At 53.0% G+C, this 60,948-nt stretch overlaps 3 protein-coding genes across 7 annotated transcripts in view; 2 read left to right on the top strand and 1 right to left on the bottom strand.

Moving 5' to 3' along the window:
• SLC6A8 (solute carrier family 6 member 8) overlaps positions 1–6,745 on the top strand; it is a 9,502-nt gene extending 2,757 nt beyond the window's left edge. The window contains exons 3-13 of the mRNA XM_054578140.1: positions 933–1,182; positions 1,617–1,749; positions 2,776–2,910; positions 2,994–3,097; positions 3,189–3,313; positions 3,890–4,002; positions 4,129–4,266; positions 4,359–4,461; positions 4,554–4,654; positions 4,730–4,900; positions 5,252–6,745. Coding sequence (XP_054434115.1) covers positions 933–1,182; positions 1,617–1,749; positions 2,776–2,910; positions 2,994–3,097; positions 3,189–3,313; positions 3,890–4,002; positions 4,129–4,266; positions 4,359–4,461; positions 4,554–4,654; positions 4,730–4,900; positions 5,252–5,392 — 1,514 coding nt within the window. The 3' untranslated portion in view covers positions 5,393–6,745. The remainder of the gene's footprint in view (positions 1–932; positions 1,183–1,616; positions 1,750–2,775; positions 2,911–2,993; positions 3,098–3,188; positions 3,314–3,889; positions 4,003–4,128; positions 4,267–4,358; positions 4,462–4,553; positions 4,655–4,729; positions 4,901–5,251) is intronic.
• Positions 6,746–11,063: 4,318 nt separating this feature from the next.
• On the bottom strand, positions 11,064–41,134 carry BCAP31 (B cell receptor associated protein 31). Of its 5 annotated transcripts, none has more exons than XM_054578141.1 (9): positions 41,054–41,134; positions 40,192–40,259; positions 39,900–40,032; positions 38,384–38,484; positions 28,786–28,933; positions 14,398–14,533; positions 13,405–13,513; positions 12,531–12,631; positions 11,064–11,454 (listed from the first exon to the last, which is right to left on the bottom strand). In XM_054578141.1, the coding sequence occupies exons 3-9, from the start codon at positions 39,989–39,991 to the stop codon at positions 11,416–11,418; spliced, it is 726 nt and encodes a 241-aa protein (XP_054434116.1). In that variant the 5' UTR covers positions 39,992–40,032; positions 40,192–40,259; positions 41,054–41,134; the 3' UTR covers positions 11,064–11,415. The 5 variants fall into 5 exon arrangements, with proteins under 5 accessions (XP_054434116.1, XP_054434118.1, XP_054434117.1 ...); XM_054578143.1 differs by lacking the exon at positions 41,054–41,134 and adding an exon at positions 40,473–40,548; XM_054578142.1 differs by lacking the exon at positions 41,054–41,134 and adding an exon at positions 40,396–40,417.
• Positions 41,135–41,520: 386 nt separating this feature from the next.
• On the top strand, positions 41,521–60,654 carry ABCD1 (ATP binding cassette subfamily D member 1). The gene is made up of 10 exons (XM_054578146.1): positions 41,521–42,822; positions 45,700–45,880; positions 51,824–51,966; positions 52,057–52,231; positions 52,821–52,915; positions 55,601–55,746; positions 56,284–56,429; positions 58,679–58,763; positions 59,028–59,153; positions 59,344–60,654. The coding sequence occupies exons 1-10, from the start codon at positions 41,914–41,916 to the stop codon at positions 59,549–59,551; spliced, it is 2,214 nt and encodes a 737-aa protein (XP_054434121.1). The 5' UTR covers positions 41,521–41,913; the 3' UTR covers positions 59,552–60,654.
• Positions 60,655–60,948: the final 294 nt, after the last annotated feature.

Consider the following 60,948-nt stretch of genomic DNA (forward strand, 5'->3'; position numbering starts at 1 on the left):
AATCTCATCCTGTCCAAGCACCAGGCCATTGATGGCCCCCAAGTTATGAGGGGGAAGCTGGAGACCATGCAGACCACCCGGTGACCTTAGGCAGGCTGGGGCTGGAGTGGGGGTTTGGGCCTCTCCACCGGGGCGATCAGGCCCAGCAAGGCAGGGAACAGACCCTGCTAAGCACACTCGGCTCACTGGGGCTGAGTGGAGGGTGGCTGGGTACAGGAGACAATGGTGACAGAAGCTGCCAGTGCCCAGCCCTCCCAAGGTGAAAGGGCCAGGCCAAGGAGCCGGGACAGGAGCCATTGAAAGTTCAGGGTCTGAATAGAAGTAAAGCCACCTTAGAGCCTTTTCTGTGTGGACAGTGTTCCCATCATCTCTCACAGCCCTAGGAGGTGGGTATTGCTTTTATTGTCCCTGAGGAGGCTGGGACATAGAGGCGAAGTGACTGGCTAAGGTTGCCTGCTGAGTGGGTGACTGTCTCCCACGCTGCCCAAGGTCACCAGAAAGCCCTCCGAGCTGCTGAGCACTGGAGGCCACCGGGGGGGCCAGGTGGATGCTTGGCCCTCCCTCAACTGCTGTGGTGACAGTGGGGCCCAAGAGAACGGGCAGGTGTGTGAGGTTAGGTAATCAATAGGACTTCATGCTCAGATAGGGGCAAGCCGGGAAGGGCTCTGCCTTGGGTCCGGGGAAGATGCAGGAGGTGAGCCCATGAGCGAGGGCTGATTTTTGGCCAGGGACCGACTGGGGAGTTAGCCCAGCATTGGTTAGCCCAGCCCAGTATATAGTTCAGGGGGCTCCGGCCAGAGCACAACAGAGAAGGACCTGGGGGGATGGATGGTGAGGAGGGGGAGGACAGCAGATGCGGGGAGTAGGATGTCGGAGGGGGCAGCGGAAAGCTGGCCAGAGAAGAACTTGCACAGAAACTGTCTTCCTCCTAGGCCTGGGCTACGCCTCCATGGTGATTGTCTTCTACTGCAACACCTACTACATCATGGTGCTGGCCTGGGGCTTCTACTACCTGGTGAAGTCCTTCACCACCACGTTGCCCTGGGCCACGTGCGGCCATACCTGGAACACTCCTGACTGCGTGGAGATCTTCCACCATGAAGACTGTGCCAACGCCAGCCTGGCCAACCTCACATGTGACCAGCTTGCTGACCGCCGGTCCCCCGTCATTGAGTTCTGGGAGTGAGTCAGGCACCTCTGGGCCAGGCCCAGCCTATTCCTCTCTCTGGGCTCCACCCGAGTCCACATGGGTTGGTTGGGGCCCAGCCCTGGGGGATTCCCAGCAGGCGTCACTCCTGGGCCCTGCCTATCCTCAGGGACCCCCAGCCCAGTGCCTGGGGGAGCCAGGATGGATGGGCCTTGCTCCTTCAGCACCATTTCTCAATTCGGGCTCTGTCACTCCTGGTGCCTGCAGCCTTGGGGAGCGGGGGTGGCTGCCAACCCCACCGCCTCCGCCCTGTGGCTCCCAGGGCCCAGGCACACACACACTGTGATGTGTCCAGGGTTCAGGCTTGGGCTGGCCCAGCCCGGGGCCTCAGGAGTGGCCACCCCTGGGACAGCTACCAGTTCCTTTCCCCTCTGCTGGCTCAGCCCTCATGGCCTCTCCCTTCCCCCAGGAACAAAGTCTTGCGGCTCTCCAGGGGGCTGGAGGTACCAGGGGCCCTCAACTGGGAGGTGACCCTGTGTCTGCTGGCCTGCTGGGTGCTGGTCTACTTCTGTGTCTGGAAGGGGGTCAAGTCAACAGGAAAGGTACAGCTGGAGGCGGGCAGGGCTGGGGGTGACAGCAGGGCTAGGGGGCAGCATTGCCTGGGGAAGTCTCTGACAGGAACCACTGTTGCAACAGGAGGTGACTGGGTTAGGGCCAGGGCCTGAGCCCGCGGAGGGGGCAAATACTTAAGTGCAGGCCACTTGATTCCCCACCCCGTGGCTTTGTAGTCATCCCCACCCTCCAAGTCCAGGTCTTGCAGCCTTTGGTCCTGAGGGGGAAAGGCCCAGGCAGCAGCGGCCCCTTCTCTGTGTTGGGCATCCCCATCCCCTCCCCCCCTCTCAGTTCCTCCCTGTTCCTCCCTCACCTTCTGAGTCCCTCTGGTCCGTCTGTGTGGACCTGCTCTATGGATCTATCTTTTGCCTGTCTGTCCAACCCAGGATCGAGGCTAGACACATGCCTTCCCCAGAGGCTCTGTCAGGTTTGGGAGACAAATGTGTGAACAGACGCGTAATAAGACTGTGCTGAGGGCTGTGAGGCATGGCCAGGTCCCTGGAGGGCTGGCTCATTCCTCAGCAGGGTCTGAAGAGCAGCCGCTTGCCATGCTGGCAGCCCCGCTTGGATGGAAGGCAGAGGCCTTTGCTGTCTGTCTCACTCTTGCCTCTGCCTCTGGCTGGCCCACTTCTAATCCGAGCTACCAAGGACCCCACCTCTCTGCAGAGGATGACCTGGAGTCAGGGACACAGGATGCACTGGACCTGCCCCCAGGCTGCTGTCCCACTCTCTGCCCAGGGAGGGCCTACCTCCCTCCTCCCTATGCAGCTGACCTGTTTGCCATGGGGCTGCTAATGCTGCAGCCAAGCACCTGGCTTCCTTTGGAAGGAGCCATGGCTCTGAAGAGTACAAGGGGGGCTGCTGGCCAGCCACATTCCTTACCTCTGAACACACTATCCGGTGTCAGGGGACTGTGGCCTGACCTGCTCAGGCTGCTCAGGCTGGGGGACTCTAAAGGGGAGGTGGGTGCTGCAGGGCCCTTCTGAGCAGCCTGCTCCACCCCCCCCCCGCCCCAGATTGTGTACTTCACCGCTACGTTCCCCTACGTGGTCCTTGTTGTGCTGCTGGTGCGTGGAGTGCTGCTGCCTGGCGCCTTGGACGGCATCATCTACTATCTCAAGCCTGACTGGTCGAAGCTGGGGTCCCCTCAGGTGAGGTCGACCTGGTGGGAGGTAGACAAGGGGGCCTGCCCAACAGGGCCCCTCACATCTACAATTTCCTGGCCCATCTCCAGGTATGGATAGATGCTGGGACCCAGATTTTCTTCTCTTACGCCATTGGCCTAGGGGCCCTCACGGCCCTCGGCAGCTACAATCGCTTCAACAACAACTGCTACAAGTAGGAACCCCCGCCCTGCCCTCCTGCTCTGTCCGCCCATGGGCAGCAAGCAGGCAACCTAACCAGCACCCATGGTCCCCTCTGCCCCCAGGGACGCCATCATCCTTGCGCTCATCAACAGCGGGACCAGCTTCTTCGCTGGCTTTGTGGTCTTCTCCATCCTGGGCTTCATGGCTACAGAGCAGGGCGTGCATATCTCCAAGGTGGCAGAGTCAGGTAAAGATCCCTGGGCCCCAGCCCGGCCTCCAGAACAGCAAGTGCTATCCCAGCGCTATCCCATGTGTAGGAGCACACACGCAAATTGACATTCTGAGAAATAAAATTCAAACTCAACTTGTCACATTGCTCTGGGCCAGCGGCAGGCCTAGATGAGCAACTGCAAGGCACAGCTGTTCTGGCCAGCTTAGGGCTGAAGCCTCATGGGCCAGGCCACATGGATCCTTGAGCCCCAGGCCATCCATTCCAAGGGGCCTCAGAGTATGGTCTCATATTTTCCAGTGTTGCAGAGGGAAAGAAAAGTCTAGGGTCAATGGTGACCGGAAGCCTGAACCAGACACACCAATCCTATGGGTAGAAGTCTGCTGAGCGCCTGCAGGAGCCTTCTGGCCCCTGGTGCGGCACACCCACAGGGGGCTTGAGCCGCGCAGCAGTGCCTCGACATGAGGGGGAAGGCCCTCAGCTGCAGGGTGCTCTGGCGTCATCCCCTGTTCTGGCACCAAGGAGAAGGGGTGGGGGTGGGGGGAAAGTGGGCATAGGCTGCAGGTGTCCACATCCTGCCCCTTTCCCCCTTAGGGCCCGGCCTGGCCTTCATCGCTTACCCCCGGGCAGTCACGCTGATGCCTGTGGCCCCGCTCTGGGCTGCCCTGTTCTTCTTCATGCTGCTGCTGCTGGGCCTTGACAGCCAGGTTTGCAGGCGAGGGGAATAGGAAAGAGGGGGCTGCAGGTGTGCAGGGGGGATAAGACAGAGGGAGCTGTGAGGGTGAAGGGGCTGACGGGTAGGGAAGGGGCATGGCCTGAGCACCTGGCCACAGTTTGTAGGTGTGGAAGGCTTCATCACAGGCCTGCTGGACCTCCTCCCGGCCTCCTACTACTTCCGTTTCCAAAGGGAGATCTCCGTGGCTCTCTGCTGTGCTCTCTGCTTTGTCATCGACCTCTCCATGGTGACGGATGTGAGTGGGGGCTGGGTGAGGGCTGGGTGAGGGCTGCTGCCTCTGGCCCTTGGCCACCACCTGCACCTGCTCTGACCTGGCTCTGTCCCCAGGGCGGGATGTATGTCTTCCAGCTGTTTGACTACTACTCGGCCAGTGGCACAACCCTGCTCTGGCAGGCCTTCTGGGAGTGTGTGGTGGTCGCCTGGGTATATGGTAGGTCTGGGCCAAGGGGTCAAGTGGGGCTATGGCTTGGAGCAGGGGTGGCGAGTCTCCAGCTCCGGCCCTCCTGCCTCACCTCACCCCAGGAGCTGACCGCTTCATGGACGACGTGGCCTGCATGATTGGGTATCGGCCTTGCCCCTGGATGAAATGGTGCTGGTCCTTCTTCACCCCACTGGTCTGCATGGTAAGGGCCAGAGAGGCTGGACTGGGTTGGGTGGGGCACCTCGGGCCACTGGCTGATTGCAGATTCTCTCTGTAGGGTATCTTTGTCTTCAATGCTGTGTACTCCGAGCCACTGGTCTACAACAACACCTACGTGTACCCATGGTGGGGCGAGGCCATGGGCTGGGGCCTCGCGCTCTCCTCCATGCTGTGTGTGCCCCTCCACTTGCTGGGCCGCCTCCTCACGGCCAAGGGGACCATGGCTGAGGTCAGTTTCCCAACACTGCCCCTCCCTTCTATTGGGCCAAAGTCTTACCGCTAGACTGTCCGTTCCACACACCAGGATGGGCCATTGTATCGGAAGCCTCCGGGCCAGCTGGATGAAAGGACAGCTGGCCCTCCAGGGCCTTGGGTCGTGGCAGGGGGAGAAGCCTGTTGCTAGCTTCCATTACCACAGCCACTCCACCTTGTCTCCCTGGTACAGGGAGTGGGGCCTGGTCGGTGTCCCGGGAGGAGCGGCCCTGGGCCCTGAGTTGGTGGTAGGTGGTGGTAGTGGAAAGAGGCCAAGGACAAGCAGGTGCCCCTCCCTAGGGGCTCACCCTGTCCCTTTCTCCTGCAGCGCTGGCAGCACCTGACACAGCCTGTCTGGGGCCTCCACCACTTGGAGTACAGAGCTCAGGACTTGGAGGTCAGGGGCCTGACCACCCTGACCCCAGTGGCCGAGAGCAGCAAGGTGGTGGTGGTAGAGAGCGTCATGTGACAGGCAGCCGGCTCCCAGTGCCAGCTCTCCCTCTTGTAGCCATAGCAGCCCCTGCTTTAGAGCCCCCAACCCCTCCAGGGGGCTTGCCTTTCCCTGACACTTTTGGGGTCTGCCTGGGGGGAGGGGAGGAAGCACCATGAGTGCTTATAACTAAAATAACTTTTTCCATTTTTAATAAAATGCCAAAAATACCACAACCCACCAAAAATAGATGCCTCCCCCCACCAACCAAGCTGGTGCCCACACTGCTTCCCAGGCCCTGCCACTTGCCCTCCCCCTAGTGCACGCTGCCTCTCTAGGCTCTGCCCAACACGCCCTTGGGTAGCCTCTCACCCCAGAGGCAGCTTGGGGAACAGGAGAACAGGAGAGGGGAGGAAGGGGAGGGAGGAGCAGCAGAACCAAGGTGAGTATTTCAACTGGGCTAGACCCCTCTCCCCATCCCTACTCTAGAAGCTTAGAGAGCCAGCCAGCAATGGAACCTTCTGGTTCCTGCGCCAATTGCCACCAATATCAATTGTGTGAGCTTGTGTATGAGTGCATGTGTGCGTGAATATGTAGGGCATATATAGATCTCTATCTCTTAGCAAAGGTGAATACCAGGTGTAAACTGTGCCTGTGGGCAAATGAGGCTTGTATTTTGCACATTTTATAAAAACTTGAGGAGAGAGATTTCTGCTTGTATATTTCTAAAGAGAAAACAGCCCCGAGGTCCCTCTCCTTGCCACTCCCCAGTCCCTTTTAGCCCCTCCTCATTCCTCTGCCCCAGCCAAGGAGTGTGACTTTATAGATCTAATTTTCATAGGCAAAACAAGAGCTTCAAGCCGTCGAGTTTGCGAGTCTGTTGTGTGGGTATGCATGTATAGTCCCCGGCCCCAGACTGAGGTGGGAAAGTGCACGGAAGGGGCCTCAACTGATATCCCCACACTGCCCCTCTGCCCACAAGCCGTGGGGGGGAGTAGGTGCGGTGTTCTGTCCCAGGGATCTGACTGAGGCTGCTTACCTGGCATGCTCAAGCTTACCCACATCCTGCCCCCTGGGCTGGGCAGACTGCAGGGATCTGAAGTGGGCACCAGCCAGGGAAGGGATCCAGGCTTGGCTCCTACCTGTGAGCTTAAAGCTGATGCACTTTTCACGTCTCAAGTCTTCCATGTAGCAGCTTTACTTAACCCACATCTGTGTCACATGTAATCCCAAGACGAGACAGCCAAGTGGACCCTACCTAAAAAGACTTATCCCACACCCGGACGTCAGCTGGAGGGGAGGGGCTGGGTGAGGGCCGGGGGCCAGCGGGGACATTCTTACTGTGCTAAAAGCCACTGCAAACATAGCAATAAAAACATGTCATTTTCCAAAGCTGGCTCCTGTTCCGCCTCTGCTTGTCTGGGGGTGGGAGGGTGGAAGTGGAGGGAGGTGCAGGAGACCTCCCCACCTTGAGCTATTTCCTTGGGCAGGTATTTGTTCTGGGAGACTCCATACCCAACAGTGTCCCAGAAGCTGGGAATAGAGCAGGAAAGGAAGCTGGCAGAAAACCTTTTCCCCATGGAGCTGACATGCTTGGAGAGAAAGGATAACTGCTAAGGAGGAACACACCAAGCAGGGCAAGTGGGTATGAGGTCATGGAAGGTGGGTGGGAAGTCACAGGTACAGAGTTTCCAAAGGTTGCCCAAATGCGACACTAAACAGGTGACTTCCCAAGATGCAGGCAAGGTGGAGAGGTGAAGTTGCAGCAGAGCCTGGGGAAGGTGGGGGTCACTGGGACCAGGGCACTAGTAGTACAGGGGAGCAGTCTGGATTAGAGGCCAGTTTGCACGGTGGAAACAACAGGGCTTGTGGACAGCTGAGATGCAGGGTTGAGAGAGGAGTCGGGGAGGCCCCAAAAGATTGAGCCTGAGCACAACAAAGGGTGGCGTTGCCAGGGAGATGAGGTTTGGAGGGGACAGTGCTGTCATCCGTGTGGAGACCCATAGCCAGCATCTGGACAAGGAGTCTGGAGTTCAGCAAAGAGTCTGAATTGAAAAAAGAACTTAGGAAGTTCTCAGCACATAAACATGGTCCCGCAAGCCCTGAGCCTGGACAAGCTCAGCAAAGGCAGCAGAGTAGATGTAGAGGGAGAGTGGCCCAAGCACTGAACCCCGGGGCTCTGGGACACTCAGAGGTGGCAGAGAAGACGGGGAACAGCAGTGGAGACAGAGTGGCCAATGGGTAGGATGGACCTCAAGAGTACAGAGCTGATCCCAGAACGTGTGTGAGGAACCCCCACCCTGTGGGGGTCAAGGAGGAAGGAGTGATCGGCTGTCAGATGCTGCTGATGGTCAAGGGGGAGGGGACCCAAAAACGCTGGCTGGGTTTGATGACAAGGTCATGGAGACCTGGATAAGAGAGGTATAGGTTGGGGGAAGGGGCGTGTACAAAAGCCTGGCTGAAGTGGGATTAAAGAAGAAAGGAGTGGAACAATCCCAGTGTCCACTGACAGGAATAGATGAACAAAGTGTAGTCTAGTCATTCAGTGAATTATTACTCAACATTAAAAAGGAAAATATGATACACGCTACAAGGATGAACCTTGAGGACATTATGCTAAGTGGAAGAAGCCAGACACAGAAAGACAAACACTGTAGGATTTCATTCTGAGTCCCCTAGAGGAGTTAAGATTCATAGAGATGGGAGGGGGATGGCTGGTGCCAGGGGCCGGGGGAGGAGGGTTAGGGCGAATGCTTAATGGAGGCAGAGTTTCAGTTTTGCAAGATGAGAAGTTCTGGGGATGGATGGTAGTGACACACAACGATGTCCTTGATGCCACTGAACTGTAATCTTAAAAATGATTTAAGTGAAGTTTTAAGTTACATACATTTTACAACTTAAAAGAAGGGGTGGGAAAGAACTGGAGACAATGACTCCATTCAGGCTCTTGTGGGCAGGACCTCAAGCACCAGGCTTCAGCCTCAGGTGAGAGCAGGGCACTCCATCCAGGGTCACGGGAGGGAGGGCAGGATAACGCATGGTCACAGGAGTGGCCAGGGCCAGCCCAGTCATCAGCTAAGGCAGGCCTGCGGTGGGGGTCAAGGTTTAGGAGCCTAGTGTTCACTCTGGATACCAGCCTGGGCAAAAGGGAAGGGGTGGCCCCCTCAGAGAAAAGTGACCATTTGCTCTTCTCTGGGTCCTCCCAGGCCAGTCCCTGCTCTTCATATAGCAAGGCATGGTCCCTTTAGTGAGGGGCTTTAGCCATCAACTGTACAGCCAGGGAGGGCTCTGACTTAGAATGTTGCCATCAGCCATGCTCTGTCCAGGTCACCAAGACCCTGGACCGGGGGCAGTTCCCCACAGAGCTTGGGAAGGCCTTTATAGCGCCTTTATAGCATGTGGGGAGGCGCCTTCCCAGCAGGCTAAGCCCTGTTCTTCCAACCCAACCCTTGTCCCCACCCTTCTCTTAAATGCTTCTCACTCTACAAACCCTCAACTCTCACCACGCCTGCAACTTCCAGAACCCTGTGTGCTGGCAGTTCCCAAATCACCAGCCTGGTTCTCCTGGGGTGATAAGGCCCCTGATACCAGACCCTGCCCCCTGGCAATTCTTCCCTACCAGTTGGACAGAGCCTGGTGTTGCCATCAGGCCCACTCCACTCCCTACCCTACCCCACCCCCGGCTCACACCAACTCCTTAACTTCTCCACTCCCCCAGCAGTGGCATGCCTTGGCTTGGATCTTTGTCACTTCTTGCCAAATGGCCTCTAAGCCACCTGCCACACCACCAAACACTCAGAAAACATTTACATCACAAAAAGAGACCTTGAGCCCTGACCGGTGTGGCTCAGTTGGTTGGGTGTTGTCCCACAAAGTGAAAGGTCGCCAGTTCTATTTCCAGTCAGGACACGTCTGGGCTGCTGCAGGTTCGGTCCCCAGTCAGGATGTGTACAAGAGACAACTGATCGACTGTTTCTCTGTCACGTTGATATTTCTTTCTCACTCCCTTCCCCTCTCTCTAAAAATAAATAAAATTTTAAAAAATACATCTAGGCCTGGCTGGTGTGGCTCAGTGGATTAAGCACCAGCATGCGAAACAGGGTCGCAGGTTTGATTCCCAGTCAGGGCACATGCCTGGGTTGCGGGCCAGGTCCCCACTGCGGGGGCACTCGAGAGGAAACCACACATTGATGTTTCTCTCCCTCTCTCCCTCCCTCAATTCCCCTCTCTCTAAAATAAATAAATCTTTAAAAAAAATAAAACTAAAAATAAAGAGAACTTGACAGCGAGTGGACTGCTTGGCTATGGCCAGGAGAGCTGTGGGCAGGCACCATTTACTCAGGAAGCTGCCCCCTGCAGTAGGAGTTGACACAGGGATGACACAGGGACAGGCAATCTAAGGGGGAGGCAGAGGAAATGGATCAGCCAGGGGGCCGGCCAGGCAGGGATGCTGGCGCAGTCCCACACAGAGAGGAAAGATGCTAGAGGGAAAGAATACTCAGGATCAGCCAGAGGGGCTGCTTACCGAGGCTGGGCCTCCAGTCTACACTGGGTGGGCACCTTACTTTCCACTTCGAATGTCTGTCACCCCCGGCTAGGCAGCTTCCTCCTCTCTGCTGGGCCCAGGGCCTGACACTAGAGGGGCTCAGACGCCACCTGGGGATGGCCAGGGAAGAACCCAAAGCCACACTGTCTGGCCTCTAGCCTCTAGAAATTTGGAGAAGGGTGAGGCCGAGGCCATCAAGGAACACTTCCTAGGACCAGCTTTCAGCCATGGCACAGCAACCAGAGGGTGTTGTCACCTGGGGGCCCCTTCCCAGCAGGCACCACACCTCAAGAGAGGAAGAAACACTGGAAAAGGGAGCCACTGGCTGAGGCCTGGTCAGGGCAGGAGAGTGAGCACAAGGCTGGCAATCAGCACCACCATCTTGAGGGAACACCCCAATCCCAAAAGAAAACACCCCACAACCTGCTCCCCTGGTTCCGCGCCCAGTCCTCAGGGCCAGCAGCCCTGGGCACCCTTGCCCCAGCCCTCAGGCTGACCCTAAGTACTAGGCCCAGCTTGGCGGAGGCCTCCTGGGGCAGGCCAGCCACGGGGGATGCTGAGGGGCAGTGGGCTGGAAGAACAGCTCTCCAAGCAGACTGGCATGCTTGATATGTACTCGGAACTGTACCCAACCAATCCAGAGCCCCTCCCCTCCTCCTAGCTCTGCCCTGGGCCAGTCGTAGGTCACCACCAAGGGCAAGTCTCCTCTCTCAGCTGGCATTACTCAGAGGTCATCCTGCAAACCTTTGGGAGGGGCAGGGAGCGACTGGTGGCACTCTGCCATGTTCCATCTGTCCTAAATGGGATGATTAGGACCCAGAGGAGGCAGGCGAGTCTGCCACCAGGAAGACTCACCAGTTTACTGAGTCTAACAAGCTCCTCTGTGCTCAGCGGCCAACCCCTAGGATGACAACAGGACAGACAAACCCCAAGTGGCCATAAAGTGGAGCCTGGCCTGGGGATCAGGAGGCGGAGGGGCAGAGAGGTCAAGTATGAGCCTGGACCTAGCCTGGGATGCAGAGCCTTTAAGGATTAGAGCCAAGTGGAAGAGAGTACCTGGAAGGGCAAAGACTGGGGGTCTCTGTCAGAGCCATCACTCCAGGTAGCGGGAGAAAGAGGCCTCCTCATAGCCTTAGTTATACACATGCACCACAGAGACATCATAACAACCTTTATTGCCAAGAGAAACTCTACTCTGCCTGCTCCACCCACCCTCCTGCAGGACCAGAGAAAAGGGGCCTTGGAACCCCAAACATCAATGAAAAACAGAAAAAGGGGCTCAATCCAGTGGGAAGCAAGCCCCACTGCCAGGGTCCCAGGTGCCCGCCTTGCGCCTCATCGGCCAGACAAGCAGCAAGCTCATCCTGAGCGGGTGGGAATCTGGTCCCCTGTGGGGTGCTGGGAGAACAAGGAACTATAAGCAGTGTGAGGGGGCTGCACGGGCTGAGGGAGGCCTGGCTCTCAGGAAACAGCGAGCTTGGGCCCAGCCACTGCCACAGGCGGGAAGGAGGGGCCCTCACTCCTCCTTCTTGTCCGTGGGACCATCTATCTCCGCCTAAAAAGGGACAAAAATCAAAGCACTGGTGTGACACACTCCTCCCTCTCACCCTCTAGCCCCTCCACCCCCGACGTCAAGCATGGCACTGGTTTTCCCCAAACAACAGGTATCTAGGTGAACACAGGACCCCCTCAACAGTGCCCAAAGGCCTACAAGGGTGGGAGTAGCCTCACACCACTGAAGGCCTCAACCCTAATGCCAGCTGACCCCAAACCAACATCCCATCTTAGGCCCCACCCTACCCCTGCCCCCATGCCCACAGCAATCTCGACTTTCCAGTCCCTTCCAACTCCTAGGTCAGGCTCTTCCCAACTCTGCACACCTTTCGTAGCTCCCATCAGCAATCCTGCCCTACACTGAGGCTGCTGGTCCCCTTTAGGGGCTGGGCCGTCCCTCTACGACTACTGTGGTGCCCAAACTTGGGCTGCCAAGTGCGGAGGCAAGCTATCAGAACTTAGGAGTGTTGACGTGGCCCTCATGCCCAATTTCCAGGCCACCTGAGCTTCCAGATGCACCTAGTCTGAGGACTCAGACCAGGCCTGGGGGCATAGGTAATGGCAACGTCTAGCACCTGCTGGGGCAAGGGGAGCTGCAATGCCCCAAGCTTTTTGCCCCCACATCACCCTGTAGCCCCTACAGAGGGAAGGCCAGCAGCTAGTCCTGCAGCATCCCCTGTGTGCCTCTGTCTAGTTCATGAGGAGGCCCCTTCAGTGGACTTGGACTGGAGTCAGCAGCCCCACACCATGGACTGGGGGTTGGGGTCACATAAAGGAAAGAGCTCCTCTCAAGGGCACTGATGATGGGCATGAGGCCCACCCCACTGCCAAGACCACCTTAGCAAGTGGCTGCCATCTGCCAGGCCACACCCCTCCTGCCCAAGAAAGGGTTCTGGCTGCTGGGCCCAGACTTAGCAGCAATGGAGAAAGGGGGAGGGAGAGAGGGAGCAGCCCCCCTACCGGAGTGCCTCTTGAAGAGCCTACAGCAGGAGGGCAGCGGCCTCCGCAGCGCATACGGACAAACAGGCAGGGTAAGAGGGGCCGCCCATCCAACAGAGCAGGACATGGCATGCTGACCTGCAGTTTCGTGTGCTCCTTCAACAGGCGGTCATACTCCTTGGTCAGGCCCTCGGACTGCTTCCGCATGGCCAGAGTCTCATTTTCAGCTTTCTCTAGTTCTGGGGATAAGGCAAGTGACAAGGAAAGGAAAATGAAGACATGGGGATTAGGGAGAAAAACCCCGCTTGCTGTTGACACCAAATAGGAATCTGTCCCCAGTGAGGTCTAGACCACTCCTCTCCAGAGAGTTCCTCGGCCGGCTGCCTTGAGAACCCCCCAAATGGGGAAGTTGGGCAACAAAGCTGGGGGAAGTGGGAAAACACCAAGGATGCCCCAGCCCCTTTAATGAGGGTACCCCAAGTGGTTTTTGGAAGAGGTGATTTCGCAAAGTGTGACGGCATGGGACAAACATTCGGAGAATATGGGGATGAGAGCAAAAAGCAGGGAGTGCACTCTCAGCCTGGAAACTGAGAACAGGAGAGGTATGTGGGGAGAGGCTTTCAGGAAGGGAGCGTCTGGGAACTCGCAGTGGGGTTTTTGGGAACATCTCAACCAGCTCTCATGTAGCCTCCTGAGCTCTTTCCTTCCCTACTCACAAGCCCCTGGTGACAACGATGCCCACACCCCACGCCTGGCACTAGGTGAGATACTCTAGAATTAGTCTGCAAGCCTCGGGATCCCCAGGGCCCTCCTCAGAGGGACCCCACGTGCACTGCTAAACACTGAGCCCCACGAGCTGTCTGAGCTGGATGAGCAGGGTGCCATTTGTTTGTTTTCACCCAACTCCTAAGCCCGCATGTTTGTCATTAATACTCTGGCACAAGGGCGGTGGCAGCCACCAGAGGAGCTCCAGACTTCTGGGGCCCAGGGGACACCTGAGGACAATGCTCACTTTGCTTGGTGATGGCCAGCTCATCCTTCAGCTTTTGCAGATCGGCCTCCAAGTCACTGTTCGCTAACTCCAACTTCACCTCCTTGGCAGTCACCCCGCTTGCAGCTTCCTAGGAAGAGTGCCAAGGGTCTGGTTACTTGGGAGGGAAGAGAGGGCAGGGAAGGAGGGAGCAGGGGGCAGGGAGGGAGGAAGGGAGGCACTCCAGCGCCGTCCTTCCCACTGAGCTGTGATTCCTCAAGCTGCCTGGGCACTTGCCCCCTTCAAAAATGTCAGCAAGGAATTGGGCCACTGCTTTTCCCCAGCCACTAAGCAAAGGCCAGAGCCAGCGGGGCCACCTGTTGTAGCTCACAGGCCACACGCCCTACACGCCCTGCCCACCCTGGCCCCCAGCCCTGCCTCCTTTTCTCAGCAGCTCCTCAGAGTTTACCAGTCTATCCAATGACTCAATTTGCTGTCATGTGAGGACTGTTGCCAGTCACTCCCAAGGAACCAATGCTCCTCCTTCCTTCCCCCAAGCTCCACAGCTCACTCTGGCCAAGGAGCCCCAAACTCGCCCCAGCTCGTCCAACACTATCCTGCCTCAGAATCCAAGCCTATCAGTCTCCTTCCCAGCTTGGCTCACACCTCACCTCTTCTCACAGGCCTTCTAGGACTGGCCACACCCCAGCCCTGCCTTGCCCCCAGCTGATAGCAATGTTATTCTGTGCTAACTTGCCCGTGGGTCATAGCATAAGGCTCAGCTCACTAGGGAGTCAGTTTTATCAGAAAAGAATCTGGCCTAAACATAGCAGTTAGAGGTGAGAGAGCAGCAACAGCACCCCCTCTCCAGTCCCCCAGTCCCCTCCTGTACATGCCCCCACTGAAAATTGCCCTTTTGCCTGTCCACCCAATTTCTCAGCTTTTCCAACAACCACAACGTCACTGATAGGCTTATACTGTCCACTGTGGCCCATAAAGAATGTCACATGGTGCAGTCAGGCAGGCAGAACTCACCTTCTTCAGCTCGGCATTCTCTTCCATGTACTTCTTGGCCGCCTCACTAGCACTCTCTGCCTGCTTTTTAAAGGCTTCATTGGAGGCCAGCAGTGTGGCCTGCTGGGAGATGAGAGTCACCAGGCGTCTAAGTAGGCTGTGGTTGTTTACAAAAAGGGAGAGGTGAGCAAAAGAAAAAGGGAAAAATGGCTGACATGAATTTCTCTTGGTTGTTCCCGCCCATGCCTGCCTCCAGCCTAGACTTGCCCTCTTGGATTGCCAGGGCAGCCAAGCGAGACACCAGAGGCCTGAATCTGGCAACATGAAGGGAAAGGTGAACCAGGAGCTGTCCTCTGCACCACAATGATTAACACTGCCCCCAAACGGCAGGCACAGGAAGCAGGAGCATTGACAGGACACCAAGGCTGGGTGAGCTGCAGCTCGAGGGCCAGAACCTGATGTTTTTCAGGTCAGAACCTGAAGGTGCAGAGAAGCCAGGGCAGTGCCACTTTCCTCGCTGGGAGGCCAGGCTCACCCTCATAAACAAAAGCAGCTAGTACCTGGGAGTGCTTCCAAAATGCCAGCCAAATCGTCATACCTACCTTGTGTTCACAGAGAGGAAACTGAGGCTCAACAGACTGAAGCAACTGGTCAAGAGCCAGAAATGGATGTGGCTGGAATGGCCCACTTCTGTCTGTCTGACCCCAAGAGCTGAGCTGAGAACAATGACATGTTCTAAATTTCCAGGGACCTGCTCCCAGGCCAACAGAGATGGAAATGACTCCTCTCTCCACTCCCTTCCCAAACACGTTCTGCAGGCAGCCGCCAGAACACATCTGTTAGATAACATTGCCACACTGAGATCCTCTGGGGCTAGGGGGACAGAAACAAAGCATCATGGCCAGACCAGCCATGAGAGGCAATCAGGTGGCAGCCGGGGCACATGCCTCTCCACTTCCTGAAGTCACCCTCAAACGGTCAAAACCAAGGAGTGGGGATGGACAGGATGACTTTTCCCACACCTGGGGCAGGAACCCAGATGAGCCATAGCTTAGAGCAAGTGATGGTATGTGCAGGAGCTTTGGGGAGGAGGGAAAGATTCTGCTTTGTCCAAGCCCATTCCCAGGCCAAGTCATCGTCTCTGGCCCCCACCAGCCAGCCTTCATGGGTTCTCATGGATACCTGCTGCTCAGAGAACCGGAGGGAAAAGGAAAGCAAACAAGGCAAGCTCTTGCTGACAGGACACCCAGGCCAGAGGGCACAGAACCTAGCACTTTCCAGGCCAGGACCTGGACATGCCAGAGCAGCCTGGGCCCTGGCAGAACCCCTGTCAGATACAAGCACTTAGCGGGGAGCAGGCTCCATGAGACATGAGATGCCCACTGTGCTTCCTGGTTTGGGAACAGGTTCTAGGGGCCCCTGGCAGTACTGGGAGATCCAGACCGCTGGTTCCTGGCAGGAAGGGAGAGTTTCCAGTGACATGTGCTCTCTAAAATTAGCAGCTGGGACCTCGTGGCCCAGGGCTCAGGTTTCCCTGTCTCAGCCCCTGACTGCCCACCAGCCTGCTCCCCACTGGACTGGAGCCCTGGAGGCAGAGGGAGCTCCCAGGTACCCCAGAAGCCAGAGAGAAGCAATGTACATGACTCAGAGAGGCAGTGTAAGTCATTGGAGGGGCCCAAAAAGAAAGACAAGTCTGACTAAGCCCCAATCTCCCAGCACAGAGTGCTCGAGCCAATCCCGAGCTGGAGCAAGGAGGGGGCAGGGCACGTGTGCCACCTGGTGGACCCAGCAAGCAAAGCTGGAGAGGTAAGCCCAAGGGTGACACTTTCCCTTAGTATGCCCCCCCCCAAGCAAAGCTGGGCAGGCAGCTGACTCGGGCAGAACTCCAGCAGTGTTGTGTGTGACCACGGGTGTCACCCTAGTTACCCAGGGAGGTGGGGCCCAGGGTGGTGGTGGCAGTGATGACAGCAGAAGGACAGCAGGGGCCCACCTCTCTTTGGTGCCCTCCAAGCCCATCCCCAGCTATGAAGCACCACTGTTGCCAACAGAAGCCTGGGCAAACACACAGAGAACCCAGCACAAGAGCCGTCCAGAGCCGCCGGAAGCCTCAGCCTGCTAGCCCGTCCCCCACCCCCACTTTAGCCTGCAGCCCTTAGGGTCTCCCCCTCAGTGCAGGGCAGGTGCCTCCCCCAGCCCCCATGTGTGTTTCGTGCCATCTTTTGTGCCATCCACGTCCTCTCCCTCCCTTCCTGTTAGACCTGTTCCTCCAACCTGGCCCAGGAAGTTTCTGGGTAATTCTTCCCCCTAGGAACCTCACTCCTCACTGCTCTCCCTCCTGCCAACCCAAGCCACTCCCCCTCTCCTCCTCCCTCCATTCCTAAACCTATGCCAACCTAGGCCACAGTCTGGCCAAGCCGCTAGCAGTCTCACCAGCACCACAGCTGCCCAACCCAAGGAGTGCCCTGGAGGCCTGGAGGTGCGCTCACTCTGCAGCACTCGGAGCAACCAACAAGTCTCCCTTGCAGAATCTCCCCCTGCCCTTGATTCAAGCAGCCCTAGCAGCCTGCCAATCGCTTCCCTGACAGGGTTTATCTCAGCCCAGGCCCTTATGCCCAACTGCCTACTAGACTGTGGCTGCTGAGTGTCCGCAAGACATGCCCAATGCAGCCTGTCCATGAGGACTGGACTACCCCTGCCCCTCCCAAGCTCTCAGACCTGCACCCTACCTTAGGCCCGATCCCTCATCTAGTTCTATCCATGCCATCCCCATCAGCAATAGGGAGGGCCTTCACTCCTGTCCTGGTTTAAACAGCTACCAACTGGCCTCTCTACTGGACTAGACCACTTTGTGATCCATGCCCTGAGGGTAGCCAGAGTAACCTTCCCCCAAGACAATCTGATCCTGTCATCCCTCTGCTCCCATCCCTCCAGCACCTGTCCTTAGCCTTTGGCCTATGGCTGGCACACAGCTCTCTGCTCTAGTAACACCAAGCCACTGGCGCTTCTTGGAACACGTGGGGGGTGCACTCCTCTTGTCTCTGTGCCACTGCAATCAGCCCTCCGGTCTGCAGTGGCTCTTCCCTTTCTGTTTTCAAACTCTTGATAACTTGACTGGACTTGACTCAGCTCAACCCTCAATCGCTACCTGCCCTCAAAATGCCTCTCCTGACCACCCAGTGGGACTCCCATCTGGCTGCACTGTTCTCGCTTGTTCTCCCTATCTCTCTGCATCATTTGTTCCTTGTCTGGCTGCCCAGCTACCAGTGCCTTCAGGCCAGGGACTGCACCTTTGATCTCTAGAACGATCCCCCAAAGCCCCGGAGATAACCTTCCCACTCTCAGGTGTGTGAGCCTGCACCTCAGGGCAGGGAGCCCTGGCTCTTCCCAAACCCATCTGCACTGAGCGGGGACAGAGGACCCGGAGCCTGCCAGTGCAGCAACAGGGTGACAGAAAACAACAGCAGGAAGACACCAAGTCAGACCCACGTGGATGAGCAAGCCAGGCTTGTGACTGCAGTGGTAGCTGAGAAGGCACTCAGGGAAGAATTCATCAGCACAGCCAGGGGCAGAACCCAGTGCCCTGGATAGAGTCCACAAAGTATTCCCACAGGGCCCCAAGCTAAGCCAAGAACAGTACTCCCTAGCAGGCCAACTAGACCTGCCCAGGAATTGGCCTTCTACAACTCTCAGGGCCCCTCACACACTAAGCCCCACACTCTTGCGCCTGCCCTATATTTGCCCATCAAGATCCAGCTCTGCAACCCTGACCAGGTAGTTCCAGTGGTTAGAACATCATCCTGATACACCAAGGTTGGAGGTGTAACCTCTGCTCAGGGCACATATAAGAGGCAACCAGTGAATGCATAAGTAAGTAGAACAAGAAACCCATGTTTCTCTTTCCTTCCTTTCCTCTCTCTCTCTCTAAAAATCAATAAATTTAAATAAATTTAAAAATAAAAAGGGAGCACCTTGATTTAAAAAAAAAAAAAAAGATCCAGCTCTGACACATCGTCTGTGACCCTCTACCTCCAAGTCCCTCCCAAACACATCAGTGAGTCCTTGTGGGTCCCCTCAGAGCTGAGTCTCCACCAGGCCCCCGATGGAAGGTGTTGAGCTTCAGACTCTTAAAAGTCTCCACAGCCCAGGAGATGTCAGCCTAGAGAAAAAGATCAGGTACTGCTTATCCCTCTCCTGCTAGTTAGCTTCCATAGTTCTCAGCTTTACCACCCAAATACTGTCATGCAGGTCACTGCTGTTAGCTAGCATTTCTGGGCGACAGGTCAGAGAGAACTCAGGAGCCAAAGGGATTTTTCAAAGGTACAGGGCTGACAGAAGGGCCCAGGTTCCGGGTTAAACATACCCAGTGATGGAGGAAGAAGCCAGCACATGAACCTTGAGAGAATACAGATGTGTCCTTGGCAGACAAATACCCCCAAAGACCTGAATGTAACACAGGTTTCTTGGTAAGATGTTTTTCGAGGTTTCTGGATACTGAGTGGGGCTCTCATGCTTTTATAAAAGGTTGATAAATAAGAGAAACCAAGATAAAGCCAACGTCTATATGGACACTAGGGAAACCGGGCCTACCATATCAAGTGGGGGAGACGTGCTTTATATGTCCTTTGCACCAATCCTGTCTCCCTCCTGTGGGCTTAACAGGAAATGAGACAAGAGCAAGGGGGAAGATCCTTCCAAGACCTAAATGGAATATTCTATGGTTTTGGTGGATCCCCACCCCTGTTGCTGATCCTGCCCACTTAGTATTTTCCAGGCATCTCCTAGGTGCCACTCCCTCATGTGACTTGGGTCATTCAGTCCTCGAGACCCCACCACAGCACAGGTAAGGCAGGCAACTCCCCTTCACCCTGCAGTCCCTGTGCAAGTGGGAAGCTGGTGTCACAGCACCACCTGTTGACTCTCCAGGATGACTACAGCCCTGCCTCAGGTGGGGCTCCCCAAGGCGGGTGGATTCTGGGTGAACCTGCCCCAGTTGCCCAGGAAAACACAGGACGCTGCCCTGGCAAGAACCAAAAGCCAGGTGATGCCCCAGGGAAGGCTTTGGGCATAGAACTGTAATCACAGGGCAGAAGCCGCTCCAGGAAACTCTCACCCTGAAAATCCTAGGGTGATGAAAATAACGAGGCAACATAGTGGAACTCGAGAAGGTCCAAGGACAACCTTCCCTTAGAGCTGCTGAAGTACGCATCTCAGCATACTCCTTTCAGCCTTCTTCTTAGCCCTGGAGCAGAGGTTGTAGAAAATGAGGATGGGGAAATGCCCCTGTGCCAACTCCAGCTAAAGACCCAGGTGGCTCTTGGCCACCCTGAGGACAGCAAAGCCAGCTAGCTAGAGGGGGACAGGGCAGGGGCATGCAGCCATTCTTCCCAGCCTCTGCCTGTCCTCCACCCTCTTGAGCTGAAGACAGCCAATGGACAGGAGCAAGCTGTGTTTGTGGAGTTTTTGTAGTGTGCCTTCTTGACAGGCTGATGGATTTTGTGTAAACTAGGGGGCAGAGAGCAGTTGAAGGAGGTCAGACAACCTGGGCAAAAACACTCCGATACTAGCTGACTCCAACTAAAACATGCTGTTAGCCCACCTGGCTATGGAAGAAGCAATTCTGAAGGCAGTGGCAGTGAGGGGGCTATCACCCCTGGGTGTGACCAGCACGACCCTTGAGTCCAAAGGAAATAAGGCAGGGCCTCCAGCAGGAGACACTGCACTCAGAGCCTGGGGGTGGAGAACGAAGTAAAGGGTAAGAGGTGGCTTCAGCTATGCTGTCCAATATGAAGGCCACTGAATCTAGCTCCTCAGTTAGACAAGCCACACTCCTCACAGTGAGAGGGTTTCCATCTTGCAGTGATGGGTCTGGAGGAACCTGCTGGTCCTTTCCCATCCCGAACCCTGCTCTGCACTCTCCCACTCTCTCCCTTTGTGCCTCAGAGGCTGGAGTCCTCAGGCTCTCAGAGCAAGGGGCCTTCCTAGAAGGGTAGGCTTTTGATGAACCTGAAATCAGGAAGGAGGAACTCCTGCTTGCTTGGCACCCAGCCCCAAAGGTAATTCACTGTTCTTAGTGTGAGGAAGAGACTTCTTTGGCCCGAAACAAATAGCTGAGCAGGCAATTTGTATTTTTAAAAGAAGCCAGTGCTCATTCTGACATATGTCAGATGGTCCTTCTTGGATTCTTCATAGGGAAGAACCCCTCCTACTTTAATGCAAATACCCTTCATCTGTGCCCCTCCTAAGCCCAGCACCCACAGGACACTGGAGCACTGCTGTAGATGGGGTGAGTTTGGCTTGGTGGGGACTAGAAGTCAGTGGACTTATCAAAAAGGCTCTGACCAATGCCTACGCCTGAACTGCTATTACCCTTGTATCTTAGAAAATAGCGGCAGTCAGCAGATGGATGGATCAAGTGGAACTGCAGGCCAGAAGTCCCTCTGCCTAGCCTTCTACACCAGTGTTCCTCCAAATAAATCCCTGGGATTTAAGGAATACCTTAATTACCTTACCTAGATACCAATTTAAACAAATAATTGTAAAGAACAAAAACAAAACCCTGCAAGGCAATCAGGGAAATGTGAGCAGGCACTAATGAGTTTATGCTATTAAGGAGTTACTGTAAAGTTCTTGTGAGGTGCTAGCTCTTTTCAAAGCGATAAACCAAAATATTATTTTATCTGTAAACATACCTGGGATTTGATTGAAAATAATCCAGAGCCAGGGGACAGTGGGAGATGCGGACAGATAAAACAAGACTGGCTAGGCAACATTTATTGCTGAAGACAGGTGATGTTCAAGGGGGAACCATTCTATTCTGCCTTTACATGTTTCTTACATCAACTGAGGAAGCAGCCGGCCCTTGGCTGACAATCCCATAGCACCATCCAACTGGATGCCCAGGGCTGCAAGGACATCTCAGCTTGCCTGCTTCCAACTGTTTTTGCTTTTTTTCCCTTTTTTTAATGTCTCCAACTCTTGTTTGGCCTCTGCCTGGGGACACCCTTCTCCCTACCTTCTGCTTGTGCTGCAGCACCTGTCTTCTCTGTACCACTCTACTCTGCCACCACTCCAGGCCCAGACCAGAATATAAGAGCCCTGAAAGCTAAGACCAGGCTTTCTCTTCCATTCATTCCCTCCTCAGGCTGGCGTAGTCTACTACCCCAGTGGGAAAAACCCCACAAGATTCTGTAACTACTTGGGGTGACACTGATAAAAGCTACCACTTATTAAATACTCCCCAAGTGCCAGGCATGATGTTGCCACCATGACCTGAGTCACCTTGATCCTTACACTAATCGCCTGAGAGAAGTAGCCTCATTCCTGTTCTACATGTAAGAGAAAAGGCTCAGAGAAGGTAAGTGACTTACCCAAAGTCACACAGCTAGCCAGTAACAGACCCACGATGGCAACCCAGGCCCAATTCCAAAGCCCACTCTCATCATGCAGCATTTGTATCCCCCAGGGGCCTACATGTATGTCTTCACTAGCCCCCTGGGATTCCTGCCAACAAAGCTCAGACATGGAGAGGCTAAAGCAGGGGTTGTGGAGGGCTGCAGGCAGTGATCATGTCCTAAAGGATCCGAGTGTCATGCCTAGGTACCAAAGATGCTATGAAGGCACTAGAAGCAGGGGGTGGTAGAATCAGTTTGACATGACAGAAAGGTCACTTGACTAAGGGAACAAAGCTGGCAGCAGGAAGCCCCACCATGGCAGTGGTTCCCAGGACACTGAGGAAGAAGCACTTGGGGAGAAAGATACCTAGGCTGTGGAACAAAGGCAGTTTCAGTATTACAAGATGAATTGGGTCCTGGGGGTTGGCTGTACAAAGCGTGCACAGACTCAACACTACTGATCTATACATTTAGAAACGGTTCAGATGGTCAATTTGATGTTAAGTGTATTTTGCCACAATTAAAAAAACAAACAAACACAGGAGCAAGGAATCCCATGTGGTAAGACAGAAGGAAGGTCAGAGCACCCCTGGGCTTCTGGGCTGACAGTACACCATCCTACTGACTTTCCCTTCCTCCACCCTGGTTTTCTCATTCCTTCTGATGGGTCTTGCTGGCTCCTTGCCCACTCCCTCCCTCCCTCCCCCCTCCCCCCGCCTCCTGTGCATGCACACATGCAGGTGGTCCTCTGGCTTCTGCCACAGCCGCGACTCTGCAGATGCCCACAGCAGAATCAGCACCACGTCAGCCTTAGAGGCTTGGTGTCCCTGCTAGCTCCTCCTCTATCTCTCATCAAACCTCTCAAACCTGTTCCCCACTCTCAACCCATGCTACCACACCCTGGTTCAAGCTGCCAGCACCTCTCACTCCAGTGACCCCTAACTTGGTCTCCCGGCTCCCAGACTGCTCCACTCCATCCTATGCGCTGTTGCCAAATATGAACATACAACCCTGACCATAGCGCAGCATCCCTGGAAAAACACAGCACTCTACCACATGCAGGGTGAGTACAAACTCCTTCAAAACCCTCTAGCCTGTCTCTGGCCTCTCCTGACCCATGCGCCCTGCTCTGCCTCCCTTCCCAACTTAGCTAGTACCTATGGACATTTAGTACCTAGTCAATGCCTGCCAGTTAGACATGTGCAAACACAAACAAAAAAGTGACAGCAAGGGAGATACAGACACTTAGAACAGGATCAGGAGGCCCACAGAACCTGGCCTGGCTGAGGCACACACAAAATGACAATTGAAAGGGGTTTTCCACTATTTCTGGTATCAGGAAAATCAGGAAAGTGGGCTTGGTGTTGGCTAGTGGGGAATTAGGCCATAAGAATGCTGGAGAGACAGATCAGTTGTCCCAGAACAATGTTCATGATAAACTCAGTGGAAAATGCAAGTTCCCACATGGCAGTTACAGCTTGACCCAGTTTGTTTGTTTGTTCGTTTGTTTTCCTTACCCGAGGATATGTTTATGGATTTCAGAGAGACAGAACTGGAGAAAGAGAGAGAATGGGGGGGGGGAGAAACATTGATCAGTTGCCTACCATATGCACCCCGATCAGGGATAGGCTCTGCCGCCTTTTGGAGTACAGGATGATGCTCCAACCAACTGAAAGACCTGGCCAGGGCTTGACCTAGTTTTTAAGAAGTCTGTGGAATCTGTAGGGAAAGTAGCCTGGTGCCACAGTTCCATCTGAAGTCTGAGTTCTCAGCTCTGTGGTGACTAGCTCTGAGAAGTCAGAGAGGCTCCTGAACATCTCTGAACCTCAGTTTCTTCTTCACAGGCTATTGTAAAGATTAATACGTGCCTAGTACATAGAATACTTAACAAATGGTGGCTGCTATTAGGCATAAAAAAGTCTGGAATGATATATAGCGAAGGTATATAAGCCAGCAGTGGTTGTGGTAGCATTTCAGAGGACTTCTTTTCTTTTTTATTTATTTATTACTAGAGAGAGGGGAAGAGAGGGAGAAAGAGAGGGAAAGAAACATCAATGTGTGGTTGCCTCTCGTGCACTACCAACTGGGGACCTGGCCTGCAACCCAAACCTGTGCCCCAACTGGGAAATCAAACCAGCGACCCTTTGGTTCGCAGGCCAGCACTCAATCTACTGAGCCACACCAACCAGGGCTCCTTTCTTATTTATGTAAAACCTCATCTTCCTCCAAAGGCTGTGTGCTACGAGATGACTTAATCTTCAAATGTACCAAAAAAAAAAAAAAAAAGATTAAGAGATTATAGTCGTCGGACTCTTAAAACTAAGACTAATAAGAAGGACACACAGTAAGGGAGATTTTACCTTACAGATTGTGCAGGCACCTTCCTACCAAAAGTCAGACAGTAACTACTCAGGGAAAAAGCAGCTCACTATCTGGCCTACAGTCAGAGGCAAGCTGAAAAGCAATGATCTAGTGCTAACAGATCACAGGCTGGGATATGAACAGGGGCTCAGAACTAAGCATGAGCTTGGGTTTGGCCACTTAGGACCTGGGTAACTCAGGCCACTCTCTCTCTTTTGGGCTGCCCTTTTCCAATTATAAAGGCCCACAGAATTATGAAGCGTGATTAAAGTCCAGGCTTTGAGCAGAGCCAGATGCCAAAGGAACCACACAAACAGCTCACACACACATAGGCAAGGCTATGTGGCCATCAGTCTTTGAGATAAACCCTTCTTTTAACGGATGAGACAACTTAAGAGTAAGAGAGAGGGGATACTTATCCAAAGATACATAGCTGCTGAAATGGCAGCACTGGCCTGGGGCCTCTAGTCTCCTGACTTCTGATTCTACACCCTTCTTCCTACACTGTCAGCCCTCCTAAGTGCAAACATCTAGAATGTGTGTAGGTGTGCACTGTTGATCTGTACCCCATGACACCAGGTACTCCGATACAGTGTGGTAAGGCTATTCACATGCTGGTCTCCCTGCAACTACTCAGTCTTCTTTCTGTGGCAACAACCCAGCACTGTTTCATGTAAAGTAGTAGTCAAATTTTTGTTGAGCTAAGACCATTGTGTGGGACTCCAGGAAACAATTCTCATAATACAACCAAACTTGACCTGCCAAACAGAAAGAGAGACATCTCTTTCTCATTCTTCACACAGGCTTACAAGCAGCGAACAAAAGTTAGTGGTTCATCTGAAAAAAAAAAAGTACAAAAGTTCACAGGGGCACTTAAGTAAAAAAAGATTAGCCCGCCATGCAGGGCAGTATATAATGACAGGTGAGAGCAGACATTCTTCAGAGAGAAAGGGCTTCAAAAACTGCAGGATGCACATAACATGGTTTCTGAGAGAACCAACCAGATATGTGAAGAGAGCAAGAGTACGCCAAAGGTTTTAAACGCACATGACTCTGTCCAGGCCTAGATGAGGCCTATCCCAGGCAGTGGAACCCTGCAACACAGCCAGAACTGCTGACTGCCGATGCCCTAAAGCACATGGGGAGTAGTACACACGGGGAGATGTGCTAGAGCAGTGCCAGCTAAGCGCTAATGTGCATAGGGCCAGCCAACCAGGGATTGGCCTGAGGGTCTGCATTTCTAACAAGCCCCCAGGTCCTGTCAAAGCTTCTGAGCCATGGGCCACAATGAAGAGTAGGAAACCACCAATATGGGAGGGTTTTTTTTTAATAATAAAAATTCCAAACCAGCTCACACATGTGTTGAGCAGGGAACTGGTTAAACATGGGACAGTCCCTTCACATGACAGAACACTGCACAACCGTTAAGAACAAGAGAGGTTTGCATGAATCATTTGGAAAAATCACCAAGATATGTAGCTGAGTAAAAAAAAGCAAATCAAAGCCAAGGGCAAAAAAAATTTATAGCACTTGTAAAAGAAAACGTATATATGATGACATTTCAATTATTACCTGTAGCTATCTCTGGGGATGGGAATACAGGGCACTCACTCACTCTCTTGCCTGACATTTCTGTGTTATGTGAAGTTGGGGGGGAGGGGCTTTTTATTTTTATTTTTTACAATGAGCAGGTGTAACTGTTGTAATCAGAATAACAAAGATGATTGTTTTTAAAGTGTTTCCTGCAAGCAGCATATGGGTTGTATGGATATCAAGTTTGGACAAGAACATTTCTATGGCTAATGTGCAAAGAGAGAAATTCCTCAAGAGCCACAGCCACCTTATAAGATCTGACCTCTAGACTAGGGAGGAGTATATATGTCCTTTTTTGAATGGCTACTCGATGATAGAGAACAAAGCAGGATTGCAGGAGCAAATAGGAACAGTGAGCCCAAAGTTCACTGTGCTCCCAACCTCTGTGCATCCCTTTGGGAATAGCGTAGGGACTGTTTTTCTTTGAAGCCACCTCTTTAGGTTAGAATGAAAACTGCAAACTGTTGTGTATCCTGATTGCAGGGGTAGCACCTGACTCCACCTACTGGTCAAAACACTGAGCTGAGTGCATCATCTGGTACACCTGGTTAAGCACTGTCCCCTGGTCCAGATAATACCGGTTGTAGAAGAGGTCACAGAAGCGCAACAGTTAAGAGAGTGAGATTTCAAAGCCACGCTATATGGGGAATGAGCACCATTCTATCTGCCACCATGGTGACTGCTTCGGAACTCAATTTCTGCACTTGGCCAGCATCTCTTAAATGGGGCCCCACAGGCAACTCTACAGGTAGTGCCGGCTGACTCTCTCCTGGTGGCCTCAGCCTTCACTAAAGGGCGCTAAAGGCTCATCAACTTTTGCAGTAGCCCAGCCACTAACTCTTAGCTGCAATGAGCCACGGCCACAAGTCTTTCAATATCCTGTTTGGCCCTACCTCCATGGCCCCTTATGAACCTATACACACACTTTTACAGATGTTTCCCTTTTAAAAACTCAAGTCCCATTCTAATCGACCCCACCACCTACACAGCCTTAGATTCTGAGAGACACCTAACATACCTGCTGTTTCACTTCCTCCTAGTTTCCGTATCTCCCTGCATCTGCTCACCATGACAACTGTCCTCAGCAGAGAACACTAAGCAGCTCAGGGGTAGAGCACAAGCTCCTAAGGCAGCCACTCATGAGAGTCACGACCCACCCCGCACCAATCCAATGACACTGTTACACCAGCATGGGGCCCACACTTTAGCACCTAGTCCATAAGATTTGAATTGGATCCTGGCAATCCTTCTGCTGAGAAATCCCCATACACTAGCTCAACAAAAGGCAGGAGCAGACTGAGAGAACTGGCTCTCTAGGAATTCAGAATAGTCACCAGGGATGTCTCTTTTCTTTGAAAGTGCACAAGCTATTCTTTCTAGAACATGGCTTGAGATCAGAATCAGACCTCCCCATTCTAGTTACTGTCTCATCTACCTTCTCCCTCCTTCAGAAATTGGGATGCTTGCCTGTCTGTAGTCTTTCAGAATCTCTCCTGCCATGCAATTCCATCTGCAAACAATCGCAAGAGTCTTTGGATATAATGCCATCAAGTCCAAGTGAAAGCTAAGTCATTTTGAGTAGCTGGGCACTCCAGTGTACCTTTGCCCTTCTGGGATCTCAGTCATCTTTATCCAAATGCTTCCTTGACCCTTGACCCTCTGCCCACCATTCCTTACTTGACACAGTAACATCAAGGGGGCTATCTTCTTCCCATGTCCTACACCATGTTTCATGGTCCAGAGCTCACTGCAGACTTCCACCTTCCTGATGCTATTCTTAAGCTCTGTGTGCTCTTCTAGGGCAGCCCTTGCTTTTCTTCCTGTCCTTCCTATCCTTCAGATGAGATGTGAGCTAGCTGGGGAGCCCCAAGTACCTCTGTGATCCCTCAGACTTGGGGTGCCATCATGCCCCATCTCCCCCACTCCCAGGCAGATGGGCTCAGAATGTTTTTCAGACCTGGTCTTCCAGACCTGCCTCCCTTTCAGTCTCAGCCTACAAGATTATCAGCTTTTTCAGAGCTTCCTGAAACCCTGAAATCCTAGGGTGTCTAACTCCTGCCAGCCTTGGCATTTTCCAACTCTGTGATCAGATGGCTCACTGTGAAGAGCTGCCTGCCCTTTCCAGCGCCACCCCGCCACTTTCCAACTTTGACCCAGAGAGGGCTGGCTTATCTAAGCAACCGACTTTTTCTTCTGAAAAACTGAACCCCAGACAGGTAGTCATTCCAATGCCTAGTGAAAAAGGATGTCCAGGTGATAGGCGGCAGGAGATCCCAGCCCAGGGATCCATACATTCACCCTGCTTCTGGGTATCTGCACAGTGAGCTGCTTCCTAATACCCTCCGGAAGCCCTTGGCCTGAGTGTTATGTCTACCCCCTGCCAGTCAGCATATTTGAAAACAGCCAGGTCCCTGGTCAGAACCCCTGTAAAGCAGGAGGCAGTAAACCAGCCCTGAGCTCAAACAGGTGCTTTCTATCAGTCCAGTCTTGCCCCACTAGCCACCCACATGGACTTGCTCAAGGAATTCAATCTTGCCAAAACAACAAAACAGCAACAACAACAAAAAAACCACCACCAGAAATACTCAGACTGCAGTGGAGCACAGTATTTTCCCACTGTTCCCAGAGGTCTAACATCTGGGAAGGCCCTGGGACACAGTCGGTCTCAGTCCCTGCATGCCGTTTCTGCCCACTCTTCCCAGGACAGGACCCCATACTCAAAAAAACCCTTTAATCAGTCCCTTTTAAACTGGGCTTAAGAGGGCCTTTCCCAGGGGAGGGAAACACCTCAGTTATTTCACACTATGTACAGGGACCAAGCTGCTAATGTGGTTGCCCTAAAAGAGCATGTGGCAAATTGCAACACGGCCAGAGCTTGGGTCCTCTGAACTTCCAATCAATCCTGTCTCACTCTTTACACTGCCTCTGGAGATCAGGAGGAAAATTGGGAGGCCTCTGGGGAAACTGTGGCTCCTCTAACATAGACAGGCCTCCAGTTCAAGTCCATGAACTAAGGAATCAATCACAGGCTAGCCCAGGGGTCCCCTCACCCCTGTCCACTCACAAGGACAGCAGCAAGGAAAAACCAGCAATGTAGAGATTCCTCTGGGCACGGAAAAGCTTCATGTGGAAGTGCTCCATGGCTCCAGGGTTGTTCTGGAGGTTCACCTTCTCTGTCACATCATCATACTTCCTAATCTCACGTACGGCATCTGCAGTGGAACACAGAGGGGACACAGGGTTTAACTCTCTGTAGAACAAGTCCGGGCTGTCCAGATGAGACAGTGTGAGCCACAGGAACCTTGATTCCCTCAAATCCTCTCCCCTTTCTGCCCCTTCTACACACACCTCGAGGGACGCCTGTCAAAGTTGTACCCTGGGACCCTCTCTCTCCTCCAGCTTTTCTCATGTCCCTCCCTGGCCCCATTCTACCCAGGCCACAAGCTTGCTCTCTGTGTCAAGCTAGATAAGCCTGAGGCATTGCTAGCCTGGAGCAGCTCTTTTCCCATGGTTTCCCCCCAATGTCTGGTTCTGTTTATGTTAAGTCAAGCAGGCCACCAGCCACCCCACTGCTAAATCAGGGTGGTCCTGCTTATGGAAATGTCTGCTAAGGAGACATGGACCAGAGGATGCCTTCTAAAGATTCAAGGGTTTTTGTTTCTAAGCTTTACAACACGCTTTGTTATTTAAACCATTTTATTCAGATTAAAAAAGGAATTCATGCCCATCGAAAGCTCACACATTCCAGAAACACGGAAAAAGAAAGAACCCCTTGACACAATCACCTCCAGGAGGGTATGCAATGTGTGGCCATCTTATCTAAAGCTGCCACTTTCAGTCACATTACCCTATATTATTTTCTTGATAATACACACCCTTATCTGAAATTAACCTAATTATATGTTTATTGTCCATCTCCCCCAAATTAAACTACAACCTCCACAAGGGTAGAAAACTTTTCTACTGTACCTCCAGGGCATAGCACAGTTCTGGGTACACAGGGGGCATGCAAATAACTGCTCAATGGCAACAACCTCTGCTCCTTTAGAGCTACTGTTAGACATACAGTACTCTGTAAGTATTTTTACATCTATGTTTGTAAAGTAGAAATGGAACCATCCCATACCCACTGCTTTCTCCCTAAAACTGAGACATCTTTTTAAGTCAGTACATGAAGACCTACCTAAAGAGGGCCCTTAACAGACCCCCATATAAAAGGGACAATGTATCACTGTATGGGTATTATTTGATTCTTAATTCCAGATTTGAGACTGCTTGGTTTTTAAGCTGCCCATACATCATAAAAATCTGCCTTCCCTCACTGATGCCTTTGTGTTAAATCTGTATTGTAAAGCGAGCACTCTCCAGCACTATTAGCAGGGGTATAAAATGGGCAACTCACCTGTTTTTGCAATGGACTGTGTGTTCCTGTCTCCCCACATTCCTATGTGGAATCCTCCCCCAAAGGGATGGTATTAAGAGGTGGCACCTTTGAGAGGCGATTAGGTTATGAGCACAAGGCCTTCATGAATGGGATTAGTGCCCTTATAAAAGGGACCCCAAAGAAATCCCTTACCCCCTTCTGCCACATGAGGACACAGCAAGAAGGCAGTGACCTATGAACTGAGAACTAAGAAGAGGGCTCTCATGAGACATCGGTTCTGCTGGCACCTTGATCCTGGATTTCCAGCCTCCAGAACCATGAGAAATAAATGTGTTTTTTAAGCAACCCATTCTACAGTATTTTTGTTACAGCAGCCCAACAAAGACACAGAATTTAAAACGTTCATGTCCTTGGATATAGCAATTCTTCCATGAATTTATCCTACAGAAGCATTTGCATAAATGTACAATGTTATTAGGATGCCTCTAAACAAGGAATTCAATTAGACTATAACCATATGATAGAATACAAGCATACTTTATTTTATTGCACCTCACAGATGTTACGTTTTCATCAACATCGAAGCAAGATCCTCCACCAGCAAAGAGATTACGACTCACTGAAGGCTCAAATGGTTAGCATATTTTAATAATAAATTATTTTTAATTAAAGTATGCACATTATTTTTATAAACATAAAAACTATAATTAAGAAACTGTATATATAATTAAGAAACTATAGTATAAACGTAATTTTTATATGCCCTGAAAAAACAAAAAAAAAAAAATTTGCGTGACTCGCTTTATTGTGTGATAGCCACTTCACTGCAGTGGTCTAGAAATGAAACCACAGTATCTCTGAGGTTCCCTGTACAGTCAGCCCTCCGTACCTGTGGGTTCCGCATCTGTGGATTCAAACAATGCAGATCAAAAATATCTGGGAAAAAATGTTTCATTGTCGCTGATGCATATTGCGTAGTTAGGTATATGATGGCTGTGTCTGTACTGAACATGTACTGACTTTTTTTTGGTCATTATTCGCTAAACAATACAGTATAACATTTATATAGCATTACATGTATTAGGTATTATAAATAATCTAGAGATGGTTTAAAGTATAGAGGAGGATGTGCATAGGTTATATGCAAATACTACACCATTTTACATAAGGAACCTGAGCATCCACACAATCTGGTAACCACAGGGATCCTGGACCAATCTCCCACAGACACCAAGGGACACCTATACTACACAATCTTCACTTGATTTTAGCCAAAAGGCCAAGAAACGAGTATACTACACAATCTTTAAAAAGAATGAAATGGCTGTAAAAAGATGTCTTAAGATACAGTAAGTGGAAAAATACACATTTCAAAACTGTGTACTTTTATTAATAAAGGTGTCAACATAGAAAATGCCTATGAAAATGCACAATAAAGTATTAACAATGAGGGGACTTCTGGTCAGGATGGTGGCGCAGGCAGACATGGCTCGCCTATTCACACAACCACATCAAAATTACAACTAAAATATAGAACCATCACTCAGAACCATCAGAAATCGACTTGAATGGAAGCCTGACAACTACAGATTTAATGAAACTACATCCATCCAGAATGGTAAGAGGGGTGCAGATGCAGAACAGGCTGGTCCTACACCCACGTGTAGTGGATAAAAATTCAGGAGGGATATCTCTGGAGCGAGGAGTCCCAGCCCCACACAAGGGCCCCCTGCCCAGGGTTCCAGCGTCCAGAAGATTAAGCCCCCACAACTTCTGGCTACAAAAACCAGTGGGGATTGACTCAATGGAAGAACCTGCTGGAGTCAAGCAATTCCTCTCAAAGAACCCACACACGGACTCACCTACTCAGACTCACTCCCTCTGAGCTCTAGCACTATGGTCACAGCTTGAAAGGCACTAGTGGCATAGCGTGAGACACGGCAGTGTCTGGCATCAAGGTGAACCAAGGCCATTGTCCCTGTTCTAAACCCTCCCCTCAAAGAACCACTAAGCCAGCAAGCTGATGGCATATCTGAGACTCCATCAACCTAACACTGTTTGCCCTATCTTGGAGATCCCTGGAGACACTGTCCCACCCAAATTCCCGGCACACCCACATTGCTTTTCCCTATGAATGCTGGTCTTGGCTCTTGCTGCACAACTTCCTATATCCTCCCAAACAAGCAACAGCTGGCCCCATTGAGCCCCAGGCCCCGCACTAGCAGCAGCCAGCCTAGATTCACAGCTTGGCTTCGCCTGGAAATCTCTAAGCCTAGCACAAGTAGCAACCATCTCAGATTGCTTTATAGCTCAGGCAAGACAGCCCCAGGCAAAACACAGGTGGGGGCTGACCTTGGCCTGCACCACCAGGGAAACCCAAGGGAGGCTACAGAACATGTCAGAGAACCACCGCCCTGGCCCTTCACAGCTGATCCTCCACAGAGGGCGGAGGTTGGTGGTCAGTGGTCACAGCCAGTCCTTGCAGCTCATTGGCCTGGGTAAATCTCTCCCGCTGACCTGCCAACAGCAACCAAGTCTCAACTACAAGAGGAGGGTGTGCTCAGCCCACATGGAGAGTGTACATAGAGCACCCAGCCTGGGTGATAGGGGAGGCTGTACCACTGGACCCTACAGGACACCTACTACATTAGGCCACACTACCAAGACACAAGAGTAAGAGAGTCACAGCAACTCTACCTAATACATAGGAACAAACACAGGGAGGCTACCAAAATGAGGAGACAGAGAAACACGGCCCAAATGAAAGAACAGATCAAAACTCCAAAAAAAGAACTAAACAAAATAGAGATAAGCAATCTATCAGATGCAGAGTTCAGAACACTGGTTATAAGGATGCTCAAGGAGCTTAGTGAGGATCTCAGCAGCATAAAAAAGATCCAGTCAGAAATGAAGGATACAGTAATGGAAACATAGAACAATTTGCAAAGAAACAACAGTAGAGTGGATGAAGCCAAGAATCAAATCAATTATGATTTGGAACACGAGGAAGCAAAAAAATAACCAATCAGAACAAGAAGAAAAAAGAAGACAAAAAAAAACGAGGACAGTATAAGCAGTCTCTGGGACAACTTTCACATCATAGGGGAGCCAGAAGGAGAAGAGAGCGAGCAAGAAATTGGAAATCTAGTTGAAAAAACAATGAAAGAAAACTTCCCTCATTTGGCGAAGGAAATAGACGTGCAAGTCCAAGAAGCACAGAGTCCCAAACAAGAGGGATGCAAAGAGGCCCCCTCCAAGACACAACATAATTAAAATGACAAAGGTTAAAGATAAAGAGAGAATCTTAAAATTCAGCAAAAGAAGTTAGTTACCTATAGGGGAGTTCCTGTAAGACTGTCAGCTGATTCCTCAAAAGAAACTTTGCAGGCTAGAAGGGACTGGCAAGAAATAGCCAAAGTCATGAAAAGCAGGGACCTACAGCCAAGATTGCTCTCCCCAGCAAAGCTAACGTTTAGAATCAAAGTGCACATGAAGAGCTTTCCAGACAAGAAAAAACTAAAGGAGTTCATCATCACCGAACCATTATTATATGAAATGTTAAAGAGGCTTATTTAAGAAAAAGATCAAAACTATGAACAATAAAATGGCAATAAACACATACCTATCAAAAATTGAATCTAAAAAACAAACTAGACAAACAAGAACAGAGACAGAATCATGGATATGGAGAGCATTTTGATAGTGGCCAGATGGGAGGGGATTGCAGGAGAATGGATGAGGAGGTGAGGGGATTAAGGAGTACAAATAGGTAGTCACAGAATAACCATGGGGATGTAAAGTACAGTATAAGAAATGGAGTAGCCAAAGAACTTAGACACATAGCCCATGGACATCCCACAGTTGAGGGTGTGTGAAAGGCAAGCGATCGATGTATCTCTTGCACATCAATGTTTCTTTCCCTTTCTTTCTCCCTTCCTTCCCTTCTCTCTAAAATAAAGTCTTTCTAAAAAGAGCACTAATGATGATTATCTGTGAGACACGAAATTATGGGGGACTTTAACTTTCCAGTCTGTATTTCTGAATTTTTAGAAGTTTTTTTTTTTATTAAAAAACATGTTTCTCTACACTGTCATCTGCATCTAGGAACCCCACCACCTTAAATACCACCTTGGCCAATGGCAGAGAACCCACTGGGGATGGGGGTGTTAGGCCTTACCAGCCTAAGTCATGCAACAGAATGCTGCCCTCCCCATCTCAGGCCTCTAGCCCAGGACAGTTGACCCTGGACCCTCATCAAGCCCACTCCTCCATCAGATCTGCCCTAGGGCCCTCTCAGTGAAGACTTGAGGACAACTAGGACTGCAGCTATAGCTGGTGTGCCCATTCTCTTTCACTACTACTTGCTACTAGCTAATACATATTTGTAGAAGCCACTGTAAAGCTCACTGAATTACAATTCTTAGCATTAGAGTAGAAAGCAGCCTGTCACCCTAGCCAGATGTCTCTCTAGAACTTTCAAGCAATTTCCCAACTCCAAAAACGAATGGTGCCTTTGCTCACTAATGGGTTCTCTTCAAAGGGCCTCCCTGGCCCACTCAGCTCTGTTAGGAAATGGAAAAGTCCATTTCCTAACAGAGTCCAGTTTGCAGAAGGGCAAGGCCCTGAGGAAATACCCCCAAGACAGTCCCTTCCTGCCCCAATTCTTACTCCCATCCCACAGTCCAAAGCAAAAGCACCTCCAGCTGGTGTGGCTCAGTGGACTGAGCACCAGGCTGTGAACTGAAAGGTCACTGGTTTGATTCACAGGCAGGGCACATGCCTGGGTTGCAGCCCAGGTCCCTAGTCAGGGGCGTGCAAGAAGCAACTAATCCATCTATCTCTTGCACATCAATGTTTCTCTCCCTTTCTTTCTCCCTCCCTTCCCCTCTCTCTAAAAGTAAATAAGTAAATAGCCCTGGCTGGTGTGGCTGAGTGGATAGAGTGACAGCCTAGGAACCAAAGGGTCACTGGTTCGATTCCTAGTCAGGGCACATGCCAGGGCTGCCGGCCAGGTCCCCAGTAGGGGGTGCATGAGAGGCAACCACATATTGATGTTTCTCTCCCTCTCTCCCTCCCTTCCTCCTCTCTCTAAAAATAAAAATAAATAAATAAAATATTTAAAAACAAAAAAACAAAAAACTGAGCTTCTGGCCAAGATGGAGGTGTAGGTAGATAGGCTTCACATCCTCACACAACCAAAAGAAGGGTAACAACCAATTTAAAAAAAAAAAAAAACAGAACTGCCAGAAAACCGAACTATATGGAAGTCCGACAACCAATGAGTTAAAGAAGAAATCTCCATCCAGACTGGTAGGAGGGGCGGAGATGGAAAGGGATGTGCAACAAGGCCTCAGCTGGCGGAGCTGGGCAGGCAAGGCAGCAGTTGGCAGACTAGGATATCCCACATTCACATGCAGATAAACTGGGAGGAACAACTGGGGAGTGAGACAAACTGTGCAACCTAGGGATCCAGCGCAGGAAACCAAAGCCTCAAAACCTCTGATTATAAAAACCTGTAGGGGTTGCAGCAGTGGGAAAAACTCCCAGTCTCACAGAAGAGTCCACTGGAGGGCCCCCCAGAATCCTAGAGTGTACACAAACCCACCCACTAGGGAATCAGCACTAGAAGGGTCCAATTTGCTTGTGGGAAGCAAGGGAAGTGACTGAAAGCAGGGTGAGAGCTGAGCAAGCAGCCTTGCTCCCTCTCTGACCTCTCCCCCACATACAGCACAAAAACCCAGCGAATTGGGTTGCCCTGCCCTGGCAAATACCTAAGGCTCCACCCCTTACAACATAATGGGTGCACCAATACAAAGAAATATGGCCCAAATGAAAGAATAGATCAAAGCTCCAAAAAGAGAACCAACCAATGAATAGATAGCCAACCTATCAGATGCCCAGTTCAAAATACTGGTAATCAGGATGCTCACAGAAATAATTGAGTATGGTCACAAAATAATGGAAGAAGCAAAGGCTATGCAAAGTGAAATAAAGAAAAATATACAGGGAACCAACAGTGAAGGGAAGAAACCCAGGACTCAAATCAAAGATTTGGAACAGGAGGAAGAAATAAACATTCAGCTGGAACAGAACGAAGAAACAAGAATTCAAAAAAAATGAGGAAAGGCTTAGAAACCTCTGGGACAACTTTAAACGTTCCAACATCCAAATGTTAGGGGTGCCAGAAGGAGAAGAGGAAGAGCAAGAAATTGATAATTTATTTGAAAAAATAATGAAGGAGAACTTCCCCAATCTGGCCAAGGAAATAGACTTCCAAGAGATCCAGGAAGCTCATAGAGTCCCAAAGAAATTGGACCCATGTAGGAACACACCAACACACATCACAATTAAATTACCCAAGATTAAAGATAAGGAAAGGATCTTAAAAGCAGCAAGAAAAAAGGAGAGCGCTACCTACAAAGGAGTTCCCATAAGACTATCAGCTGATTTCTCAAAAGAAACCTCGCAGGCAAGAAGGGGCTGGCAAGGAGTTTTCAAAGTCATGAAAGGCAAGGACCTACATGCAAGATTACTCTATCCAGCAAAGCTATCCTTTAGAACAGAAGGGTAGATAAAGTGCTTCCCAAATAAGGTCAAGTTAAAGGAGTTCATCATCAGCAAGCCCTTATCATATGAAATGTTAAAGGGACTTATCTAAGAAATAGAAGAAGATCAAAACTATGAACAGTAAAATGACAACCAACTCACAACTGTCAAGAACTGAACCTAAAAAAAAAAAACAAAAACAAAAACAAACTAAGCAAACAACTAGAACAGGAACAGAATCACAGAAACAGATCACATGGAGGGTTATCAGCAGGGAGCGGGGAAAATGGGGGAAAAGGTACAAGGAATAAGAAACATAACTGATAGGTACAAAATAGATGGGGGGAGTGGGTGTTAAGAATAGTATAGGAAATGGAGAAGCCAAACATCTTGTCTGTATGATCCATGGACATGAACTAAGGGGGGCGGGGAACTGGTGGGAGGAGGGATGCAGGGCTGAGAGGGATAAAGGGGAGAAAAAATGAGACAATTGTAGTAGCATAATCGATAAAGTATACTTTTTAAAAAAGCAAAAGCACATGAAAAGCCTGGCTTTTCATGCTCAAGGGATGATATGCATATTCCCCACAGGAGGGGACCCTGATTGGAAAGAGCTACCTCTTGGAGACTTGCCAAGTATTTCAACAGCAAGTTATGCAGGCAGCTGGCACCCACCCTACATGGCCAGGAATAAGTAGGCCGCACCTGGACTGTTCAGAGGCAGTCCTGCCTGAACATATCCTGTCAGGCCCTGTGACACTGGGAAGGAGAAATGCCCAACACAGCAGCTAGTGGGTAGGGCCATGCAAGTCCCCATAAACTCTGGCCCCCAGGCCACCCATCCCCTGCTTCATTTTTGCTGGGGACTGAGAAGAGAGAAGTGCTCTGAGCTTAGGCAAGCATCACATCTTGGAGACATGACCACTATCTGTGGCAGAGGCAAGCCAATACTTTGGGAGTCCAAGCAAGGAGACATATTGATGACTACTCAGAGCAAAACATACATTTAACAGCCAGTTGAGAGCTTCACTAATTCCTCTGGTCTCTGAATAATCATGCCACCAGCACATCGCAAAATCGGTACCACCGGGCCCAGGCCCCATCCATGATCATGCCCTAGGACCAGTTTATCTTTCAAGCCCCCTGCTGGTGTTCACCTCAATGTGGGTTTATAGAACTTTAGTGCTGGAAGGACATGGAAAGACCTGAGGTTTGACCCAGATCCAGAAAGGTCTGGGATCTGCTCCCTAGATATACTGCCAAACCTTTTGGTCACCCTCATAGCACAAGACACAGCAGTTTCCTTCCCAGTTAGGGTTCTTGTCTACTGGGTCACTCAGTCCCCTAATCGTGACCTATTCTAGGTTGGAGGGAGAGACGGATGCTACTATGTGACTGGAGAACAGCACTACTTAGACCAAGGTCAGCATGGGCCAGTTAGTTTCTCTTGGTTTCAATTCTGGAATGACCCCAAGGAGCTGCCCCAGACACATGAGGTGGTCATCACAGGGTCCACAAAAAACTGCCGGTTAAAGTGAAGGCCCTGTCAGCAGTACCCTCTCCGTGGGTGAAAGGAGTCGCTTCCTCAAGAGAAAGACAGGAGTACTTAAGGGGTTTGTTTCTGAGAAGCCAAAGCTGTACACTACATGTGGAACATGGCATAGGGCTCCGCAGCAAAGGCCATGGCAAAGGGTCTAGGTCAGGTAGCTGCGCTCAGCCACAGTTCACTCACCAATGAACAGCAGCACAAGGATGACAATGAGGACCACGAAGAAGGTGTTACTATAAGTCACTACCAACTCCACCAGGCGGGACTTGAAAACCTTCTGCCATCTATGAAGAAAACAAAAAACACAGAGGCTGTAGGAAAAGAACACACTTGAATCAGAGCCTTGAGAACAGAAACTCAATTTTGCAGTCTTCTCCAATGGTCGAATATCCTATATAGACTCAGCCTCAGCTGCTTGCATTTTCCCAATTTATGACATTCACCCAACAATGTTTTAAAAAAAGATGCGTGTCCATAAATAGAAATTTCTAGAAAACCAGTTTTAAACATTGGTAGGCTCTGGGGGAGGAAATGGGAAACTCACTTTTCATTGTATTTCTCTATGTAGTATTCAAAATGCTTGTCACGTACACATTTTTTTACATTGTTTTTCCACATGACCAAGCTTGGTTCATCTAGAATTCCACCACCCTGGATTATAAGGAAGCAGACCTAACCTCCCTTCGGTTCCCTCCACAAGTATTTAGGATATAGCTCTATCAGAAAAGAGCCTCTGAAAATGGCTAATGTAAACACAACGCCATCACCAAACCTCAAAAAAATCCATAAGTAGAATAAAGAAATTTTTTCAAAACACACACAAGAAAAGAAAATCAGGAAGAATCCATTATCAGAGCCAGAATCCCAAAGTCCAACTGCTGCATTTCTTAATAGCTGGTCTGTTTGAGTCCAGAGAGACAAGGTTCCAATTCTGCATTTATTTTAGAGGGAGAGAGGAAGGGGGAGAGAGAAAAACACTGATTTGTTGTCCCACTTATTTATGCATTCATGTGCCTGACCAAGGATTGAACCGACAACCTTAGTGTATCAGGATGACGCTCTAATCAATCAAACTACCTGGCCAGAACTGTATACTTTCTGTGGTATCACATCAGGTGTCTGTATTTTTTATTAAAAACAGTTTTTAAAAATATCTGTGGAGACTCAGCCTCATTTGTAATGTTCTAATTTAAGTCAGAATGTCTTCATATGTTATATGCAATTAAAAATTAATCTCCAACTAACTTTTAACAGGTCTTCTATGCACTGAAAGGAAATATGGCTTCACCCTTCATAAGCTGAGTAATGCTCATGAGGCTACTGCGTAATGCCAGTGAGGCTACTTAGTAGGACAGAAGTCACCAAATCAGCAACAACGTGATCCTGTGGTGCAAGTCTTCTGGATCCCACAGCACCATCCTCCGAACGCCAGGGACCCAAGGGAAGGCAGGAGGGCATCATTCCCAGAACCGTAGTAGAGCCAGGCCTTCTCCCGCTTTGGTGCATTCAGAAGACCAGAAGGCAAGATGCACAGGAACGGTGAAGACGGCTGGCAATAGTAAACACAACCCCCGCCATCCCCCACCCCAGACACATTCTACTTATTTCTGTCAGGCCCCAATTCCAGAGTCCACGCATAAGCTGTGGGTCTGGGCAACAGTCACCTTACTTGTCTGCCTACTTGTGCCATAGGCCATACCTTTTGGGTGAAATGAAGGGAATGCAGAGAAGTAGCACAACAAAGACCTCTGCATAAAGGAAGGTGGCAACCGCAGTCCACTGCAGACTCATCCTGTTGCTAGGTTTCCAACAGGGAGATGTGAGCTTGTTTCCTACAGGGCACAAAAGGAACAGGAATCATAAAAACTGGACAGCCATGCTAACCTGGAAACGGGGCTCACTCCGCAGGGAGACTAGAGCATTCATGCACAAAGGCCTGCCCAACTTCCCCCTGCCGGGGCGGAGTTACTTTGCTGCCCTGCAGTACGTACGGTAACACGTCCAGAGCCACCTTTCTGTACAATTCCTTTCCCCGTGGAGTCCAAGAAACTCCTTATGCCTGTTTAGATTGCGAACGCGTTTTTAATAAAAATTATATAGACAAGAGGAAATTCTCAACACCCATCAAGCCCGCTCCCTTCCCAGCTTCGGGGACTCCCAGCCAGACCCGCGGCGGCAGTATCTCAGTAACGCACTTTCTCCAAAAGCCAGGGCGCTTCCCCGACCCTTGACCCACGTCCTAGGAAAGCCAGGAGGCCCTTCCCTGCCAGACCTTCCAAAGGGGCCCAGAGAAAACCAGCAGCTCCCTCTGGGGCTAGAGCGGAGGCTGACAGGCTTTCCAACTGCCGCGCCTGCCTCCGACGGGGCTGGAGGACTCGGAGTAGCTAAAAAAGCCCACAAGAGCGACTCCTACAGGGCGGGAGTCAGGGCCAAGAGCAAATGCAGTCTGGAGTAAGCACCTCAGGGCCCCTCAGAGAAATTTCTAGAAGCTGTCTCCTCAGAAGCCAAAGGATAACCCTCACAGTAGCCCCCGTCGGCCACAGCTCCCACCAGGCATGGGGCACCCCGCACGCAACCCCCAGCGGCCCCCAAGTGTGGCCCCGGCTCTGACCTGGCACGCCCTCCCAAAACCCCACCCCCGGAGACTCCTCCGGAGGGGCCTGGCCACCGCTCCCCGCCAACGCAGCCGGCCCTCACGCCCCCACAGCCCAGCTCCACCCACTGCCGCCCAGACTTCCCTCCACGCAGCCCTGCCCCTACACTCTTGGCTCGGCCCTCGGCCCTGGGCCCCCTTCACACTACCCGCCGCTCCCCGTTGTCGAAAGCTGGGGGGACCTCCGCAGCCCCGCTCACCGAGTTTCCCCACAGACTCGAGCACGCTCCTCCGCTGCCGCCAAACTCTCCCACTCGGGCACTGGCCCCGCCCCTTCCCACGCAGACGGAAGCCGGAAGCGCAAGCAGGACGCTGCCCCACCCCCAACCGAAACGAAACCCTGTAGGCTCCGCCCACGGCCGCTTTCCGCCCCGCCCCCCCCGGCCGAAGCGCCGACGCCTAGGCCTGAGGAAGGAGCGGATCTTTGGGTGCGCAGGGAGGCGGGGCGAGTCCTTGGCGGGAAGACGGAGGGGGGGGCCGCTCCTCTAGCCCGCGAGGTCCTCCTACGTCTCTGTGGTCCAGGGAGGGGGCGGGGTCCGACAGTGGGGCGAGAACGGGGTGGGGCGTGGTACGCCCGGGCTCCGCCTCCCGCCCCTCCTCCGCCTCCTCCCCTTCCACCGACTCGCCCCTGGGGAGGGGTGGGTGGGTGGGGATTCTGGGCGGGTGGCGGAGTCACTGTCGCTTCAGCAAGGCTGTGGAGAGGACGGACGCGCCTGGTGCCCCGGGGAGGGGCGCCACCGGGGTAGGAGGAGGAGGTAGAGAAGAAGAGACGCCCTGTCTGCCCGAGCCCTCTCGAGGTTCTGACCCCAGGGGCTAGGAGACTGATAAGTTCCTCCACCTCCACTGCCTGAAGAGACCGTGACACTGGAGGGACCTGAGCCCACCGCACCAGGGGCCCCAGCACCGCCCCAGTGGCCTAGAGCAACAGTCTCAGGGACCACTGCAAGGTTTCCAGTTGCCTAGACAACGAGCTGGGGTCAGAGCAACAACCATTCCAGCCATCTGCCTCGACTGCTGGCTCAGACACCCGTCCCAGCCCTGTGCATCCAGCCCAAGTGACATGCCGGTGCTCTCCACCCCCCGGCCCTCGCGGGTGACCACGCTGAAGCGCACAGCTGTGGTCCTGGCCCTCACGGCCTATGGAGCCCACAAAATCTACCCCCTGGTGCGGCAGTGCCTGGCTCCGGCCAGAGGCCCTCAAGTGCCTGCAGGAGAGTCCACGCAGGAGGCCTCCGGGGCCACTTCGGCCACAGCGGCCAAGGCCGGTGTGAACCGAGTGTTCTTGCAGCGACTCTTGTGGCTCCTGCGGCTGCTCTTCCCCAGGATCCTGTGCCGGGAGACTGGGCTGCTGGCGCTGCACTCAGCCACCCTGGTGAGCCGGACTTTCCTGTCAGTATATGTGGCCCGCCTGGATGGACGGCTGGCCCGCTGCATCGTGCGCAAGGACCCCCAAGCCTTTGGTTGGCAGCTCCTGCAATGGCTCCTCATCGCCCTCCCAGCCACCTTCATCAACAGTGCCATCCGCTACCTGGAGGGCCAACTGGCCCTCTCTTTCCGAAGCCGTCTAGTGGCCCACGCCTACAGCCTCTATTTCTCCCAGCAGACCTACTACCGAGTCAGCAACATGGATGGGCGGCTTCGCAACCCTGACCAATCCCTGACAGAGGATGTAGTGGCCTTTGCTGCCTCTGTGGCCCACCTCTACTCCAACCTGACCAAGCCACTCCTGGACGTGGCTGTGACCGCCTACACCCTGCTTCGAACGGCCCGCTCCCGTGGGGCTGGCACGGCCTGGCCTTCGGCCATTGCTGGCCTCGTGGTGTTCCTCACAGCTAACGTGCTTCGAGCCTTCTCACCCAAGTTTGGGGAGCTGGTGGCAGAGGAGGCCCGGCGGAAGGGGGAGCTGCGCTACATGCACTCTCGTGTGGTGGCCAACTCAGAGGAGATTGCCTTCTATGGGGGCCATGAGGTGGGGCAGATTGAGGTGTTGAGCGTGAAGGAAAGCATGTGGCCCAGGGGCAGGCAACTGTGAATGGCGGGGAAGGCCCAGGGTCGGCTGGGGTGGGTGCCAGAGGCCAGGGAAGGCCACAGGAGAGGGAGGCTGGGGACGCCCAGGGCCGGGGGCAGCCCAGACTTAGGCACAGAAATGGAGAAGCAGGAAGGCTGGGTGGGGACCGTCCTAGGCTGGCTGCCTGCATGCTCCAGGCCACTTCTGCTTCCTCTCCTCTAAGGCTGTCCTGGCTTTGGAGCTGCTTGGAGCTGGGGATCCTAGCGGTTTCAGATGCTAGAGCTCCTGGCTCACCCCATTCCTGCAGTCAGCTGGAAGGAGGCTCCTGCTGTCTGGGAGCAGCGAGTGGGACGTGGCCTGCTGCCCAGCCCCTCCTGGGCCCCAGGGCCCTTTGAAGGCCGGCGTCCAGCCGAGCTGGCCGGCCAGGCAGGCAGGCAGGCATTATGGGCATGACTCAGCCCAAGCGGAGGTTAATGAGCAGCAGCCAGCGCGGCGGCCACAGCAGTGGCAGCACTCAGCACTCTGGGTCAATGGCTTCTCTGCCTAAGCTTGAGGGCCAGCCGGGCTGCCGGCAAGGCCTCCTCCCTGAGGCTCTGAGCCAGGGAAGCTGGGCCAGGGCCGCCACCTTGTCGGAACGCACTTCCTGCCCGCCCAGCGGCCACCCTGCCCCCCCTCCTTGTGGCTGTCCTTCCGCCTGGGTCCCAGGGCTCAGCTCCCTAGTGGGCCGGGGCAGGGGCGGGGGCAGGGGCGGGGGCCAGGGTAGCCAGGGCCCAGAGCTTGGTGCTGGGGAAGGTTACTCCAGGCCAATGCTCCCTTTATCTCGCCCCAGCCCCTCCCCTTCCTCGTGCCTGGGGTTGCAGCTGCCTCGGGCCCTGTTCCCTTGCTCCCTGCAACTCTGGTTTCAGTTCTGAGTACTTCAGGGAGGGGGAGGGGTGCAATGGCATCCACGTCCTCAAGGCCTCTGTGTGCTCCCTGGATCAGGTGGTCTCTTGCCCCTGGACCTTGCCGCACTGGCAGCGCATTGGACTCCAGGTTAGGAGGAAAGCTCCTGGTCTGCAGCCGCAACCCCCTCTCATCCTCTCTTGCACGCCAGGCTGCAGGGCCTTGGCAGGCAGCCGTGGCCTTGGGTGAGGCGCTTGGCACATTACCCGCAGCTACATTGTCAGCCTCAGCCGGCATTCCTGCCAACTCCCAGCACGAGTCAGGATTGCCAGGGCGCTCAGAGGAGGCGTGCTCACTTCAGGAACAGGAGATTGGGCTTGAGGCAGAAACACAGGATGCAGAGGACCTATATGGTAAAGGCAGAAGAGAGATCACTGGCACTTTGAAGGACCGTCTCTGGGCTAACCTCAGGAGACAGTGTGTTCACCAGGAGGGTTCAGTGAGGGGGGCATGCATGGTGTGCATCCACAGTCTGTCTCTTTAGGCCTCGGCCAAAGGGTTAGAAAGCAGCATGGGATGACAGGCCCCCATGGGTGGTGGGTTGATGTTTCTTATTGTGCAGGCATGTGGCTCACCCTAGTTCCACTGGCAAGTGTCCCGGTGGACCCCGGCCCAGGCTCAGACTAACAGGTTAGGGCAGAAGTGACTGGCTGGCTGGCAGGCAGGCAGACAGCAGAGTATTCTGTCTGTACTGAGATTTCAACGAGGAAGGTTATTTAGACACATACATACACACAACCTCTCGTTGGATTCAGAGCAAGGTAAACCTTTTTTAATAAGTCAAAGCATCATTTATAAAAATCTGGCTCTCCTGATGGCTCTGCCAATGTAGTCCAAATTCCACATCTCTTGCTACCTTCAGGCTGTGTGACCTTGGGCAGGTCACTGTCCCTCTGGGCTTCTGTAGTGTCCTATATACAGTGGAAATGAGCATACTGGTGGGGTGGCACGTGGTGAGAATCAAATGGAGAGTCAGGTGTAAAAGCAATTGGCAAAGGAAATGGTGCCAGGCTGGGCAGCTGTTGTCAGTCAGGGGTTTGGAAGGCAGAGCTAGAATGCACGATCCTGTAATGGGCTGAGAAATCCATGGCCAATGGGCACCTTGCCGTGACCACTTCCTGACACCTCCAGCCCCTCTACCTATCTGGATGCTGCTGCCAGGGGAGAGCCTCTTTCTCTCCCACTCCCTTTCCTGCTCTCTCTTCTCCAAGCCTGTACCCCTTCTGAGATGGCAAGTGGCGACCAACGTAGGAAAGGGGAGGGGGCGGGAGGGGAGGCCCATCCCACTGGAGTCCTCAGCAGGCACTCAGGAGGGGAGAGCATTAGGCTAGTTCAGGGGCATGCCCTCCAGGTATCAGTGGGAGAATGCAGTGGAAGTTTCTCACCCAAAGGATCCCCGGGGAAGGTACAGGAGGCAGGGCCCAAGTAGACTGTTGAACCAAGTTCTTCAAAACAAAGTACTGCCTTGCTTTCTTGTACTGCCCTTTACTGAGTTCACGCTAGCCCCCTAGGAGTTGTCCAAAAAAACAAGGAAGGTGGCTGCCCTCGGCCAATGTTCAGAAGCTGCTCAGGGCAAAGGGCATGGTGAGTTTTCCAACCATAGAGGTAGTGGAAATAGGGGGCTGGAATGGGCCTCAGCAGGTAGGATCATAAGTCCCTTCTTCACCACCGCTATACCTCAGTGCCGTGACTTCAGGCAATCCCATACAGTCCCCCAGCCCGAGTTTGAGACCTTTCCCTGTAAACGTGGCCCAGTCACCACCCCCATCTCTCAACCTTGCCTTGGCCATCAGATGGCACAGCATGCATGTTTGGCGCTTGGGGCCTCTTGCTGTTGCCTCCATGTTCGTTACCATGAGACCTCTCAGGCTCTCTCTGTCACCCCCTCCCCGGCAGGTGGAGCTGGCCCTGCTGCAGCACTCCTACAAGGCCCTGGCTTCACAGATCAACCTCATCTTGCTGGAGCGCCTGTGGTATGTCATGCTGGAGCAATTCCTCATGAAGTACGTGTGGAGTGCCTCAGGCCTGCTCATGGTGGCTGTCCCCATAATCACCGCCACCGGCTACTCAGAGTCAGGTGAGTCAGCACTCCCAGGGGACAGGAGCAGGGCCCTGGATGCTAGGCTCCAGAGGGCCCAGTGCTCAGCTGGCCCATCTGCCCCTTCCACTGGCGAGGCCTTGAGGCCCAGCTGGCTTCCTAGAGGTCACCACAGGTCACTCTCCCTTGCTGCCTTCCACTCTGCTTGAGTCTCCCCTTGACAGCATCTCACGCTCTCGGTAGCATTCAGCTGAGCCCAGGAACTGCAACTCAGGAACAACACATGTCCCCTCACCAGGTGTATGCACCCTCACCCAGCTGTGCCTGTCCTCAGCCCAACTGTGACTCCACGGTGGGAGGATGGGATAGTACCTTGAGCAAGCCCCTTTACCCCTGGGCCTTGGCTCTCTCAGGTCTCAAACAACTCTGGTAGGTTGCAGAGCCTAGAGGCCTCTGCCCTACGGCCTAGGCCTGTTCTGCCTGCTACTTTAGCGATTGGATGGATCATCAGGATTCCCATTTTGTTCTTCTCCTGGCTTGCAACATATTCATTCTATTTGCAGCCTTTTCATGGTCGCCCTTTCAAAGATTAATTTGCGTGTACACCGAGAATAGCCTAGGTCAGCAATTTTCAGCCTGTGCGCCACGGTGCACTGGTGTGCCGCAAGAGGCGCACTGGTGTGCCGCAAGAATTTTAAAAACATGCAATACCGGACTATTTAGTCAGGGCGCTGACCTCTTTTCCCTTAGGTTGTCAGGTAAAAAAAAAAAAAAAATGACAACAGCCAACACAACAATAGCCATCCACTGTGAATGTATCAAAATTACACCTAATTTTTTGTCACGTCAGCTAAAAATATATTTTTGGGTGTGCCACAGAATTTTAGTAATAAGTTTATGTGTGCCATGAGATGAAAAAGGTTGAAATCACTGGTCTTGGTTAATCAATAGCTCCTCCTGGCTCTTACAACACTTCTACACCAGGACCAGCCCCAACTGATGTGTTGATGTAGCCCAGTGTCACATTTGCTTTCCCGTGTTTTTATACGTGGCTATTGCTTTATCAAGCCAATGCATGTTTAAATTCATCTCCATGTTTACCGATTTCTCTGCTCACTAGTCCTTTCCTGCAGCCTAGTTACCTTCCTCCAGATAGACATCTTTCAGTTCTTTCTGCAAGGCTTTTGTCATGGGCACTTCACAATTATTTTGTTGCCTGAAAATGTCTTCATTTTACCCTTTTTCCAGAACTAAAATATAGCCGGATGTGGGAGTCCAGGTGGATGATTATTTGCTCTCAGCCCTCTGACAACATTTAATTGTCTCTGCTGGAAAATGTGTTATCAGCTTAACGCCCCTCAGCAGCCTGGATTGTCTCTCTGGTTGCTTTTAGGTCTTTCTTTCTCTGGTATTCTGCTGTTTCGCTTGGAAGTGTTAACCGGTGGGTTTTGTATTTATTCTGCTTGAGAGTGGTATGGCCTTCAAATATTCAGATTTTTTTAATCGTTCAGAAAAATTCTCAGCTGTTATTTTTTCAAATATTGACTCACTCTTGTTCTTTCACTTGTTCCTTCTGGAACTCCTGCTGGACTTCTCACTCTCTCCTCTGGCTCTTCCACTCTTTTCACTGATTCCCATCCAGCACTATCTGTGCTGGATCCTGGGGGATTTCTTCAGGTCTTCCTGCTCACTCATTCACCAGTTTTCTCTTCACCTGGGTCTAATATGAAATTTTTTAAAAATCTCAGTGACTATTTCTATCAAGTTCTATTTGATTCTCTTTCAAATAGAAATTTCAAATTCTTTTGGCAGGTGTCTGATTTTCTCGTCTTTTGACTGTTCCTTTTATGCTGTGTATCATTAATCATACTTATTCCACAGTCTCTATCCCACTCTTGGGTTATCTGAATTCTTGGGGATCTAAGCCAGCTTGATCTTCCATCTGCCAGGCTTCACCCATGGTGAATTCTTCCCTTGTGGGTTTTGGGACGGGACTTCCTCGGGAACCCTATTGACCTAACAGGAGGGTGCAATTCCCAGTGCATATTGGCTCTTGTTTTGGCCAAGCACTCCTGGTAATTAACCACTTGGAGGCCATTTACATGTTCACTTCTCAGTTCGAGGAGAGGGGTTCCTCAACTTGGAGGTAGCATTCACTTGAGTCCCAGACACATAATTACCAATTCTTAGAGGCGACCTTCTGTTCCTTTCGCCTAGAGCTCTGGCTACACGACCTGTCTCCTCAGTCTCTAGGGATTTCACTGGTGCACCTGGCTGCTGGCTTCTCTGTGGGCTCCTGGGAATTCGCCTTGCTTTCCTACAAGCACAGCTCTGCTTTCAAAGGTGCTCTATTCCATGCAGCTTGGTAGTAAGGGGGTTTTCGGTTATGTAGAGAGAGAGGCTGACTTGTTTTAGAAGTTTCTCTGAGTCTCTCCTATTGGCGCCTCTACTTTGGGGCTTCCATACCCTCAGCTGTCTGTCCATCTCTGGGTGACCCCCAAAAGGGAAGATCTGATTGGACGGGGATAGTTACTTCCCACCAATGGACCTACAAAAAGGGTGGCCCTGATTGAGAGACAGGTGCCAGGCCCAGTCTGCATACCCGGTCTAGCGCATGGGGACAGACCCATGAGGAAACAGACCTATGGATTCTGTGAGGAGGTGCCTGCAGCCACTTCCCTCTGCTCCTGGCACCGGGCACAGCCCGGCCTGTCTAGTGCCTGAGGCCTCTTCCTCCTCCAAAGGCCTAGGACTTTTTGGATCCTCTGCTGTGCCAGGTTTCATGGGTGATTTAAGAAGCCTGAGCTCCTGTCCCCAGCCTCGTAGCTTTCATAGCCAATTACCTGTGAAAATGTGACATTCTCCTATCTCCCTTGCTCACTCCACCTCCTTCTTATGGGCCTCCTTGTTATTTTTTAATGGTTTTTTACTTTTCAGTTACAGTTGATATACAATATTACATTAGTTTTAGGTGTACACCCCAGTGAGTAGATATTATGTAACTTACTAAGTGATCATCCTGGTATGGCCTCCTTGTTATACCTCCAGAACACCGGGCAGGCTTCTAACTCAGGGCCTTTGCACAGGCTGCTCCCACCGCCAGGAATGGTTTTTCCCCTGAAGTCCCGCCCTCTTTCTATCAGACTTTGGTCACAGGCACCCTCTAGATGAGGCCTGCCCCGCCCGTCACCCCACCTCTCTCTCCCCCTTCTCCACCTCTCTGCTCTCCCAAGCACTGAACACCCTATCTATTCCGTGTATCCGTCTGGTTTATAGTCTCCCTGCCTCTTTAAACTGGGAGGTCAATGAGGGCAGGGATTTTTGTCTCTGCTCCAGGTGCTTCAAGGAAGCTGAGAACACTGGGGGCCAGTGGGAAGATGCAGGCATTTATCAACTGGGAAAGATTTAGATGCCTTTGCCACACTTGCCTGCTGGCCCTGCAAAGCCAGAGGGGCCAGGAGAGGGGCAGCCTGGCCGCGAACAGCCGCTGTGTGTCCTGCTCTGGAGCCCTGGTCTTAGCTGCCCAAGGGCAGTTCATGCTGTCTCCAGCAAGGTGCCAGCTGTTGCCAGGATGCCCCAGGCACCGGCAGAACCTTCCACTTTATATGTAGTCAGTCCAGCTCTCAGGACATCCTGGGAAGAGGGCTTGTGTCCCCCTTCCTCTCGCAGGCTGTGTCTCTGGGGACACAGTGGGGAAGCCCAGGGCCTTAGACTGACAGGATTAATGACCCTCTCCCCTACCCAGTTCCCTGGATACCTGGGTCAGGCCCCAGAAGGTGATGCGAAATACACCAGCCCCATCGCATCCCCTTTCTACCCCACATTGCACCCTTGCTGCTCCGGAGGCCACCTCCTTCCCACTGCTTCGGTCTCAGGAGCCCTGGCTCCCCCTGGACAGCCCCAGTGGTCACTGCTCGCTCACCCATACCCGGTACCCTCAGAGTCAGCATTCCCCTTGCTCCTCAACGCCACTTCTAGAACATTCCTTGTGTAAAAGCCCTGCCCCTCTGGGTTTTCCAAGGGTCAAGGAAATCAAGGCCATTGATAAGAGAGGGTTGAAGGGAGCAACCACGGGGTCTAGACTGAAACAGCAAAGCAAGTCAAGACAGGAATGGACTCCAAGGAGAAGTTGGGACACCTGGGCTGGCTGTTCTCATGGAGGCCACCGGGGGAGGTGAGGGGAGAATAGGGGCAGTAGTGCAGGTCTGAGAGGGGATAGTCATGCATAAGAGGCTTATGCATAAGGGTGCAACAGTTCTGGGTGGCAGAGGATGAGGTGCAGGTGCGGCCCCAGAGGGCATGCTGTGAATAGTGCAGGACACGGGGCAAGGGCAGTCTAGGGAGAAGGAGCTGGGTATGCCAAAAGAAAAAAAAAGTCACATGCCTAGTGACTCACTTTCTTATCCACATTATTGAGATGTACGTAACGTGCCATATAGTTCAGCCTCTTAAAGTATTCCGATTTAGTGGTTTTTAATATATTCACAAAGTTATGCAACTATCACCGGCATCTAAGTCCAGAACATTGTCACCATCCCAGAAAGAAAGCCTGGACCCATTAGCAGTCACTCCCCACCCCACCCCCAGCTCCTGGCACCCACTAATCTTTGCGTCACTATGGACTGGCCTCTTACGGACATCATATAAATGGAGTCACACAATATGTGGCCCTTTGTGTCTGGCTTCTTTCACTCAAGAGAATGTTTTCAAGGGTCACCCACGTTGTACGGTGAATCAGAACTTCCTTCCTCTTGGTGGCTGAATAATAGTCCATTGTATATGTGTACCTCTATCTCTTTATCTATTCATTCATTGATGGACATTCTGGGCTGTTTCCACTTTTTGGCTGTTAGGGAAATGGCGCTGTGATCACTTGTGTGCAAATTTCTGCAGGGATGTATGCTTTTGTTTCTCCTGGATATATACCTAGGAGTGGAATTGCTGGGCCATATGGAAACTCTGTTTAACTTTTTGAGAAACTGTCAAACTGTTTTCCACAGCAGCTGCACCATTTTACATCCCCCCCAGCAGTGTCTGAGGAGTCCCGATTTCTTCACTTCCTCACCAACACTTGTTATCTCTTTAATTATAGGTCTCCTAGTGGGTGTGAAGTTGTATCTCATTGTGATTTTGACTTTCATTTCCCTGATGACTCGTGATGTTGAGCATCTTTTCATGAGCTTATTGGTCATTTGTATATCTTTGATAGACGATAGAAATGTCTATTAAGATATTTTGCCCATTGTTTAATTGGGTGGTTTGTCTCTTTGTTGTTGAATTGAAAAAGTTCTTTATGCCCTGGCTGTGTGTCTCAGTTGGCTGGAGTGTCATCCTGTGTACCAAAAAGGCTGCGGGTTTGTTCCCAGTCAGGGAACATGCCTGCATTGTGGATTTGATCCCAGGCCAGGGTGCATACAGGAGGCAACTGATCAATGTTTCTCTCTTACATTGATTTTTCTCTCCCTCTCTCATCCTCCTTTCCTCTCTCTACAAAGTCAATAAACATGTCCTCAGGTGAGGATTGAGGGGAAAAAAGCTGAGAAGTTCTTTACATGTTCTGAATACTAGACCCTTATCAGATATATGATTTACAGATATTTTCTCCCAATCTGTAAGTTGTCTTTTCAGTTTTTTGATGCTTTCCTTTGGTGCCCCAAAGTTTTAAATTTTGGTGAAGATCATTTATCTGTTTTTATTTTGTTGCTTGTGTTTTTGGTGTCATATTTAAGGAGCCATATCTAATCCCAGGTCGTGAAGAGTTACCCCTGCCTTCTCTAAGAGTTTTGTAGTCTTATCCCTCACGTGCAGGTCAGTGCTCCCCTTTGAATTAATTTTTGTGTGTGGTGTGAGGTAGGGGCCATTCCTTTGCATGTGGATACCCGTGTGTCTCAGCTCCAGTTGCTGGAGAGATTCATCTTTCCTCTAGTCAATCAGTTTTAATTTTCCACTGCCCCTGCCCCGCCCCTCCCCTGTGATCCACAGATTCAGAAGCTGTGAAGAAGGCAGCCTTGGAGATGAGGGAGGAAGAGCTGGTAAGTGAACGCACAGAGGCCTTCACCATTGCCCGAAACCTCCTCACAGCTGCCGCAGATGCCATTGAGCGGATCATGTCATCCTACAAGGAGGTACACTGCCTCCCCCCAAATCTACCGCCGCCATACCCTCCATCCCACCCCCAGATGGCAGGAGCTGAGCCAGGGTCGCCCTTCCCACAGGTGACAGAGCTGGCCGGCTACACAGCCCGGGTACATGAGATGTTCCAGGTATTTGAAGATGTCCAACACTGCCGTTTCAAGAGGCCCGGGGAGCCAGAGCCAAAGGACGCTCAGACAGGGTCTGGAGCTGTGGTCAGGTCTGGTGTCCGTGTGGAGGGGCCCCTGCAGATCCGAGGTAAGGGTACCCTCCCTAAGGAGGCCCCCCTGGTACCTCCCAGTGCCACCCAGAAGGCAGGATCTTTGAGCTGTGCCCCCAGGGAGGGCTTCCTGGGCAAGCTGAGGCTCCCACAGCCTTCCTTCCAAGAGTAGTCGCTGCTGACTAACATACTCACTTCCCAGTTCCTTCCAGGTGCCCTGGTGGGAATTTCTCTTTGCAAAAGAAAGATCCCTGAGTGGAGGGAGTCACTTGCCCATAGCGGCAGCAAGAGAAAGTTAAAGGCTACAGTAGGGGCCAGGATGCTGTGGAAGAGGAGCCATAGCGTTTGAGCCGCCACTAAGATGGTGCCAGGAGGGCAGGGTTTCAGCGCGGGAGCGGTCTCCATGCCTCGGATTCCAGAAGCCATATAAATGGCTTTGTCCCTCCCTACCCAGAACACAACACCAGATACTGGGGGGAGGGGTCTGCTTGTAGGATGACCCCCTGTACTCCCAAGGGACCTTGGACCACACACTGGCATGTTGTTGGGAAGGAGGGTAATGTGGAAGCTACCAGAAGGTAAAGGGAGTGCTGCTCCCTCTCTTCCTTCCCTGTGTTCTCTCTGCAGGCCAAGTGGTGGATGTCGAGCAGGGGATTATTTGCGACAACATCCCCATCATCACGCCCACGGGAGAGGTGGTAGTGGCCAGCCTTAACATCAGGGTAGGTTGGACGGGCTGGGCCAGGCTGGGCCGGGCCGGGCCGGGCCGCGCCATGGGGCCTGGGGCCTGACCTTCTGCCTCTGCAAGCCCCAGCCCTTGGCATCCAACCTGACTAGCCTGGGGAGGCTCGTGTTGTCAGCAGCCATTGTCCCAAGATCTACGTGGCATGTGAGCTAAGGTCAAGATGAAAGACCAACGTGTCTCTGCCTGTTAGTTGCGGGGCAGTGGAGACAGAACTGATAACAGAGACCCAGGATTACCAGGACTGGCCAAGAGTCATCTGAGGATTCCTGGCCCTATCGTGCCGGCCCCGCCCCTCCCCACCCCAGTCCCATAGAAACCCAGAGCTTGGGGACTCCCGTTCAGCTCCAGTCGTGGTGGAAGAGATTGCCCTTCACCGACCCGGGCTTGGGGTCCCACCCATCTGCTTCAACAAGACCCCAGTGCAGGTGTGCAGTCTGGGCCCCCGTGAGGGCCCTCAGCCACTACATAGGCCATCTGTGGGAAGGAAGCCCTGGTGGCTGATATCCACCAGTCACCTGTGTCCCCAACCAGTGCTTTGGTTGGAGAGTGATGGAATGAAGAGGCGACCTGCGGTGGGGGGCAGGGAAAGAAGTGAGGGAGAGTCTTGTTCACTCATTCATTTACTTATTCAACCAGTATTTTCTTAGCCCCAGTCTGGGCACGGGAACCCAGAGGTAAATCAGAGAGGCCCTTGCCCTCTGGGAGGCCCCACTCTGGGGCCCCTGAAGTGTTACCAAGGCCTCCAGTTAGACAGCTACCCAGGGCCCAGCAGGGGCCATGGGAAGGGTGTTCACCATCTCTGGAGGGAACAGAGGTCAGATGACGCTTCATCCAGGAGCTTCCAGGTGGGAGGGTAGCGTGGTGAGGAAGGCCTCTTGCAGAGGCCGGGCAGAGGAAAGGCAGTGGAGCGGTGGGAGCAAGGAGCCAAGTCAGCAGGAGCCATGGTCGGGCAGGGAGTAAGTGGAAGAGGTGAGTAGAGGGGCAGTGTCTGGGGCTCCTTTCCTTGATCTGCTTAGATGGGCCTTAAGGGCCAGTTGGAGGCCGGGAACATGTCATTACCTCAAGCTGCACGGGACGGTGATATGGTCCCCATTGTCCCCAGCAGTGGTCACTCTTGGGATGTAGGGGAAGCCACCCATGGCCGATTTATCCAAGGTGAATGATTTCCAGGCAGGCCCGGAAACCCCAGTGAGCAGGGGCTCAGCGGGGTGGGAAGCAAGGCCAGGCAAGGAGGGCGTGCTAGGGTGGAAGGGCAGGGGTGGGGGGCTGAGCAAGAGTTCTGGCCTGGCAGAGCTGCTAGTGGAGCTAGGCTCTGGAACTGGGAGATGCTGGGAGAGCGGAGCAGTTCCCGGCCATGATAGGCCAGATGGTAGGATGAGAAGAACAGCGAGAGAGATGCAGGGAAGGAGACGAGGCAGGCAGCCGCGGCGCCAGCGAAGGGCTGAGGCAGCTCTCCCAGGGCCTGTCCCCAGAGGAGCCCTCACACATCTGGATGGAGGGAGGCCCGGGCCCCACCGAACGGAGTTTGTAGTCTAACAAAGGACCACAGGGTGAAGGTCTCAAACAATGGAAACCGAGTGTCTCCCAGTGTTGGACGCCAGGAGTCCAGCCCAGGGTGTCTCCTGAGAGCAGTGAGGGAGAATCCGTTCCAGGCCATCCAGCTTCTGGTGGTTGCTGGCCATCACCGGTGCTCCTTGGCTTCACTTCAACGCCAGCCTCTGTCTTCACATGGTGTTCTCCCTGTGTTCATGGCTCTGTATCCAAATGTCCCCTTTTTATAAATAAGGACATCAGTCACTTTGGATTAGGGGCCATCACACTCCAGGATGACCTCATCTAAATTGAACTAATTACATCTGCAAAGGCTATTTCCAAATAAGGCCACATGCTGAGGGCCAAGCGGTTAGGACTCCCAACACATGAATTTGGGGGGCTCCAACAGTTCAACCCCTAATGCTGACTGAGGCAAGCCAGGAAAGGCCTCATGTGGGCGTCATTCGCAGATCTTCCAAGGACTTCAGAAGCTGGTAGGTGGCCCGAGGACAGCAGTCTCCCTGCCCTCTGACCCCCTCCTTCCCATACACATCCCTCCCCGCAGCTCAACTGGCCTTTTTCCACCAGCCAGTGGATATCATATGATCGGCCAGTTGAGGAGCCTGAGGCCCTTGACGCTGAGCCTAGGGATCACAGTGGCATCTCCGTGGCACCCTAGCATCCGTGGGGGCAGTGAGAGGGCTTTGGGGGGGCAGCTGGAGTTTGCTGTTCACCTAGAACTCTAAAGAAAGCACCTTTCCCAGGGCAGTTCCTAGAGGGAACGCAGTTCTGTTGGGGAGACCGAAAAGCTTGGATTGTCAGTGAACTGGGACGGAGGGTGACGCTGACCACGTGGCTGCGGCAGAATAGACCCTCCTCCTGCTGGCCCCGTACTCTGTGGTGTGTGCTGGGGCCTTAAGGGACAGGCTGGGGACTGAAACAGGCATTCGATTAGGGCTCTGGGTGCTGGATCTCATTGCTCAGACCCTTCCATCCCTTCCGAAGAGGCCAGGAGAGCCTACCCACCAGCCCCAGCGTGCACCCGGGTGTAGGTAGCTGTCAGGAAGGCCACAGGTAAGAGGAAGGGGGCCCTCGCCCCCCTGGTTACCACATGGCACTGCCTCCGCAGGTGGAAGATGGCATGCACCTGCTTATCACAGGCCCCAACGGATGTGGCAAGAGTTCCCTGTTCCGGATCCTTGGTGGGCTCTGGCCCACGTATGGCGGTGTGCTGTACAAGCCCCCACCCCAGCGCATGTTCTACATCCCTCAGAGGTGAGTGAGACGTGAGACGTGAGACAGAAGGAGCCTGGGCCCCCAGCTCTGCCCCTGCCCCTTCCAACCTGTGGAGCCTGACACCTAGGACATGGCAGAACTTGGGGCCTCAGGAGAGGACAGTAGGATGCTGCCCCCAGAATCAGAGGGTCTATGGAAACTCCACCTGCCCCCGCCCTGTCCCCCCTCACCTGGTGACTTTATAGCTGTTTGGTTATGCATGCGTGAGCGTGCACACTGGGGCTGGGGCATGTGTCTGTGTGTATAGGGTGTGTGAGTGCACGTGCAAGTGAGCATGTGCCTGTGTGCTGTGTCCATGCCCATGCGCGCGTGCCTATGTGTGCAGGGTGAGTGTGTGGTATACACATGTGAGCGTGTGGGTCTGGTGTGCATAGGCAGGTGTGAGCACTGCCTGGAGCACTTGGTAGCAGGAGTCTGTGGGCTTCGAGTTAGCCCTACCTCCGGCAGCCAGGACTCATGGCACAGGGCGCCAGCAGGGCCAGCCCTTCCCTTGACAGACATGCCGCTTTCCCACAGGCCCTACATGTCCGTCGGCTCCTTGCGCGACCAGGTGATCTACCCTGACTCAGTGGAGGACATGCGAAGGAAAGGCTATTCAGAGCAGCACCTAGAAGCCATTCTGGACATCGTGCACCTGAACCACATCCTGCAGCGGGAAGGAGGTAGGGGGTGGGACTTCTCACCTCTCAGCACCAACGAGTGAGCTATCCAACCAGCAACCTGCTACCACCCCAGCCCCTGCCTCCTTCTTGGCCCCCAACATCCAGGAGGCTGACGTGCTAGGTGCCCCAAGAGCCCCCGCCTAACAGGACTGACAGGAAGCAGGTGGCTCGGGCAGCCAGACTGTGCTAGGGAAGGGAAGCCAGGTTCGCAGGCCAGGGGCACAATCAGGTGAGATGCTCACAGCAGGCTCTGGGGCGGGGGCTCCCCCACCTCGCCGCTGGTGCGGGGGGGAGAGGGGAGGGAGGGCCCTGACAGGGAAGGAAGCCCTTGGAAGGCTTTAGGCAAGGAAGTTACAGGTCATTTTTGCATTTCAGCAAGAGGACGGACCTCAGGCGGGCATGGCAGGGCAGCCAGGGAGGAGCGAGCGCAGGCTGTCAGTGCTCCTGGCCTGGAGGGTGGGAGGCAGGAGCAAAGGTGAAAGGCACACCCCGCTTCTGCCTTGAGTCTGGGAGGTGCCATCTCCTGGAAAGGAGAGGAGAGAGGAACAGGCTGGTGGCAAGCGAAGGCATTGGCCAGAGGCTCACCCAGTTTGTCTGCAAATGCCTGTTGGGCCTGGAGGTGACAAGGAGAGGGCAGACCCCAGGGCGGGGCGGAGCTGATTTTCTTAGTGAAATCTGCGTGGCAGGGTTCTGCTTCCTGCCTCTGCCACTTAGGGGCATCTTGACTTTGAGCAAGACCTCACCTCTTGAGCCTCTCTCCTCCTGTGGAAGGGGACAGGTGCCAGTTCCTCCCTCAGCACCAGCATTAAATGAAATCACTCCTGTGGACCCTTCCCAGGTGTTGTGGCCTGCACCACAAGAGGGCTGCAGGTGGCGGGGTCCTAGTTGCCACAGTGACAGTCACGCAGCTTCATCCCCAGCTTCCTCCTAGCCTGGCCAGACCTCTTTCGCTCCCGCCACCCTCCACCTGGAAGTGTACCCTTCCTGTCCTCCAGGCACCCCTGAGTGCCTGAGGCCCCTGAGGCCAACCATCACAACCTATTAGCATTGAGTTCACTTGTGAATAAAAGGACCCCCCACACACAGTGGCTCAAATCACTCACAAATTTATCTTACTGTGACATAGAAGTCCCAAGGAAAGCAAGCCACAGGGAAGGTGGGCCCTGCTCTGTGTGACCCCTGTTACCAAAGTCACCTCATGGTCCAAGATGGCTGTTCCGACCATCACATCCTATCCCAGGCCATAGGATGGAGGAAGTGAAGGGAAGGAGCAAAGGGTATGCCAGCTTTCTTGTAAAGAAAGTTCCAGAAGCTGCCACGTGTGGAACACTTAAACCCCACTGGCCAGAATTCAGTCACATAGCCATATACCTCAAGACAAGCCTGAGAGTATATAGTCTTTTTTGAGGGCACCATGCACCTTACCGAAACTTCTAGTCCTATGGGAAAGCAGAGTGGCAGGAGGGAAGGAGCCATTTCTGGTGAATCATCCACACACCTGCTCATTCACGCAGCTGCCTGAGCCTTGCCAAGGGTCTGGCACAAAGCAGTGATACAAAGGCCTCGTGACTATGGGTGAGAAACCTTCTGGAGAGACCATGCCAGCCTTCCTGGGCCCAGTTTTCATTGGCACCCTGTTAGGTCCTGTATAAGTTTGCTGTGGCTGCTGTAACAACATCCCACAGACTGAGCAGCTTGAGCAACAGAAATGGATTAACCTCCAACTCTGAGAGCCGAAGTCCGAGATCAACATGTAGGCAGAGTTGGCTCCTTCTGAGGGCTATGAGGGGAAATCTGTTCCAGGCCTCGCTCCTTGTGTCTTCTTCTCCCTGTGTCTCCTCACATCATCTTTCCTCTACGTATATCTTTGTGTCCAAATTTCCGCTTTTTATAAGGACACCCATTATATCAGATCAGGGCCCACCCTAGTGACCTCACTGTAACTTGATCATCTCCGTGAAGACCGTTTCTCCAAATACAGTCACCTGCAGTCCTGGAGGTTAGGACTCCCAGGTATCTTCTTCCGGAGGGAATACAATTCTGGTCTCAACTTCTTTTTGACTATTAAACTCTCCCCTACAGACAGACAAATACCCAGAGCACACATAGCCAGCAGTGGACCTTCTCCAGAGTCTGAAGTGCTGCCATCTCCCACTGTCATCTGTTCCCCAGCCGCCACCCACCATGCCCATCATGCCCAGTGCTCCCGGGCCCTTGAATTGAAGAGAATCCTCTCGTCCCTTGCCTAGGTTGGGAGGCCGTGTGTGACTGGAAGGATGTTTTGTCAGGGGGCGAGAAGCAGAGAATCGGCATGGCCCGCATGTTCTACCACAAGTGAGTGGGCTGTCCAGGGTGCCATGGCTCCCTTGGGCACTGGTTCCTCTCCAAGCCAGTGGCAGAGACAACACGGCAGCTCGGCATGCGTGCTCCCTGGGGCCTCCTTCGGGGGGAGGCTCTACCATTAAACGGCCCCATCTGGGCCCCGGCAGGGATTAGGCCGCATGGGGCTGGGCGGCGGGGGGGGCGGGCATTAGGGCCAGACCAGGTCGGCAGCAATGGAGAGTCCACAGCCTCGTCCACTTGGTCCCCACTCTCAAGGCCCAAGTATGCCCTCCTGGATGAATGTACCAGCGCCGTAAGCATCGACGTGGAAGGCAAGATCTTCCAGGCAGCCAAGGATGCAGGCATCGCTCTGCTTTCCATCACCCACCGACCCTCCCTGTGGTAGGTGTCCTCCCTTCCTGCCTGGAATCTAGGGGAAGGAGCGCCCTTGCCGCACTCTCCACCCTCGTGGCTTTGCGGCTGGGGAGGAGAGGGCCCTGCCATCGCAGGGGTGGAGCACCCAGGGCGGCCCCGCGTGCATCTCCTGATGAACAGCCTCTGCATCTCTGTCCCTGTCCCTCTCCTGGCCCAGGAAGTACCACACGCACTTGCTACAGTTCGATGGGGAGGGCGGCTGGAAGTTCGAGAAGCTGGACTCAGCCACCCGCCTGAGCTTAACTGAGGAGAAGCAGAGGCTTGAGCAGCAACTGGCGGGCATTCCCAAGATGCAGCGGCGTCTCCAGGAGCTCTGCCAGATCCTGGGCCAAGGCCCCAAGGTCCTGCAGGGTGCTGCCACCTGACAGAGCGCTGTGGCTCTGGGCCCACAGCCCTTGCCCCTCCCCGAGCCCTCGGATCATATGAAGGAAACAACAGTGCCTGCCTACCCACTCAGCCCCAGCCTCCACCCAGCCCCACCACAGGCCCACCCTGCATGACCTCCCCTCCTCCCAGGCCTCCTCCCGACAGGACTGCCCTCCCGACAGGACTGCCAGTGGAAGGGTGTGCCCGATCCTTGTGCCCCGGCCCTCGAGCAAGTAGACATGGAAGGTCCCACCCTGCTGTCCACCCCAACGCCGCCCCCTTCCCTGCCCCACTGTAACCGTGACCTGGGCAGGGGAGCTGGGTCCTTTCTTTTCTTTGGGGAGGGTAAGAGGGATAGGAGGTAAGCCCCAGCTCACACTACCAGACAGTTTGTACTGAGCCCTGGCATTTGAGGGGTATTGCCCTCCTGAGACTGAAGTCCCCCTTATTTCCCTCTCCTGAGCCCCTCAGAGACCTCATGGTCTATCCCTCTATTGCCACCACCCAGGTGGCCGCCAAGGCTCCCGCCCCCCACTGGATGCCATTCTTACCATAGAAATGACCAGACAGGACCCACGGCCGGACTGGGCCCCTGTCCGCTCCCCTTCTCCCCTCCAGTTGTCCCGAAAAACTCTCGGGATGAAGAATTGCACAGCATTTCTTAGTAAGTGAAAATAAGAATGTAGTCCCTTTCCCTCTCGGTCCCTACAAGCTAATTTATTGGATCCCTGTTTGTAGCCTTCTCGATTGCCAACGTGAGGACCCTGCTAGCAGGGGAGGCAGCCCAGGCTGCAGTCCTTCCACAGGTGGCCCAGCCTCTGAGCCAGCCCCAGCCAGCCCGTCACCCCACCAGCCTACACTGCCAGCTGCCGCCAGGGGCACCCAGGCCAGCCAGAGGGGTAGATGCACGCTGTGCTGCCAGGAGTACGGGCACCAGTGTTCCCAGCTCAGTGCCAAAGAGGGGTCAGCCAGGGAAGCTGTCTCTGCAAAGCTAGCTCCTGCCCGAGAGGGAGACCCCACTGCCGCCGTGTGCCTTTCGGGGGAGGGAAGGCTCAGCCCTCGGGCTGGGGAGCCTCCCTCAGTCCCTCAGTAAAAACCTCCCATGGAAAGTGTGTTCTTGCCTCCTGGCCTCTTTGTCTGGAGGGGCTTCGGGGAGAGACAGGGATGGGAAACACAGTGCCTGGCAGGGGAGGAATCATCCCAGCTCCCACCCTCCACCTGAAGGCACAGATCAGCACAGTCTGTGGCTGACCTGATGAGACGGTGTATTCAGCAATAGCATCTCACAAAAATATTGGCTGAGCCCAAATAGGATTCTGGACCAAGCCTGGCCGCGGTGCTGGGGTAGGGAGGAGAGGACCAATGCTGGGTCTGTGTATAAGGAGCTTCCGGAGAG

This window comes from Pteronotus mesoamericanus, unplaced genomic scaffold (genome assembly GCF_021234165.1).
Source record: "Pteronotus mesoamericanus isolate MK-2021 breed Mesoamerican mustached bat unplaced genomic scaffold, CSHL_Meso_final contig_493, whole genome shotgun sequence".
Lineage (NCBI taxonomy): Eukaryota > Metazoa > Chordata > Mammalia > Chiroptera > Mormoopidae > Pteronotus > Pteronotus mesoamericanus.

What these genes read in the sequence shown, in the direction of transcription:
- BCAP31 (XM_054578144.1), bottom strand. Translation starts at nt 39,991, where the DNA reads ATGAGTCTGCAGTGGACTGCGGTTGCCACCTTCCTTTATGCAGAGGTC. An exon ending in AGAATGCCGAGCTGAAGAAG is followed by an intron (nt 13,514 to 14,397) that starts GTGAGTTCTGCC and finishes CACTCTTCCTAG; the next exon opens with GAAGCTGCAAGCGGGGTGAC. An exon ending in AGGAGCACACGAAACTGCAG is followed by an intron (nt 11,455 to 12,530) that starts GTCAGCATGCCA and finishes GTCCCTTTTTAG; the next exon opens with GCGGAGATAGATGGTCCCAC.
- ABCD1 (XM_054578146.1), top strand. Translation starts at nt 41,914, where the DNA reads ATGCCGGTGCTCTCCACCCCCCGGCCCTCGCGGGTGACCACGCTGAAG. An exon ending in CCTTCTATGGGGGCCATGAG is followed by an intron (nt 42,823 to 45,699) that starts GTGGGGCAGATT and finishes CCTCCCCGGCAG; the next exon opens with GTGGAGCTGGCCCTGCTGCA. An exon ending in TCATGTCATCCTACAAGGAG is followed by an intron (nt 51,967 to 52,056) that starts GTACACTGCCTC and finishes CCCTTCCCACAG; the next exon opens with GTGACAGAGCTGGCCGGCTA.